At 42.3% G+C, this 72089-nt stretch overlaps 1 protein-coding gene across 6 annotated transcripts; it reads right to left on the bottom strand.

Moving 5' to 3' along the window:
• Nucleotides 1–26253: 26253 nt before the first annotated feature.
• WDR11 (WD repeat domain 11) lies at nt 26254–63796 on the bottom strand. 6 transcript variants are annotated; one of them, XM_069863712.1, is made up of 29 exons: nt 63706–63796; nt 61052–61163; nt 57740–57893; nt 54948–55121; nt 53624–53807; nt 53258–53423; nt 52465–52579; nt 52040–52235; nt 50070–50173; nt 49290–49469; nt 48199–48283; nt 47200–47306; nt 44955–45030; nt 44060–44168; nt 43624–43748; nt 43039–43186; nt 40440–40546; nt 39852–39966; nt 39088–39259; nt 35986–36094; nt 35150–35212; nt 33862–33927; nt 33255–33426; nt 32901–32996; nt 32362–32527; nt 31295–31392; nt 29878–30023; nt 28793–28872; nt 26254–28205 (listed from the first exon to the last, which is right to left on the bottom strand). In XM_069863712.1, exons 1-29 carry the CDS (start codon nt 63789–63791, stop codon nt 28048–28050), a joined length of 3669 nt encoding a protein of 1222 aa, XP_069719813.1. In that variant the 5' UTR covers nt 63792–63796; the 3' UTR covers nt 26254–28047. The 6 variants fall into 6 exon arrangements, with proteins under 6 accessions (XP_069719813.1, XP_069719814.1, XP_069719815.1 ...); XM_069863713.1 differs by having other exon boundaries at nt 49290–49466; XM_069863714.1 differs by having other exon boundaries at nt 50070–50170.
• Nucleotides 63797–72089: the final 8293 nt, after the last annotated feature.

Below are 72089 nucleotides of genomic sequence, written 5' to 3'. Positions count from 1 at the left end.
ATATTCTTTGTATTTTCAATACAATAGATCCCTTGAAGTGTACATCTTTGTAACCACGTGCTCTGTAGAGCACATTCCAGCTATTGTGTGCAATAATTATATTTCTTTTGCTTCCATTTTGGTTAATTCTAAGTAGTAGTATTCTAAGTATTCTAATTCTAAGACCTAAGAGTCATGACTTTTAATGTACTGCTCTGTTATGCATAGGAGTACTAAATTCCCTACATGTTTTATGTTTTTCATTATGTAGTGGTAAAAACAGAAGTATCTGAAGAGTTGACTATGAGGAAGTCTCAGCAGATAAAATTCTTTCACTTATGCTACATTGGTGTAGGAAGGTTGCATAGACCAGAAGGTCTAGTCCATATTATTGAAACAATAAGTGAATTTATTTACTTAATTACATTATGTGCCTGAAACGTCAAATTTCTTATGTTTTTTTAGTACTTTTTGTATCCTCAGATAACACCCTATATATTTTCTTTTAAGAAAACTTTAAATACTTGATGCACAGTGATAGATTAATGAATGACACTCTACTTTCCACTCTCTTTTATTCATCTTTTCTCCCTAGATACCTCGGGCTTTGTACCATATGTACCAAAATAGTGTTCATCTTTCTTCTGTTTTCTTACCTCAGGCATATAAGTGTTTTTATGACAACTCTCCTAGTCTCTTCTTTAGAAGCTTATTCAAATGTACTTTTACTCACAAAGTATAGGTCAACTGCTCTTGAAATAATTGCCCTAAATCAAATCCAGCACATTCTGCTTGCTTATCAAAGTTGTTCTGTTTCATTGTTAATGAAATTTTGGATGGGCAGGGACAAATAATGCACTGTACAAAATTTTGAGCTACTGCATCACCCACTTGACACCTTCATCCATAAACACGTTACCTCATTTCTAACAACTGAAACATAGAATCATAGAATAACAAGGTTGGAAGAGACCTACCAGATCATCGAGTCCAACCATTCCTGTCAAACACTAAACCATGCCCCTTTGCACCTCGTCCACCCGTGCCTTAAACACCTCCAGGGAAGGTGACTCAACCACCTCCCTGGGTAGCCCGTTCCAGTGCCCAATGACCCTTTCTGTGAAAAATTTTTTCCTAATGTCCAGCCTAAATCTCCCCTGGCGGAACTTGAGGCCGTTTCCTCTTGTCCTGTCCCCTGTCACTTGGGGCACAAGGCTGTACCAAATGTTATGCAAGGCTGTGTGATGACACAGCCAAGCAAAGAAAGGTAGCATTTGTAACCAAAGGTTCTTGACCTGATGCTGACTCACTTTCTCAAGAAACTTCCATGAGGAAAAAAAATCCACTAGAATGCTTGTTTGGATGGTTTTCTGAGGATAAGCAGAGAGAATCTCATTAACCTTGAAAGAGGTTTTCCTGAACCTAAGAAGGGCTCTTCTCTATTTTTCACATTCATTATACTGGTCTAGTTAAATTAATCAGAGGAGTTTTCAGGTGTCTGTAGAGTTATTTATGAACAATACTGGTCATTCTGTCCTAAGATGAACTAAAAATATGGAATAGCTCTTTCCATACCATGAAAAAAAAAGTAATGCCAAAGTGGTTTAGGTGAACAGAGAAACACATGGAACATTACAACCCAGAGGTTACCTCAGTCATCGTAAATACTGCAAAATCCTTTCTGGATGTCTGTAATTGGAAAAAGCACAGAAGACAAAGAAACTGAAGAACTCTCAGTGGGAAGGCTGACCTAGGGAAAAAATAATCTAATAGAAGAAAGTGGAACTGACTTAACTGTAAGCCAGATGGTTTAAATCTTCTGCTTTAAACTCCACAGATCTCACTGATGGAACAACAAATAAGAGACATGAAAAAAAAATGAGTGGGAAATGTATCAGTTAATGCCAGAAACCTATAATTGTAGTTATCATTAAGGTTGGAAAAGACCTGTAAGACCATCAAGTCCAACTATCAGCCCAGCACCACCGTGCCTGCTAAACCATATCTTGAAGTGCCACTTCTGCATGCTCTTTGATTCGAACCCCACCAGGGATGGAGACTTCACCATTGCCCTGGGCAGCCTCTGCCAGGGCTTCACCACTCTGATGGTAAAGAAATTTTTCCTGATATCCAAGCTAATCCTCCCCTAGTGCAACTTGAGGTCATTTTCTCTCATCCCAGCTTGACATCTGGGAGAAGAGACCAACAACCACCTCGCTACACCTTTCTGGGAGCTGCAGAGAGCAATGTGGTCTCCTCTCAGCCTCCTCTTCTTCAGACTGAACAGCCCCAGGTCCCTCAGCTACTGCCTCCAGACTCTGGACAGGCGCACACTCTCCTGGGTGGAAAACTGGTTGGCTGGCCGGGCCCAGAGAGTGGTGGTAAATGGTGTGAAATCCAGCTGGAGGCCAGTGACAAATGGGGTTTCCCAGGGCTCAGTGCTGGGTCCAGCCCTGTTCAATGTCTTTATCAATGACATGTATGAAGGCATTGAGTGCACTCTTAGCAAGTTTGCGGACAACACTAAGCTGGGTGGAAGTGTTGATCTGCTGGAGGGCAGGGAGGCTCTGCAAAGGGATCTGAACAGGCTGGACTGCTGGGCGGAGTCCAACAGCAGGAGGTTTAACAAGGCCAAGTGCCAGGTCCTGCACTTGGGGCACAACAACCCTATGCAGTGCTACAGACTAGGAGAAGTCTGTCTAGAAAGCTGCCTGGAGGAGAGGGACTTGGGGGTGTTGGTTGACAGCGACTGAACATGAGCCAGCAGTGTGCCCAGGTGGCCAAGAAGGCCAATGACATCCTGGCTTGTATCAGAAATGGCGTGACCAGCAGGTCCAGGGAGGTTATTCTCCCTCTGTACTCAGCACTGGTGAGACCGCTCCTCGAATCCTGTGTTCATTTCTGGGCCCCTCACCACAAGAAGGATGTTGAGGCTCTGGAGCGAGTCCAGAGAAGAGCAACAAAGCTGGTGAAGGGGCTGGAGAACAGGCCTTATGAGGAACAGCTGAGAGAGCTGGGGTTGTTTAGCCTGGAGAAGAGGAGGCTGAGGGGAGACCTCATTGCTCTCTATAACTACCTGAAAGGACGTTGTAGAGAGGAGGGTGCTGGCCTCTTCTCCCAAGTGACAGGGGACAGGACAAGAGGGAATGGTCTCAAGCTCCGCCAGGGGAGATTTAGGCTGGACATTAGGAAAAAATTTTTCACAGAAAGGGTCATTGGGCACTGGAACAGGCTACCCAGGGAGGTGGTTGAGTCACCTTCCCTGGAGGTGCTAAAGGGGCATGGTTTAGTGTTTGATAGGAATGGTTGGACTCGATGATCTGGTAGGTCTCTTCCAACCTGGTTATTCTATGATTCTGTGATTCTCTGGAGGCACTCCAGCCCCTCGGTGTCCTCCTTGTAGTGAGGAGCTCAGAACTGCACACAGTTGTTTGAATACAAAGTGAAATTAGGTGTCTGAATGCAGTGATGCAATTAAAAAGGGTATTTTTACACGTCAGCTCAGACAACATCCACATTGTTACTGCTGAGCTAGTCACTCAGGTCTTGGATCACATAATGAGCACGTACCTTACAGAAACCCTTCCCAGCGAACTGCAGCAAAACAGAGCCCTGATGGACACCAGCCGTGGTCCATCCTGCTCAAGGTAGCTTCAGCTGTGGGCTGCTGCCAGCTTCACCTGCACCCAGGAGCCACTGCCACTGATTGGTTTTGTCTGGGATTTACAGTTTGATTGATGGTGCTGGGGGCAGGAGTTCTGTATTAAGGAAAGTGGGAGACAAAAGGAATGAAGCAAAAAAATGTAAGAACATTATAGACTTGCAGTAAAGATATAGCGATAACAGGGAGGGGTAAAACACATAAAGAGAAGAAAACTCCTTAATATGTTAAAAATGCATTAAAAGATCGATATATATTAAAAAAAAGATATAGAGCACTTGGATGGTTCCAGTCATCATCTGTGTTCAAACTCTAGTAAGAACTATACCACTTAAGTAATGTAGGTATTATATTGTCTAATGCTATTGAAACCACTCCAGCTGGAATTTCATGCTCAGGGTTGAGAAACCGTGGCTATAGTTATTGACAAATACTGACAGAAAGAAAAACTAAGCTGCAGTCTGGGCTGACTAAAGAGTAACAACACTTAGAGGTCATTGGCATGAAATGGAAATATTCCATGTGATGCCACCTCAGACAACTTTGGGTTTTATTTGGGCTTAAATTTCACTGAAATTGTTGGTCTAGACACCAAATTTGGCTCCCCAGATGCCAAAACATAAGTGAAATACTTTCAAAATTATTTTCGCGACAGAAAAAGATGATCTGTAATCAGGCAGTACAAAATGATATAGAAGTATATTCACAGGTAGCATCACCTTCCTTTTCCCAAAAGAATTTATTCTCTCTATAGCATTCCAGCTCAGTCACCCAACCAATGTCAGCCTTGAAACCCAAAGAGTTAATAAATCAAAGCCCATTGACCTTTTAAAGCCCTTTGACTTAGTGAAGGATACATGCCACATTCAGTCCTTTGCAGAGCGTTACACTTAGCTGCATTGGGACTAGAGCAACACTTTGCCTTTTGCACATTTCTGAGATTTATGAAAGTCAGGGCTGGATTCGCAGCTTCTTCCCCTCCCACAAACACTGGCCTCTTCGACAAATTCTTGTTGCTGCGTTGTCTTCAAGGGAAGCCTTAGATGTAAAGTCTTATCTTAGTGATTTAAACACAGCTACCTAAGGATGTGATGGATTTCCTTTATTTGCAGTCTCCCAGTCAAGGCTAGATGGATATCTAAGAGACGTGCTATAGCTCAAACAGAGAGAGCTGCCCAAAGCTGAAATTCCAGGGGCAGATTCAAAGGCCTGTGTTATGCGGGAGGTCACACAAGGTGAGCTTGTATCTAAAACCAGTGTATTGACATGATGAATTTCAAAGACGCCTGTAAAAGTATGAACTATACAAGGAATTTAATGCAAAGCATTTACCATTTCCTTTTGTCTGAGCAGTAAACCGAGGCTTTGCTTTCCTATGACATCAGTTTGAAAGGAAATTAATTTCCCTGCTCACTATTTTTACTGAAATTATTTGAAGTAATTTCTCAGCTACCACTTACTTGAGCAGAGAAACATCCTTAACCCCAAAGCTCTCTCATTTCAACACTTCCCTCCAAGAGGAGCTCCACCTGAAACAAAAATAATTTCTCTCCCCAACCTTTCAACCCAGAACTCCATTTTCAGCTTTAAACATAACCCTAGGGAAGAGGATATCCCTCTCCTTTCTCTTTGTATTAGATATTTACTCCCTTGCCTATTTTCATCTAGTCTTTCCTCAGACCCTGATCCTGCAAGGAGCTGGTTCAGAAGAGAGGAGAAGGAGAAGGAGAAGGAGAAGGAGAAGGAGAAGGAGAAGGAGAAGGAGAAGGCAATAGGAAGTGGTTCCACTCTATCCAACTGGATGTATTCAAAAGTGCTAACCAAAGGCAGAAATAACTTCGCTGTTCCTGTCCCTGTCTAGAGCCGAAGCCTGCATTTGGTCAGTACTTTCCTCACCTAGTCTTTGCTCTAGAGCCAAGAGCATCAGCTCAGGGGAAACACTGACTGTGTTCTATTAACACAGTTGTTTATGTCCTAACATCTTGTGAAGATCAGGCAAGGACAGCGTGTGCCACGTCTAACTCCTGTACAGCGGTGAAGGACGAGCAGGCACACAGCATGCTGGACCCAGCATTAGGGTCATTCCTGGAAGTTGGGGGATCTCAACAGAGGAGAAAGCATTAAAAAAGCAAGGCTCCTGCTGTGTAATAAAACAGGCTGAGGGAGTGGCAGGATTTCATGAAAGAGAAGCAGTAGTAAAAGAACTGATACTTGCAGTATCTAGAAAAGAGCTCATTCAAAATTGATGTTGAGCAGAAACTGAAGTCATGGAACTCTAAATGTGATCATGTTGGCTACCTGCAAAGAATACAACGTAAATCTCAAAATGAGAGCTGCGAGCTGAGGAAGCCTTGGTGGGGATGGCAGTAGCTGCCCAGGCTTCTTATAGCACTTCATGGCCTTTATGACCTGAGCACTTCACTGGGCATGGTTTCTTTAGTATTTATGTTCACAGAATCAGCCTGATCTCATGTTCCAAGAATGAAATCCTGGTGTGGTGGTGGTATATCTGCTAGTTAATGTCAACATTTGATATGCAATTGGAGAGCAAACAGGATTTCATATTGTGGTAAAAACTGAGCTATTATTTGCTTTAATTCTGTTTTCTTTGCATCAGATACATTAAGAATCTCATAAAATAGCCAAAGAATTTCATTCTTACTTGAAAAAAAAAGAAAAAAGCACTTAATTCTACAAGTTCAAACAAAACTTTGTAATATTCAGCTATTAATGAATAGCTTGAAACATTCTTTGAAAAAAATATCATAATAAAAGATCCCTATGATTTGCAGAGGCCTAAGCTATTAAGGAGGGAAAGGGCACACTTCACCATGAATGAGCTGCCCTGTAGCAAGGAGGATTCCTCCCAAAACACCCTGGGCAAGGCATGTTCACTGTGTACAGCCGGCTGTCCAATACTCACCAGTCATAGAAACCATGCCCTGCATAAATAAATCAGCTCACCCATGTACTTTATTGTCCTCTACTCTTCTGGACAAAAGATCACAGGAGATCATGTTTCGAACCATGATGGCCCAAGTCTGGGAAGAACTGAGCTATTGGGACTCTCACCGCTACGAGGTGGTGGCTCAGAACCACCACAATTCAGTCTTAGGCTCCCTAATTCAGGAATTAACAACAGCTGCCACTGGCAGAGCACTGCTCTGGGTCCTAGAGCAGAAACACTTGTGGCATATCCCACCCTGGCTGGAAAAGAGAGCTGGTGACCTCACAGTCTTTCCCACCTCTAATTTCTGGGATTTTATGAATTGTTAGTCAACCCTCAGTGTGATATTGCTATAAAATCCCAGCTGTGTAAGAAAGCTGGCAAAAGGCTTTGGCTGTGCAACTCTGTGGTTTTATGCTTAGCTATGTCCTGAAGACTGAAAGGAGGTAGAAGACTTCCAAGGTTGAGCATAGGCAATTGTCTTCAAATATATTCAAAGATATGAAATCCAGTTACACACACAACAAACTCACCTGCAAAGTCTCCAGAGCCAGGCAGGGAAGCTAACGCAGACTCTGCACCCATTATAGGCTCTCTGTTGAGATGTGGCCACATAAGTCGTAGAGTCATAGCATGGTTTGGGCTGGAAGGGACCTTGAAGCCCATCCAGTCCCACCTCTGCCATGGGCAGGGACACCTCCCACTGCAGCAGGTCACTCCAAGCCCCATCCAGCCTAGCCTTGAACACCTCCAGGGATGGTGCAGCCACCACTGCTCTGGTCAACCTGGATCAGGGCCTCCCCAACCTCACAGGAAAACATTTTTTCCCAAGATCCCATCTTGATCTCCCCTCTTAAGCTGAAAACCATTCCCCCTCATCCTATCCCTGCACCCCCTGCTGAAGAGCTCCTCTCCAGGCCCCTTTAAATACTGGAAGGTTGCTATAAGGTCTCCTCAGAGCCTTCTCCTCTCTGAGTCAATGGACGTGATTGAACACGAGTTAGCCATGACACCTACTTGGCCACTGCCATGCAAACACTGGTGTAGATCAAACTCTTATGCATTTTTAGGCAATGATGGTGCATAATATGCTGCAGTTGGGAAGTTTCTTTGTCTCAAGCACAGTAACAGTTCAATACAACAATAATACATATGAAATAGAGAGGCAGAACTGTTTTCTCCCCAATCTCCCCAAATTTCCTGTAATGGGCAAAGAGAATGCTAGAACCCAGGTCCTAAAATCACACACTAGGACTTTAAATCAGGGACGGTCCTTCATCTCACTGTTTAATTGCCAAATAGATTTGGTTGTACTTTATATATATATATACGCACATATATATATATATATACACACACACGTGGCATGTGTCTTTTTCCAGAGTTTGGCAGTGGTTGCTCCATGGCATGATTTAAATCATGCTGCAGAAAAGGGTCAGTCAAAATGTAGAGCTGGAAGGCAGAACTGCTAAACCCTCTGATCTATTTTAAACAAGATTCTGGTCCAGGTCCCTCTCCACCATGTCCTCATGCTGGGAATGTATATTCAGAGCTGACACGGCTTTCCCAGGTGTTTTCTACTGGGACAGAGTGCGGAGAGTGCAGTTAATCACGATTGCACTCAAGTGTCCGAAGGTCTTTGGGTGAAAGTCATTACAGACATTGAAAATGTGTTTAATAATCAGAGTCCCATGTCCTGAGCGCAGGCTGGGTTCATCAAAGTTCACACACCTCTTCAGAAGTTCAGGCCAAAACATAAGCAGGCCAGGATCAAGCTGGGATTTCAGAAGGCAGCAGGGACTGCGCGTTGTTGGAACTCCCTCCTGGGAAAACCATGGCACTTAACCCAAGCCGCCCTCTGGGGTGACTCGTGCAATATCTTTGTGATCCAAAGAGCTCTTGGGAGGTGCTCAGCTCCCTCCTCCCACAGAAACACCCACCCAAGCCACCGCAAAGGGATCTCTAGCCAGGGGCACGCATTTTGTTTTGAAAGGAGGTTGTAGGCTGAATTTTCAGGATCATGACTCCGTTTATAAGGTGTACGTTGAGCATGGCTGCTATTGTAAACTGTGAGAAGTTAACAAAAAATACTTTTTATCTCAACCACCTTGCTTTTAAGTAATTTCAGTTGAAAACACATATAATGAGAATCCTCATGAGAAACCAGCATAGAGTCTTTCAACTTTGACAGGCTGAGAGATTTAGGGTTGTTCAGCCTGGATAAGAGAAGGCTCCAAGGAGACCTTAGAGCAGCTTCCAGTACCTGAAGGGGCTACAAGAAAGCTGGGGAGGGACTTCCTACAAAGGCTTGTAGTGATAGGACGAGGGGGAATGGCTATAGAGGGGAAGATTTAGGTTAGACATTAGAGGAAATTCTTCACAATGTGGGTGGGGAGGCCCTGGCCCAGGTTGCCCAGAGCAGTGGTGGTTGCCCCATCCCTGGAGGTGTTCAAGGCCAGGTTGGATGGGGCTTGGAGCCCCTGATCCAGTGGAGGTGTTCCTGCCCATGGCAAGGGGGTTGGCATTAGATGATCTTTAAGGTCCCTTCCAGCTTAAACCATTCTATGCTTCTATGATTCTAACTAATTGGCAACGCATTGGTAAGTGAAAGACATCCTGTTAGCCCCTTCCACCCCAAATCTTTCCATGATACTGTGATGTGATAAGTTGTGGTCTGCATCTACTGCTCTCTCGCAGGGTGGAGATTGCTGCTGCCCTCATCATCCTCTGGCTTTAAATGCTTCTGTGTATTGCTTGCATGTATATTTTTTAAGTGAATCACATGCTATTGTATACCAGCTGCCTACAGGGGTTGTGTCATTTTAGCAAACTCCTTAACACAACAATGAACAATGCCATCACACTGTTGTTTTCCTCCTACCATAAACTGAGCATTAAGAGAAGTTAATCATTAGTCGTCTGGTTGTACATTAAGACAGACTCCCTTCTTTGTCTTTCTGCTTTATTAAAAGCCTTCTTCTTTGAAATGCCACATAAAAGTGATAGATGCCCTTTCTTTACAAGTCAGGCAACTCGTCAAGTTATGTTTTATATTAGTTCAGTGACAAAGAGCCCTCCTTGTTTAAATATAGCAGCACAAAGCAGATAAGGTTAAGTAAGCTGGCTGCTGTGCGAGCGCCAGGGCTGCTCTCTGCTCAGATAAGCGGCTGGCGGGGCAGGGGAGTATTCACTGGGCACGATTGCTCTGTCTGACTTACAGCAAGGAGACAAGGGAACAGGGTGAAAACAGATCCAGCTGAGGCCAAAGATGCAAACAGTCAGCTCTACTGGTGATAACACGCTTGTTGGCATTTCCCAAGGACGTTTTAATGGGTTAAAAGATAGCCTGGTGTGGATTGCTGCTTGATAGAACTTCAGAAACAGGGAAACACTTGCTGTGTACATGCAAAAGGGTGTAAACGTGTGGGTACATGTGTTCTTTCTCTCCTGTGTGGGGAGGTTACCCTTCTAGGTGCTGTTTGTGTCTAGAGAGCTTCTGGAGCGCTTTCAGAAGCAATGCCATCCGCTCAAAATCAATCCTAAGCAATCCTAAACGAGAGATGGATGAACAGGGAGGCAGAAAAGCAGGGCCAAGCGAGAGAGCAAACAATTCCCCCTCCCAAACCACTAGGTAAAAGGTTTCTCCTCAGAGGAACTCAAAACTCTACTTTTGCTTAACAGCTTTTATAAGGCAAACATGTTGCTCGGGAGAATAAATGCCTGCTTTGTGTGTCCCCCGTGGAACCAGTCAAGTCAGGGCTCAGCTAATGTATAATCTATATTTACATGGCAAAAAACCCCACCCTTATTTAGGTTCTTGATTTACAATCCTTAGTTTTTATAAACTCAGTCATTCCCAGTGAAAGAATGCAGAGCAGATTTATAGAAGCTACATTATGCCTTAAATCTTAATACCATTTTTAAAGCACTTTTATGAGTCACCCTAAGCAATGTTTTCCCTCTATTTTCAAGACATTACTGTGTAAAAACAGATCCAAATCTTTACCTTAAAAACAAGACCATTTTAACCAAGTATCAGCTCTACTGCAGCACTAAACATCATTGGCAAGATCCTTATAAGCCTCTGGTTTCAAGTTTTCAAGGCGTGCATGTGAAATGTGCTTTGTACCAAGGTTTGTCTGATAAGATCTCAGCCTGCATGAGCAGTGAATTTGCTTTCACCATCACAGTCAAAATAACATAAATCTCTGGGGGCTTCTGTAAGTCAGATAAAGGGAAAGGGCCTGATTCTGTGCTTTCTCCCCCACACCAGGCTCCCCTTTCCATGAAGAAAGCTGTTTGAAATATATGCCAGCTCAGGTTCAGTCCAGTTAAAACGAAAAATCTCCTAAGTTCACAAGGATACATGCAAAATGCTAGTGAGGCACATGTGTTTGCACCCGTGCATGGGCACAGCAACGCAATGGCAGTTGTTAAGTAGCTCCAAGAACTGATGTCCTTTAGATAGCAATTTAAATATTATTAAAGAAGTAAATAGTAAAGCAGACCTGTAGAGAATGAGCTTCTTAATCACAGAATTATAGAATGTTAGGTTGGAAGGGACTTCAGGGATCATCTGGTCCAACCTTTCAGGTGATCTATAGTTTAAATGAGGTGGCCCAGCACCCTGTCATGCTGAGCCTTAAAAGTGTCCACTGTAGAGGAATCCACCACTTCCCTGGGGAGATTATTGCAATGTTTAACTGTTTCCATGGGGAAAAATTTTCTTCTGGAATAATTTTGGAGGAAACTAAGCAGCAAGTCATTTTAATACACTATTATAAAAAATAAATATATATGCTATACCCACTGCTAAGATCTTCTAATGGGACTGCTGACAGCAAGCACAACATTTAGGAGATATATCTGCAGAAATTAGGTCCTTGGGTAACAATGGGTTGCATAGCATGGAGATCTTTTTTTCCAAAATCAGCCAACTAAGTATAATGGTTGCATCTTTTAGAAGGATCCTAAGAGACTTGACTACACCTGATGGAACAACAGTGGTGGGGACCAAGCGACCATCCCTAAAAGGCTCCTTAGCACAAGCCTAACTGTCCCTTTCCCTATAGCTCTGTGAGGCTTGTGTTACTGGCTGCACAACAATTCATTTTTGAGAGCGGTGGACAATATCTCAGCACAGAATAGTCAAGAGCCTGGAGCAATATTCACCATTTTGGGAGAACTAGGAATTGTAGAGGCAATAAAGACCAGGTCACTTACCTCTCAGCTGACGTGGTGGTTGTGAATCAGCGATGGAAAAGGTGAGCCTTAGTGACACTGTCCACAGCTCTGGAATATGTGTCATCCCAGGAGCCAAGTGCTGGGCACTTAAGTTCCAAAACCTGGGCAAGAAAAAAGGTACAAAACCAAATTATCCAGAACATTCTTGGCAGAGGTGTCTCAATTCCAGCAAAAAGTCATTTGAAATAAGCACATTTTCCCCCAGATTATGCCATGAGGGTCTTCTAAATGACTTTCTGGAAATACAGACATAAACACATCAGAATCCATTTCATGGCTCAGGCTAAACCACAAAGATTTTATCTTGAAATCTCAACCTTTTCTTTATGATGAAAGAAATTGAAAAGGTTTGGTGTTTGGGTTGATTTTCTTTAAAAAAAGAGTATGTTCTAACCTACAGTTACTTAACCTGAAAGTGCTCAAAATGAGTAGAAAATACTTGTTACACACCAGGCTGTTACAAGCTGCAGTAAGAATACATCAAACACTATAGTGAAAGAAAACTGTTAGGAACACAAAACATTTCCAGTAAATTATAAACATGATATAGAGCATCCTTAATAACGTTGCAAAGCACTTAGAATATTATCCCAGTAAATCCAGTATTTACTCTGGATCCAGTCTTGCAGCCTTCAATCACGCAAGTGCTCTCATCTGTAGTAATGGAACAGTAAATATAGAGACCACTCACTCAAGTACAAGCTTCAAAATTCAATGATAGCTTTTGATATGAAAAACACTTTTAAAGCATCAGTTTCTGTTCCAGACTGGTCAAACTCTACAGCTAGAATCACCATAAACCCGGCTATTACATTTAGATTTGTCAATAATCTTTCTTCAAGTGCCAGAAACCAAAGCAATTCATTTACATTTTACATGTAAACGTTCTTAATATAAGAGTCTGTATCCTCTAGGTACAGAACAGAGCATCAAAATATACCATCACATTGTGATGTTTTATATTAAAAATATCTCCTCCTCAAGGAATTTTTTAATCAATAGCCATAAAGCCTAATGACTGGGAGGTGTTTAAAAAAACAAATCCTATTTTGGATACATATATGCTATGTCAGTATCGACAAGCAAATAAAATTCCTGCCTACTACATTCCCACCAACAAACACTGGTATTTGTGTACAATCTATTAAGCTACACTCTAAAATAGAAATAATTAAATAAATAAAGAAAAAAAGAAATCCCCAGGGACTTATCAACAGAGTCAAATTACTTCCAGCCACCCAGGATCGATGAAAGGCACATACTTTAACAGGTACCAACATGAGGAGACATTAGGAGGAATTTCTTCACCATGAGGGTGGGGAGGCCCTGGCTGAGGTCACCCAGAGCAGCGGTGGCTGCCCCATCCCTGGAGGTGTTCAAGACCGGTTTGGATGGACCTTGGAGCTCCTGATCCAGTGGGAGGTGTCCCTGACCATGGCAGGGAGTGGGACTGGATGGGCTTTAAGGTCCCTTCCAACTCAAACCACCCTATGATTCTATGAGAGTTCTTGGTTTTGCTCAGCCAAATGGTTCAACAGATGCTGAAACTGGAGTGGGTGAAGGGTCCTACTGAAACACCAATAACCCCATGCCAAACACTTCAGAGCTGCAGACTGCTAGTCCAGAGTACACTTATGCCACCTTTAGCTATCTTCAGTGTTTACCCTTGAAACTGGGGTGCAGTTTCAGTGTTTTGTTGGATCTTTGCACAATGGGAAGTGAAACAAAGAATAAAACCCTCCTCTGCTGTACCTCACGCAGAGCAGACACCAAGGTCCACAACCTGGGCTGAGAACTCACAGATGATAACTCACGGAAAGCAAACCCTGATCAGATATTCTGTGACGGTGAAGGCATCTGAAGCCCCTAGGAAAGCTCCTGAGTCTAGACAATGACTAGGCTGCCAAAGCTCTACCTGGTGCTATAAATCAGCTCCTCTTTTTTCCTAACATACCCAGTGGACTCCATCTAACAGGCAGCAGCAGAGCAAATGTGCCAGGTAACAGCCCCAAAATGACACAGCAAAAATGCTAGCAAGAATTCCTGTCTGCTGTCTTCCAAGATGGGTCCAACCAAAAGAGTTCCATTCACTTTACCTCCCAGAAATATCGTATTTTATAGAGTCATAGAATTACAGGATGGTTTGGGTTGGAAGGGACCTCAGAGCCTATCCAGTTTCACCCCGTCATGGGCAGGGACACCTCCCTTTGGATCAGGTGCTCCAAGCCCCATCCCTTGAACACCTCCAGGGATGGGGCAGCCACCACTGCTCTGGGCAACCTAGGCCAGGGCCTCCCCAAGCTCACAGTGAAACATTTCTTTCCAAGATCTCATCTCAATCTCCCCTCTGTCAGCTTAAAACCATTCCACCTTGTCCTATCCCTGCACTCCCTGATCAAGAGCCCCTCCACATCTTCTCTGGAGCCTTTTAAGTTTTTGAAGGACATTCTGATGGCTTTGGCTGCCATTGCTATTTGAAATGTGTCTTGTTTTCAATCTGATAGAGTTTCATTCTGTCACATCTATACCATCTTGACCTTGTGCACCAACTGACCTGTTGCTAAGTAGACATGTGGACACTAACCCATGCATATGAGGGAAAACCAACTGACAGCTTCAGAGCTGTCCATGTAAGTGTTGAATCTCTTGACCACTAAGAGCTGAACATTCATTTAGCAGGAGATAATTAGCATTGACAAGTAGGAGCAAGTTATCAGCCACAGACACAAAAATGCACGTAACTTGTTGCAGCATGGGTTACTCTTGCTCGAGGATTGCATTAGCTCACACATTCCTCTCTTGAAATCTTCCTTTTATTAAGTATTCACTGTGTATGCCTTAAAGCTAGAGCTTGCTTTTTGGTTTCATCCAGTTTAGTGTATGAGTTAACCACTTCAGAGAAACCTTTTCTGGAGATGATGAGAATAGGATTGACCAATGCCTTGAGCTACCCACCGTAACTTCACGTCCCAGTCCTGGCCTAAAGTCTGCCTGATTACCTTATTGCATGATCATAAGGAGGCGTCACAAAGGTCTTTTGTGAGATACTGAGTCAGCAAAGCTGTGACAGAGTTTAAGTCTGAGCCCCCATCCCAGCTACAGAGAGGTTGATGAAGGAAACGGGAGTTGGGGAGAGAGAGCTTAGGGAGGGGGCTTGAATTAGGAGGGACAAAACAACAAGAATTCATTCTGCGATAGATTGAAAAAAACATAAGGTTAGCTGTGGATTTTTTCCATAAAGAAACATCATGTGAAAGCAAATCATTCCAAAGATTTAATAGCTTTATGGCCAGCTACTCACTTGGTGTTCACAGGTATGTGTGATCTCTGGGTTCCTGACTTGACTCTGCTGTCCTCAGTGCCACAGCTAGGATAGAAGTCAGGCAAATCTTAGCTGCAAGATGTGCTTTTGGAATCAGATACATTGCTGTGAAAATGTCAGTCCAAATAAACTGCATTTTCTAGTGAAAATGAAACCTTTTATTCTGCTTTCACCTTCTGACCAGCTCCTGGTGAAGTCTGGTTACAGGAACAATGACTTCTTCACCTGGGCCACAGGACCAAATAAACACCTTTCAACAGAAACATGGGCTTATGGACTGATCAGAAGTTACGGCTGCTTTCCAGGTCATCACGCAAAAGGTAATAACTTACTTTCAGAGATGTTAAGAAATATGCAGGACTTGAGCAAACTAGAATGGAAGAGTCCCTTTTAGATCAAATAGACCTCTACAAAACTCTTTGGATGCTGTGGACCAGAAGCAGTCCAGAGGTCCTGAAGCTTCTGTCCTAGCTAAACTTAGAAGATGAAGGATAAAACAAGACTGTAAATCAAATACCTGTTGAAAGCATGCAGCGATCCTCAATATTGCAGGTACCACTGTGAATGGGAAGCTTCTTGGTACATTAGGGACATCCCTGAGAGGAGAGAGCATTTCTGTTTTGTCATGTGATCGTGAAATTCTGAAGTGAAGGCTTAGTAAATGGCAGCTCTTCTGATTTCTTTCCCTACCAACACAGAACAAAGTTTCATTGACTTCAGATGCCAGAAATGAGATTACCAAATACCTCATGGAGGACTAATTCATCATTTTTGTGCCTGTTAATTTGTGATACTGCTGTGTATCTGAATGGATTTATGAGGGGAAAATATAGAAGCATGGCTTCTTTATATTCCCTTTGATTTTTTTTTTAATTAAAATTCTAATTTGTTACCTTTTTAGGAAAAAAAAATCAAAATGCATGACCAGATTCTCTAGCTTAGGCCTGGGTCTGCGGAGGGTTCAAAGGGAATCTAAAGGAATTCATGCTTTAGTTTTGTTTAAAGGATTTCAAATTTGGGTCAAAATTCTGCCAGAGATGAAGTATCAGCAGCAGCAACCCCCTATAAACTCTAATCTATAAAGATCAGCCATGGCAACTGGAATAACTCACACTCAATTTGTACAAATACAATTTCACATATAACTGACTGGAATTTAACAGAGGGAACCAGACCTAGTTTAGGAGAAGGGGGTTTACTGGATAAAGTGTTTCACTAAACACAACATTTGCTTTTCATCAGTATTAAAATAAGGATCGCTAACCTGTTGTGCACTTGTGTCCACAAGCATTAACGATGAAGAATGCAAGTTAACTGTCTGTACTTCAACAAAAGCATTAAGAGCTTGAGAAGGGTAGATGACATCTGACTAGCAAAGCACCAAGACAGCATTCAGAAAGTTTCAAAATCACGCGCACCAAAACCCCTCCAGACCCACTGACCTGTCTATCCGTAGGATTTTACTGCAGAATTCTCTTGCAGCTTTTACTACACAGTCCATTTAGGTCACTTCTGTGTGTGTTTTCATCAAAGTTGAGCCAGGCAACCTGGAAGAGTTAGGGATCTCGGCATGCAAAGAGAGGTTTTGACATACAAGTTCTTCCAACCACTTAATTTGCCTTGCCCTAAGGTACACTCTGTTGCTTATTTTTCAGTGAAATGATCCTGGTTTTCAGGAAGCCAACCTACTCTATGGCTGTTTGGAAGAGCCTGACCAGTCTTCTCAGAAGACCTGTCCTGCTTTGGCAAATCTGTCTGAGCACCTTTGTGTGTTTCAGTAACAACAATACTTCTCTACCACTGATGGATCAGAAACAGCTCGTCTGTTCAGAGGCTACTGATGTTGCTTTCTTCTCTTTCTGGTTTGTTATGGAAACTTAAATTCTTCACCTTGGAAAGTTTTAGGTAACACCTAGGTTTCTGCTTAGCAGCCTGTTTTTGAATCAATGATGGCAAACACATTGTGTTCACAACAGCATATGGTAAATGTTCAGTAAACATGACCAAAGAATCACAGAATGGTTTGGGTTGGAAGGGACCTCAAAGCCCATCCGGTTCCACCTTCTGCCATGGGCAGGGACACCTCCCACTGCATCAGGTTGCCCCATCCAACCTGCTCAAGGCCCCAGCCACAAGTGCTCCGGGCAGCTTGGGCCAGTGCCTCGCCACCTTCATTGTCCATGCAGTACGTTATCATCTCATGATATTGTAGTAGTACATAATTGGTTGTCATAAAAACAGTTTAGGGTTTTCCATCTACTTTGTCTTTCCAGTGTTGAATTCACCACTCAGCCCCTGGAAACTCCCAGTCTCTTATGCAGCATTTTTCAGCCTACAGATCTCGGAGAATTTGCTACAGGGAGACAAAAAAAATCCCATTCACTTTATAGACAGGGTAGCACAGGGGATAAAAGCAAGTGACTTACCCACACCGTAGCTCAGGGGCTGAGCAAGGTGTGGAATGCAAATGTCTGCTTCCTCCTGCTCCTCCTGGAAAGCTGGGGCATTGGTTTTGAGATTGTGCAGTCAACAGCCCCAATTAGAAACCTTGCTACAGTAAATCATTTATCAATATTCACTCAACTTTACCTTACTTGGACTTGCACACTGTTGTGTGTCACCAAGGTGAGTTAGTACGTCCATCCAGGTGTTGTGCTCTAAGATGTGCTGTGTTGTGAGTAGGAACCAAGCGCCGCACCAGGAGGATTCCTCCAGCAATCCCTGTTAGCATTGCATCCGACTGACCTAGAACATTTGTTACAATTTTCCTTGAATATTAAAGTTTAATTTGGCAGACAGTTACGGTAAAAGGATTCTGCTGGGTACATAATTTGAAAATACGATAGCTAATAGAAGGTGCTGCTTTGCCAGCAAGAAGAGATGACACATTCTGCTTTACAAAAACCAGACCACCAAACCAAAAATCAAATCCATCAACACTAATGGTTCCGCAGTGTTTCCATTCAGTTTGAATTCATGCATTTCACTTGATAGTATGGTCTAAAGCCAATCCTTGCAACATGCAATTCATATGGTGCTTTGTAGAAGAGGGCAGTAAGAGCTGCCTGATTCTTAGCATCATGCTAGGAGACTATGCAGAGGTGGAGAGCAAGAGTAGAGATGTGAATTCATCTCTTATTGATCCCCTTTGCAAAATGACAGATCAAGCTGGAGGTTGTAGTGAGGTGGGTGCTGGTCTCTTCTCCCCAGCAGCCAGTGACAGGACAAAGGGAGATGGCCTCAAGCTGCACCAGGGGAGATTTAAGTTGGATATTGGGAGGAATTTCTTCACTGAAAGGGTTGCAATGCACTGGCAGAGGCTGCCCAGGGAGGTGGCTGAGTCTCCATCCTTGGAGGATGATTCTAAGTTACTATCTATGTCTAGAAATGTCAGGAGAATACATGACTAAGGACATATCAGAGCAATCCCTTTTTATCAATTAGCAGCAAGGGAAATATTTGTATTGTCCCCACGTCTGGATTTTTCTGCTCCAGGTAGGTAACTTGCCTGCTATTACAAAAGATCACTTGATGAAAGCCTCTAATGCAGGAATTGCTACTGCTGGAAAGTTCAGGCATTATTTTCAGAAACTGAAATCTGATCACAATAAAAATCTGCGTTCAGCGCTCAGACAGACAGCGGTAAAATGATGCCTTCATGAAAGCACGGCGAAGTGGGAAGGAGATCAGCAAGGCATTTGGCAAAAACACCCTCACATGCAGCATTTCAGCAGTGGTTTTTGAAAGAAATGGAATAACTCTGTTACACAAAGGCACCAGAAATGCTGAATATCACTGTGTGGATTGCCTAGAAAAAGCCCTTTGTAGTTTGAAAGAACAGGAGTGAGCAGTGATTAAACTGTGCAATGGGGGGAGATAACAGCACAAACCTTGGGGCATGAAAACATCCTGCCGTGCCCACACAATATGCCAGCAGAGCACAAGTCCACCCTGTGCTGGGAGCTGAGAGACCCTGCTGGGGCAACCCTACACCTGGAGCAACCACCCTCACCAAGGGGGTCGGAACTGGCCGGCATCCAGCAGTTCTCTGGCTTCAACACCGAGAAACACCCTCAGCTTGACTTCATGATGAATGGCCCAAAGCTGAAGCTGGACTAATTCAATCTGGAAACACAGCACATGGGGGTATTTTTAGCAGAAGCTCTAATTTTATATGAGACTCCAAGTCTGGAGAGGGCAGCGAAGAGATGACCTCGTGCCTAACTAGCAACCAGGATGCAGAACCACGTGCCATCTCGGAAGACAAGCTGGCTTTTCTACCCAAAGAATTTATGTATAACAAATATGAACATTTTTAGCCTTTCCCGCCACCCAGAGATGTCAAAAATCAGTTTAATTGCTCAGACTGTCAAGACTCCACAGATATTATGTGTATTTTCTCTCTCTCATACAGAATCCATTTTTGTTCTGAATAATTACACCCAGAGCTGAAACACAACCTGCCAAAGTAGCAGAAAAGAATCCAACCCTTTTCTACAAGCTTTCAAAGCAAATATGTTGGGTTTTTTTTAATATATGCAGTATGATTTAATTCTTTTTAATAACTGAGTGTGAATGAATTTAGGGAGGGATCTCTGGCCAGATCCTCAGCTGATGTACAATTGACCTCAGAAAAGCTATGCTGAGTCAGATCCTGAAGATGCATCACAGTGAGTTTGAAAAGCTCTCTTGGAGATTACTCACCTCGTAGACGCAAAATGCAACCGTTCCCATCAACTGTCTCTTTCTAAGCACTTTAGCTACTGAGTCAGAGTACAACCAATAGTCATCCACCTAAAGCTGCACATGCTTCAAACAAGACCACGTCCTGTGTGGAGCTGGGCCTCAAGGATCAGCACCACTACGGTCTCTCATCACCAGTTATGAACAGCTGTTTCGGTGTTGGTTTTCCAGCTGAAAATCATCAAATCATAGAATCATTAAGGTGGGAAAAAACATCTAAGGTCATCCAGTTCGACCATTAACCCAACCCCTCTGTACCTACTAAACCACATCCTGAAACAGCACATCTACATGCCTTTTGAACCCCTCCAGAGACGGAGACTCCCCCACTACCTCTCTGATGGTAAAGATGTGTTTCTTAATATCCAATCTTAACCTCCCCTGGCACAACTTGAGGCCATTTCCCCTCAGCCTATCACTTGTCACTTGGAAGAAAAGACCAGCGACCACCTTGTTTCAACCTCCTCTCAGGAGTTGCAGAGACGAAGAGGTCTCACCTCAGCCTCCTCTTCTCCAGGCTGAACAGCCCCGGGGCCCTCAGTCGCTCCCAGAAGCCCTGTTTTTCAGCCCCTTCCCCAGCTCCATTCCCTTCTCTGGATGCGCTCCAGCCCCTCAGTGTCCAGGGATTGCTTCCTGCTGAACTAAAGCTGCTCTGGGCTCAGAATTAATTCATGCAAGGCTTGAAGCACTGTAACAAGTCTGTATGATGAAAGAGAAATAATTAAATTTTGTTTCCCTTGAAAGGGGATGCCGAGAAGCCAATAAGAATGTTCCATACATGATGCAAGACTTATGAAGCTTTAATAGCAATAGTAAAAGATTATTTCCACATATCAAGGGTAGAGAACACACTGGTGCCTCTGGTCAGTTGTGTTCCCAGTATGTTTGAGTTTACTTAAAAATGCTAAAATCATACTAAAATTTATAGACACCAACTTGCTGATCCCCAAAAACACCCATCCCAGCAAGCACTGAGGTATCTACACGTCTGAAAATCATCACAGAGAACCTTTCCTGCCGTTAATTTTCTCTGCTCCTTTCTTCTTCCTACACACACACACTCGCACACAAAAGCAGCATCTGGCTTCTGGTGGCATGCAGGAATACTGCCAGAAAGTTTTTTTGTGGATTATTGGCACAAGCACGCTCTGATCCTCTAAACGCCTGCAGCAAGAGTTTAGTTTTGTCACCTGGAGACAGGACACACTTGCTGTCAGATCTGTGTGCAGGAGACCTGCTCTCAGTATTTTCTGGAAAGAAAATCTCCCCTTTTCAGTAAATAAGTGGGACCTGGGGCTGTTCAGCCTGGGGAAAAGGAGGTTGTGGGGAGACCTCTTCACTGTCTACATTTGCCTGAAAAGAGGTTGCAGCAAAGTGGGTACTGTTCTATTCTCCCAAGTAACAAGTGACAGGATGAGAGGCAATGGCCTCAAGTCGCACCAGGGGAGGTTTGGATTGGATGTTAGGAAAAACTTCCTCACTGAAAGGGCTCTCAGGCCTTGGCAGAGGCTGCCCAGGGAGGTGATGGAGCCCCCATCCCTGGAGGTCTTTAAAAGATGGGCAGACAAGGCGCTAAGGGGCATGGCTTATAGCGGACAGGTACAGTTGGAGGTGATGATCTCAAAGGTCTTTCCCAACCAAACAATTCTATAATTAAGAGGCAATCATTCCAATGAAGAAATAAAACTAACAAGACACAGCCACAGCCAGTCATCAAGTTTTACAGAGAACCCTACCCTGCTGGCATTAGCTGCAAAATAATGCTTTAATTTGTGCTGATTAATGCTTTTCACGCATTTCTTCCTTGCCAAATCAAGCCAGATTTCAAGCGAGATGTGGCCTTATGCTTAACAACAGCCCCAGCCCCTAATTCTATCAGCCTTGCAGGAAAGCTGCATCCCCTCGATGTCTTCCTTCCCTTTCCAAAGAGCCAGCAGCTACTTATAAACGACACTAAAATCCAGAACTGGGATTACTCCTGCTGGGCAGGTGCCTTGGAGCTGCCACTCGGTCAGGACTGGGTGTAAGGAAACAAAAATCCCAACCCTTTGGTTCCCTCTGCCAGGGCTGGTCCCAGCCTCTCCATTCGCTGATCTCTGCTGCCCTCTCCTGCAGGAGCCGGGGACTCTCTTTCCAACGAATTAACATCTCTTTAAGGCAATAACACATTATTAAGGCTGTCAGGGGTGACTCCTTTAAAACCCCAGGGGATGGGGCAGGAGTTCTAGGAATAGGGAAAACTCAAGCTGCGAAGGGAAGGTGTTCAAGAAATCTTACAGAATGCACTAAGGGGCAAAAGGAAGAAAGGAAACCTAAATAATAAATGAAATGTGAAGAAGTGAGAAGCAGAGCAACTGCTTTTCTGCTTTGATTGTCTCTTGTAGACACGACGAGGCTGAAGCCTGGAGCACCAAGGCAGCCCGGTGCTCTGGGAGCAGGATGCTCTGCTGGGCTGGGCTCCCAGCAGGCAGTCACCACCTTGGAGATCCTACACTGACTGCCTGACCTTCATGTTGCCTTCATGCAGGGAAAGACGAGTTCTGACATCCTCAGCCTGCAGAAAAAACTTCCATCTCACTCTGCGTACAGAACCTGCCCACAGCTCTCATCTCCTGCAGAGTCCAATCTTCTCCTTTATGTCACAGAATGGTTTGGGTTGGAAGGGACCTCAAAGCCCATCCAGTCCCACCCCCTGCCATGGGCAGAGACACCTCCCACTGGATCAGGGGCTCCAAGCCCCATCCAACCTGGCCTTGAACACCTCCAGGGATGGGGCAGCTGCCACTGCTCTGGGCCACCTGGGCCAGGGCCTCCCCACCCTCTCAGGAAAACATTTCTTTCCAAGATCTCATCTCAATCTCCCCTCTTTCATCTCAAAACCATTCCCCCTCATCCTCTCTCTGCACTGTTCGATCAAGAGCCCCTCCCCGGCTTTCCCACAGCCTCTTTCAGCACTGGAAGCTGCTCTAAGGTCTCCCCAGAGCCTTCTCTTCTCCAGGCTGAACAACCCCAACTCTCCCAGCCCATCTTCCTAGCTTCAAGGCTTCATCATTCACTGACTTTCACTCTCTACATACTGGGTTTTGTTTTTTTCATTCTCTGCCTTTTCTGTTATTATTTAACTTGATAATGATTTCTTTGATTTAAATCTTAGCTGCTTGGGATTGGAATTTGTAACACTGATTTCACACTGCCTCTTAGGTTTGAACACTGAAGTCACGTAAGATGTTATCGCAATGCACTGGAATTCCACAGAAACACCAACATTCTAGAAGACCATAAAAAATGAAAATGTGGTGGTGAGACAGGAAAAAGAAAAATGTACTTTGTAAAGAACCTAGTAGCTGAGGAATTTGCCTGCCAAACAGTCAGAAAGGACGAACAGATTAATTCAGCTCCGTGCAAAGTATGCGTCTTGGTTTTTGAGGGGATGGTTGTGGCATAAAATAACAATAAAACCCCCTACATGTTGGCTTAGTCCTACTGAGAGCAAAAGCTGCTACCAGTAAACATCCCATCCAGGACCAGGGGCTCACTAACAAATTACCTTCCTGCTCACTTTTCCTATCAGCAAGGCTGCTTTTACTTGCAGTGCATTAATCTGCCTTTCAGCTTGCTTTTAATCAAAAGCAGGTTTAACTTCGGAGAGTGGAAAAAGAAAGCAGACGCTGAGGTAAACCACTAACTGGAACTGGAAGAAATCTTCAGAAAGAAAAGTCTCTGTGGCTTGATAAGTACTGAAGAATTGGTTTTCTAGAGGAAAGGGAGAAAGAAAACACTCCATGTTGTTGCAGTTGGGAAACACAGCTACGCCTGCCCTCTTTTCCCAAATGCAGGAAGAATGAACCAATTTGTACAATATTTTCATAGAATCACAGAGTGGTTTAAGCTGGAAGGGACCTTAAAGATCATCTAATGCCAACCCCCTTGCCATGGGCAGAGACATCTCCCATGGATCAGGGGCTCCAAGCCCCAGCCAGCCTGGCCTTGAACACCTCCAGGGATGGGGCAGCCACCACTGCTCTGGGCAACCTGGGCCAGGGCCTCCCCACCCTCATCATGAGGAATTTCTTCCTAATGTCCAGTCTAAATCTTTCCCCTTCCAATTTAAAGCCGCTCCTCTTGTTCTGTCACTCCATGACCTTGCAAAAAAAAGCCCCTCTCCTGCTTACCTGGAGCCCCTTGCAGTACAAGGTTTCTCCGGATCCTTCTCTTCTCCAGGCTGAACAACCCCAACTCTATCCACCTGGCCTCACAGCAGAGGGGCTCCAGCCCTCGGATCATCTCCTTGGCCTCCTCTGGACCTACTCCAACAGCTCCGTCTCCTCATGATGCTGGGGATTCCAGAACTGAACTGAGGACTCCAGCTGTGGTCTCACAGGAGTGGAGTAGAGGGGGCAACTTGGCTACTCCTATTTGTGTGTGTAACATTCAAAAAACTAAAACCCTTAATCCTGATAATTTGCAAAATTATCTTCTCACATTGAGGAAATAAAATTCTGGGGTGTCAGGAATTAAAACCCGAGCAAACAAGCCCTGCAAACTCCTCAGTTGTTGTGTGCTACGGAAGAGTTGTGTGCAAGCAACCATGAGTCAAGGTACAACACTCCCACGACCCCTTCCGAGCGACTCATCCTTCTGCTGCTGCAGGGACTGAGCAGGAGGAGGAAACTGCCAAGCGAAGGGGGAAGTTCACCCTGTGAAAGGGGACCAACTGTTTCAATGAATACCACGGATATAAATACTCATGCAACTGATTCTATCAGGTTTTCAAACTCCACCTTCCTTTCCTCCAGCAGGCGTAGGGGGGCACCAATTAGCTGCTAGAATTGCATTTTGACTGTGTTCGTTGTTTTCCTTCTCTGGGTAAACATCTTTTTTTCCTTTTCTTCCAGAATTATTGTGTCCAAGCTGGAAGTCATCTCAAATCAAGCAAAGAAAATCAATTAAATTAAACAAAATCCATTAAAACATACAAAAAATAAACACAAATAAACCTAAAATATTCAAATAATTAAAAAAATAATCTAGATGCTCTAGTTCCAATCTACTTACAAGTTCTGTGTTGTTATTTTGCTGGAGTAGATGTGATCAGATGGATGAGGTTCCAGCTGCAATCCCTCACAAGGTGCACCTACAGCCTTGTACCAACAGATCACACTCTACCCTTCCCAGTATTTCACATTTCAGTGGTCTGATCGTTCCATTCCCAACTCATTACAGCTTAATTGGTGACAGAGCAGACAGCACAAGAACAAAGAGCTCCAAAAAGGTAAATGGTCTCTGTTACAGATGGCTGGAAGCCTTCTGGTAGTGGATTCTTTGAAACAGGCTGGATATCTGCATTCCCAGCCTCTCTCCGTTGTTTGTTATTGTTATAATTTGCAGCAAGTAAATTAGTGCCCTCCATTTAGATCGCCAGCGTGTCCTTCATGGGTCTCTTCATTCACTACACACAATAAGTACTGGTCAGAAGCCAGGCGTTTTCAAAAAGGTAGAGCTTGCCTTTTGCTCAAAGGACACCACCAAAATACAGGGGAGTTTAACTGCACACAGTGCCAACATCTGCCCATCCTTCATCGGAGCCAAATTTCAGACTTGCAGAGAACATTTGGACAACTGTTTCACAGAAAATAACCTCAGTTTGTCCAACTCTACCAGTCTGCTTCGAAGAACATTAATTGCAGATATTACGAAGTCCCCTCTTCTCCCCTTGAATCAACAGGGGTGGACAAAATACATTTTGGCTGTGTGATCTATGGGATTGATCCCTTGTCCTGTCCCTGCGCTCCCTGATCAAGAGCCCCTCCCCAAATTTCCTACAGCCCCTTTCAGTATTTGGAATCTGCTCTAAGGTCTCCCCTCAGCCTTCTCTTCTCCAGGCTGAACAATCCCAACTCTCCCAGTCTATACTTGTACGGAAGGTGCTCCAGCATTCCAGTCACCTCCATGGACTCCTCTGGACTCGCTCCAGTAGCTCCGCATCCTTCATGTGCCGAAGACTCCAGAACTGAACACCAGGCTCCAGGAGAGGTCTCACCAGAGCAGAGCAGAGGGACAGAGACCCCTCCCTCAACAATCCCACTGTCCATGTCTACAACTAAGATGTTAAACACCAGTCCCAACACTGGCCCCTGAGGAACACCCCTTGTCACTGGTCTCCACTTGGACATGGAGGCAATGACCACAAGTCCCTCATTGCAACCCCCCAGCCAATTCCTATCCACCAAGTGGACCCTCCATCAAATCCACACCTATCCAGCTGAGAGCCAAGGACGTCAGGCACAACTAGCATTCAATCCCAGTTAACAGGTGACATTTTTGTATTAAATACAGACATGCAGAGATTCTAAAAGTTTGGCTTTATTATCATAGTGTGACTGCATTATTATCTAAATAAACATTTCAACCACTTTTATAACCTATTTTCAGCACAAAGGTTTCAATAGGGAATGCCACACAGCATTCTGAAACCTTCACACTTGAAATTATACAGAAACATTCATTATTAAAAGGCCTTTGCAATGTGTTTCTTTGAAAAACATCAGATTTTTAAATCCAAGTGTATATTAAAGCAGATTCTTTTCCAGAGATTCAATGACAAACATTTCCATGTGATCTGTCAAAGAACAAGTTTGTGTGTGCTTACATCAATTCTGGAGCAACCTTGTCCATGAGCATTTGAACACCAAGAGCAGGAGGTGAGGAGTGTTGCAGTAGGCAATGTGAGCCAGAATTCAGCCCACACTAAACAACAGCTAATTTGCCCAACTCCGATGCTCATCAGGTAAAGCTTAAGGCAATTTTTACTGTATATTTACTTCCCCCCACGCTAAAGAAGCTCCAAGTGTTATTTGTAATACACTGAATAAATCATTCTATGGTGGATGTAAGATGTGGTGAGAAGAAACATGATACATTGCAGTTAAAACATTTACATTTCCATTTAGAGCAATGAAAATCATATTTTCAATTTGTATGAAAACATCATTATAGAAAAGCCAGAACCTTCAAATCGTATCAGAAACGCAATTTTAGAGTTGAATCAAGAGGTTTATAGAGTTAAAGAGAAGTGCCAAGGGTGGTCCTCTAGGAAGGAGTGCAGAATACACATCCACCAATACTCAAACATAAGAATCATCCAATGCCCTTCAAGTAGACAAGCCATGAATTACCTTGAAATGAGAGACCTTTGACCTGATCCAATTCACACAAAGCTGCAGTAGCTCCTACAACCTGGTAAAAGCAATAATTCTATTTTTTAGTCCAGACTAATTTTCACACCCCACAATTTTCAGCTTGGAAAGGCAATTTAACATCAGCACCCGCTCCTCAGCTGTAAAATATCTCAGTCAATCAGTAATAAATAGACAAGATAAGAGCTGAACTAAGAAACAATGTAAACAATCACTTCAATACTGAAACAGTGGCACAAAAATGAGAAAAGACGTGGTGGCATCCTTAAATCTGGGCCACAAGCACTAAAAATATCTAACTGAAAAGCCGACACTTTGGCTTCACACAATGCTTTTTCTACCTATTGTTAACCACACGTTAAAATAACAAACAAAACTGTGGAAACAGTGTTAGGGGTCTACAAGATGTTCTCCAGGAGCCTACCTTGCTGCTTTTGAGGTAGGACCTTCTCCCATCCTTTGGTCCCACGAACCAGTCAACACAAGGCAGAATTCAGTCCCTAAGGTGTGCAAGGAGTGCACACAAGAATAAAAAGGAATAAAACAATACCTTCATCAACAAAAGGGACGTTGCATGGATTCTGGGAATGTTAGGAGACTTTTGTATGTAAACCTACTCAAGATTCCATTCCAGACAGTTACCGAAATGACAATACAGTGATTTTAAACAGAAAAATGGATGGAGAAAACACGCTGTTCCAGGAAAAAACTGTGTGGTTTATGATCTATATTTATTCTTTAAATATATGAATATTTTTATAGTACAGATTGAATCGTTTATACATATAAATACAACAGCAGTGAAGAACTTGAAAGGTTTGTTTAGAAGAAAATGGAACACAGGTACAGAACTCTTCCAGCATGTTTCAAAATTGGATTTCTGCTACAGTTGAAAAAGGTGGAAATAGTCAGAAAAGAGACAGAAATCCCAAAGCTCCTCATAAACACCACGTTTTCACTCCTGCGTCACTTCCTCTTTAGGCTGTTTGAGCTCCACCAGTAACTCTTTACCAGCTTCTCCAGCTTTTGAGGCAAAGAGAAGAGCTCCCTGCCTAAAGCCCAGGAGCTTCAAGCTTCTGGCGTAATCAGCGTACACGGCATGGATCAGTTTATGTGAATGAAGCATTAAGGAAAACTAATTAATAAGGAAAACACTCAGAATCTTTTTTTCTCCTCACCCATTTTCTCTCTCAAGCTTAAAATGTTGAATGTTGCTGCCAATTGTGCTGATCCAATATTATTCAGTGCAAATAATGACAAAAAAATTGCTTTAAATTCTACTATTGAATTCATCTTAGCATTTATCAGAGTGCTGTATCCTAAACCAGACACATTTCAGATACATGCAAGTACCTACCATAATATCATGTCACAACTCGCATAAGGAATTAAGAAACTGTAAGGCTGTAAGGTTGTACTATGAGATTTGTTCATTAATTGGATCTGGAGTTACCTACGTGACTTACAATCATAGAATCGTTTGGGTTGGAAAGGACCTTAAAGCCCATCCAGTTCCACCCCCTGCCATGGGCAGGGACACCTGCTGGATCAGGTTGCTCCAAGCCCCATCCAACCTGGCCTTGAACACCTCCAGGGATGGGGCAACTCCTACCCCTGTGTAGACTCATTCACCTAACGCTGGCTCACACACACTGCGTATGAGCACCTAGATGAAAAGTAGGGTTTCAGAAAAAGGATATTTGTATCATCATTAACTTCAAACACTCCATACTGTAGACAAGCTTCAACAAACAAAGCCGCTCTATCGAAGTACCTCATACTGTGAAACAGGAGAAAAAGAACAGAATTTGTTAGGAAAGAAAAGAATTCAAGGACATCGCATCAAAAGACTTGCACACAGGCTTTCTAAAACCTTGCACCTAGGTCTGGAGCGGCAAATGACTTCGGCACTGAGGGCTGAGCAAGGCTTCTGACCATCACCAGGGTTAAACAGTGACAGCCAGCCCTCTCCCCACACTTCTCACATCTCCCATTCCTCCTCATGCTCAAGGAACTGATGTTAGATGCAAAATTGTTGAAAGGCTCAACTCAATCAGAAATAATCATAGCTACTGTAAATTGTTACTGCTTCGTCAATGGGGGCCAGCAATCTTAAAGCCTGCAGTAGAAGGAAATCATAGAATCACAGAATGGTTTGGGATGGAAGGGACCTTAAAGATAATCCAGATGCACTCTGCCTCTGCCATGGGCAGCAACGCCTCCCACCAGATCAGGTTGCTCCAAGGCCTTAAACTCCTCCAGGGATGGGGCAGCCACCACTGCTCTGGGCAACATGGGCCAGCGCCTCCACATCTTCATTATGAAGAATTTCTTCCTAATGTCCAATCTTCTGCCTCTCAATTTAAAGCCATTCCCATCACTCCAGGCCCTTGCAAAAAATCCCTCCCCAGCTTTCATGGAGGCCCTTTCAGTACTAGAAGCTGCTCTAAGGTCTCCCCGCAGCTTTCTCTTCTCCAGGCTGAACAACCCAACTCTCTCAAGCCTGTCCTCATGGCAGAGGGGCTCCAGCCCTTAAATCATCTCCACGTCCTCCTCTGGACCTGAAATACCAGTGTATTTGTGGAAACTGCAACAAAACCATCAGTTGCAGCATAAAGAAATGCAGGGGTTAAAGTGAATTCAAAAACACATGGTGAAATAGAAACAACTGTCAGAAATCAAACTGCAGGCTCCCTCCCCGCACCCCATGACTTCTGAGTCATAAAAGCATAAAAAACCCAGTCTGGGAGAAGACAAACCATAGACTGCACTGTTTCACTTTTACCTGTGCAACATCTCTGCAACTTTTGTAAAGCACCCAAGCGACAAGAGGACAAGAATGGCTTTGGACTTCTGGTTGACTTGTGGCGAGCACAGGTGATCCACCCAGCGCTTCAACACATCGGCACACTCCTCCGAGTTCAAACGAACCTTTGGGAGATGGGAAAGCTGGTTATGAATTCTCAGCTAAAAAGAGTCTTCTTTTCTTTCATTTTTTTCAGTGAACACTTCCAGGAGAAGTAAAAGCATCCAAAAATTATCATTTTTATTATAAAAAGTACACATCACTTGTATTGATGTATTGAAGTATAAAAATACTCCACTCGGGTCACTATTAACACTATTTTTACTACAAGGCTTTTCTAAAATCCCAAGTATCAAGAATGTCCTGAAGACTCCAGGACAAAAGATCTTTGTTTTCCTTCAGGGCATTTGAACATTTAGAAAATGCATTTTCTAAATTGAGAAAAAAAATTGGAGAAAAAGAGTAAGACTTTTTCCATCCTTTCTGCAGGAACCATAACAGCAACTTTGCTTAGAGACACTGAAATGACATCCTTACTGCCTCCTGTCTGTTATAATTTGGAGAGCCCATGCTGTGCCTAGGTCCTTTTACTGTAATTACATCTGTGTACTGAAGCAGAAGTTGATGCAAATTTACGCGATTTGTGCTAACTTTAAAATCAGCACACATGGAGCTCAGCACAAAGTCCCTGCCTAATTACTCCTCCGCTTCCCTGAGTGGTTTTATGTAGTTTATTATGAACTCTGTGCCGCTGCAGCTATGTGCATCTTCACAAATTGCTGCTAAAGAATTAGAAAATTGAGCATTCTAACAATTTTTAGGCCCCAGAACCTGTCACTTGGACCACCAAGGCAGATCTCTGTAGCCAAAAGGCTGAAAAAGAACCTGTCAACACTGAATGGATTGGATCATTACAGCTTAACACATGGATATAAATGATGATGATATTTCAGAGTCACAGAATCACTGTATGGTTTCACTTGGAACAGACCTTTAAGATCAAGTCCAACCATCGATCCAGCCCTGCTAAGCCCGCTACAAGACCATGTCCCCAAGTACATCTACTCATCTTTTAAACCCCTCTAGGGATAGGGACTCAGTCACCTCTTTGGACAGCCTCTGCCAATGCCTGACAACCCTTTCATTAAAGAAATTCCTCTTAAGATCCAACCTAAATCTCTCCTGGCACAGCTTCAGGCCATTTCCCCTTGTCCTCTCACTGGCCACCGTGGAGAAGAGACAGCACTCACCTTGCTACCACCTCCTTTTAATCTATTTCAAACTTATGTTTGAGATTTTTAACTTTGGCGAACTTCAGCAGCCTCATCAGCTTCCACACCCACATATATTAAACAGGTTATTTACATTAGCAAACTGAAAATTGAGGAATTTGTACCTTCGCAAGCCACGCTGCTCGATTCCACTCGCCGTAAGTTTGCAAATAGCGGCAGGCATCAGCAGCCTTATCAATCAGACACAGCAACTGTACCCCCTCTGGAAAATAAAAAGCACACAACATAAAATGTTAAGGGAAAAAAGATTCGCTATATAACTACAAGTAGATCATTCATAACAGAGAAAGGATCTCTATATCCTTCTCAGCATCACTTTCTACCACCTTGCTCTCCATACAACCTGGGTGTCAGCTATCACGTCAGTTTCCTGGACTACAGAGTTCAGAAAGACCTCACAAAGATCTCCTTTGTCTTCCTCCCAAATATAAACGATGGGGAGTTCACTGAACTTCTCACCATAAACAGATAATGATCTTCATAATTCAAATAAACAGATTTCATGAGTAATCCTTTATTTTAATTTAACGTTGTCCATAGCATAATAATTCACAGTGAAGTGTTAGATGTTCACAGAGTGAAAGGTACTTTTCTCCAGGCAGTTGCAGAAAACTGCACCTTCTCTGCATGCCTTTGAACATTTCCATCAATGATCGCATGGTGAACAACTCTCCCATTAAGCAAAGTTTACCTGTATGTGTAAGGAAACACACTTTTTGAAACAAGTTCTGAACTGGCAAGGAAGCTAAGTCCATATTTCAACCTCAGTAATAAGACACCAATTTTTAGTTAATAAGTTTAATAAGTTAATAAGTTAATAAGTTTAGTTAATAAGTTTAGTTTAATAAGGAAAGTGGAAAATATGTAGCTTTATGTGCTCAGCACATAAAACATTGTTTTTTGCGCAACATTGCATTGTTGCGCAAACAACTGCTAAGCAAATTTTTCCAGAAAACACATTTTTCCAAAGCAAATGAAACAAAACAAGATGAACTTTATAACCACGTCACTGATCATTTGCCTTAACTACTTTAGGTAGTGCCTACTGCAACATAAGCAACATAAGATCTATCACAACAGGACTTTCTCCCCTCCCATCTCCGTTAGCAGCCTTAATAATGGCCAGAATCACCGCTTTATAAGCAAAGGGGAAATCCGCATCAGGGTTTACCTGCGAGCTTTCCGTTGGCTATCATGTTGGTTGCTACCAGCTTGATAGTACTTTGAGATGGGCCTGATGAGGTTACAGTTGTGACCAGACAAGCTTTCAGCGAATCACAGTAATAATGGGCATTCTCTGAACTTGTTTCTAACAACAGTTGCACTGCTCTGTCAGTCTGGCAAGAGGAAAGAAGTAGTTATCCTAAAACAGATGACAAAAATATCTACCAGCAGAGTAATAACTAAGGTTCTACTTCAATAAAACATTGGTAGTAAGGACAAAATTACATTAGACATTTGGAAGAAATTCTTCACAATGTGGGTGGGGAGGCCCTGGCCCAGGTTGCCCAGAGCAGTGGTGGCTGCCCCATCCCTGGAGGTGTGCAAGGCCAGGTTGGATGGGGCTTGGAACAACCAGATCCAGTGAGAAGTGTCCCTGCCCATGGCAGGGGGTGGAAGGCTTTGAGGTCCCTTGCAACCCAAACCATTCCATGGTAGTATGATAAAATGGACAAAGAAGAATAAAAAACTCAAATATTACCCACAAACCTGGCCCAAGAGAAGCAGCTGATCGGCACATTTCCTGGTATGATCATACGTTGATCTCTTTACTTCCTGGAGATTTACCCTTTCAAGCTGGAATTTCTGCACAAAGAAGGAAAAATATTTTAAATGTACAAACACCACAGGAATAAAACTGAAGCTTTTAAAAGATACGGAAGTATTATGAGAGGTTTTGGAACATCCCCTAGTTTTAAATAACAGAGAGTGATTTAAACCAGTGTGGAACATTGTGAATAAAGGATAGTGAAAAGCTGTAAGGTAATAAGAAGGCTACAATGCTGAGAGTTTATTGTGCCAATGACATTCTTATTAAATATATTTTTGAACTCCTTAAAATACCTGGAAGTAATAATTTTCACACAGTATGTCATAACAGATATCCAAGGGATTAACCAGCTGCTCTGGAAGGACAGCCGTATCCATTAGTTTTGCAGGCTTCTCCTGTGATAAGTTGTGCAGATAGTGGGCAGCGATAGTCCAGAAGTGCAGTTCTGACTCATCCCCGTACAGCCTGGGAAGATACAAGCCAGCACGTGAAAGATAACTTTATTTTTTCATATGCCACATAGAAATATTCCATATTTGAAACACCTTTGTACAAAGACTATGCATACTCATGGGCATCACAAGTACTTTGCATTATGAATGGGACAAACAACAAGAAAAGATGAAGGAATGACACTCAACAAGCTACATAAGTAAGAGGTTGGCCAGAAGAGTGTTAAAATAGCAATTAAACTAAGTGGAAGTTAATCTTTTATTGCTATTTTACACTTAATCACTGATATCCTCTTTCAACTGCAAGTTTACTAAGTTTGAAAAAAGCCTCTGAATAAAGACAGCCTAAAATTAGCTACAGGTTAGGCTGAAGAACAATGTCATACACACTCATAAGATCACGATTTTATTAGAAAACATTTGATGTAGTTATCGGAATCTCTACTACCTGGCAACTAGGAGGCATCGTTGCAAGAGCGTAAAGTCTGGATCAAGCAGAAGTTTCTTTATGTCACTGAAAAAAAGAGAAAGCCATTAACAAGGTGTCAAATGCAGTGCAAGTCTGGTTGGTTTTGAACACAAATATGATAAATCACCTACAAGCTGAAAATAATCAAAATAAAACCCACACAATTTCTGTTCTGAACTAAAAGAAAAATGCATCTATTAAACGAATTACCACAGGAAGGACACAGAATTTCAAAAAGAATTGATCTGAAGGCACAAGTCACTCTACCAGTTTCAATACAAACAGCAAGTCTGCCAGGAACTCGTTGCTCTTGTAATAAAGGGAACAACCACAAGGGTGTAGACAAAGCTATAAATTAATCTCCTGCGACTCTACAAATTAGGGGACTAATTCAATTACAAATAATTTTGCAACTACTTAGGGCCATACATAAGGGATCCACATGCAAGGATTCAGGTTTTCAACACATTTCAAACTGGATAAAAATACACTAAGTTATCTTTTCTATTCTACTGAGTGAAAGTACAGAAGGAAAATGGAAATACCAGCTTCAAATACAATTTTCAGAGCCTAAATGGGATGTCAAAACCTATTTTCTGTGTAAGTAGAGCAATGCCCATGAACATTACTCTGGAAGTGTATCTTCAAGCCAAGATTTTCAGAACTGTTTGTCTTGCCTTCCTCAGAGCTCAAATACCCTAAACAAACCTTGGAGTATTTAGTCCAACACAGCCTGGACCAACATCAATGAACTGTACAGCACTGAAGGATTGCCAAAAAAACCCTACAAATGCTCACCGTTCCATTACAAATGATACATTAACCCCAACTGGTATCTTTAGATCTCCAGTTGTCAGTCACTACCACGATCAGTCAACATTAACAAATCAATACAAACCTCTATCACCCTCTCTATACTCAGAACAGTACATTTTGGCTGTTGAGTTGCTTAAACCACTTTTAATAGTCTTCTGATGTGAAAAAAAAGAGATTGTATTAATGTTGATTTTAAATTAGAAAGAACAGAAAATTAATTTATTTAGAAAAAATAGAAATAAAAATCTAAATTAAAATTAATAGAGTGCCACCCCCAGGTACTACATAAAAATAGAAATTAACTTTGTTTAAAATAACAGCTGTCATCACGCAAGCTCATCTCTGGGGAGGCAAAAAACATCTTTCTTCATTATGAATTGCCACAAATCTCAGGAATTCTTCCCTCTCTGAATTTCCCAGCTTACTCAAATACTAAAAGCAAAGCTCTTACTTGGACAATGAATTCAACTGCTCTTGGAGAAGGTTTTTAATATTTTCATTCTCTGGATAATCACTGGAAAAAGAGAAATGAAAAAAGAAGAAAGTCAAAGGTTTTCTGTTTACCAAAATGAGAGAATTATGTGAGATGGAAGAGTACTGGTGGTAGCAGAAAAACACAAGAACACATACAAAACCATCTTTCATGAGCATGCAAGATTTTCTCCCTAGTTCATAGTTCCAAAGCAGCAATGAAAGACTGGGTTTGCTTCGTGTATCAACCTCACAGTCAGTGCCACCAAACTTCCTTTTCCCATTTATTTTCATTCCTTAACCTAAACATTAGTGGAAATGAGCATGTGTGGGCTATTATTATGTGACAACCAAGAGCACAGACACAAAAAATGAGGCAGAAAAGCACTCCTACTATGACGTGAAACATGGCTGACTCAAAGCAAAGGCAGACCTGTTAGACTATCAGTTAAGCTACCACTTTTGACTGCACTTTAGGAACCAGTTCCAACTATTCTGACACTCACTTCTTCAAGAAAGAACACAGCTGTTCCCTCAAGTACTATAACCTGTAAACGACATAAAATATGGCTAGAACCTTGAAGCACAGAGCAGTTTTCAATAGCCAAGGGCTACTGAAAGTCAAGAGAAATAAAATACTTGGCCTTAAAGCCTTCTCTGTTTCTTATTTTTAGTAATAAATCATGAAGCTATTAGATTTTTGACTGTTCCAAAAAGTGAGGAAACATACATCTAACAGTTATTTGCACAGAAACACTAATAAAAGACCTAGGATTTAAAAATACATATATTTTATATATATCTATCTTTTCTTACATGTTCATAATATCTAGAGAATGTTTCTCACTCCATGGCTGATGCAACAGGAATGCTTTCAAAGCTAATGAAGCCCTGGGCACAAGCAGATAGGGACACCACACAGGTTCTGAAACAAAAGGAGAAGATTCATTGTGGAGTGGTCAACGTGCAATAACAGTGTTCAGCAACCACAAGATGTACCACTTTGTTTGCAAGCACCAAAGAAAAATCATAAATCACAACCTTTTCATATACACAGCATGGGTTACGAGACATAAAAGCTTATCTTTACACTCAGGCAAAAAACATTTCACAGGAGGTACAAGGGTTATCAACCATGCTTAAATAAGAATTGCAGGGCATTTCATACTGAATTCAGGCAGAGATGCCTGGAATACATTACAGTGGCGTTGAGCAGGGCTGTGTATGATCATTATTGCTGCTGCAAGGACACGGTGGAAAACAGGTACAGCTGCACCAACCTGAGAGCAGCCTTGAGGAGAAGGACTTAAGGGGCTGGGGAATGAGAAGCTCAACATGAGCTGGCAACGTGCGCTCACAGCCCAGAAACCAACCATGTCCTGGGCTGCATCAACAGAAGTGTGGCCAGCAGGGTGAGGGAGGGGATTCTGCCCCTCTGCTCCGCTCTGGTGAGATCCCACTGGGAGTCCCGAGTCCAGTTCTGGAATCCCCAACATCAGAAGGAGATGGAGCTGTTGGAGCGGGTCCAGAGGCGGCCACGGAGATGATCTGAGGGCTGCAGCCCCTCTGCTGTGAGGCCATGCTGAGAAGTTGGGGTTGTTCAGCCTGAAGAAGAGAAGGCTCAAGGGAGACCTTACAGCAGCCTCCAAGTACTGAAAACGACTCCAGAAAAGCTGGGGAGAGGCTTTTTACAAGAGCCTGGAGTGACAGAATGAGGGGAATGGCTTTAAATTGGAAAGGTGGAGATATAGATTGGACATTAGGAAGAAATTCTTCATAACAAGGGTGGGGAGGCCCTGGCCCAGGTTGCCCAGAGCAGTGGTGGCTGCCCCATCCCTGGAGGTGTTCAAGGCCAGGTTGGATGGGGCTTGGAGCAACTTGATGCAGTGGGAGGTGTCCCTGCCCATGGCAGGGCTGAGACTGGATGGGCCTTGTGGTGCTTTCCAACCCAAACCATTCTATGATTCTATGTTTTATCATTCCTGAGCGACCGTTGTTGCTACAGTATAAACCAAGGATTAACACCCATCATCCAAAATGGATGCTGTGAAGTTTCTCACATTTATACGTTAGCAAAGAAATAAGATGAAAATTACAGTACTAACAGTTATCACAGAAATTCCAAAGTCTGCATTCAGTAAAAGGTCTGGATCACATGCAGTAAGCGCTACCCAGTGACTGTGACTTAGGAATTAAACCAGCTCCAACCTGCAACCTTATTAAACATTCAGCAATTCCCTGCACCTCTTATGCACCAAATGATGTAGGAACCTTGTAAATGTGATTTTGTAATTACAAGCTTATCCCAGCGCAGAGGTGGAAGGACAGCTCAATCACAGGCAGCCTTCACCCCGGGATATCCTCATTGCAGTGTGCCTGGGTTTAGAACACGAATTTTTATAGCTTAATATTACAGAACAGTCCTTTGGTAGTAAAAATAGCTGCAATAAATTATGTGTTCCCGCAAACATCCCACGCCACAGCTCCCCACGCCACAATTTTGTTTAGTACATAGGTCTTGGTAGTCAGAACTGATACGTTTTAAGGAAAATGTATGAGTAAAAGCAGTTTTGACCGAAAAGGCCATAATAAAAGCAGTTATTTGGAACACCAGTAATAAAACCTAGGAAAATGTAGCTTAGTTTACTATTTCAATAGTTAAATATTTAAATTCACTTAAACACATGGCAATAAAACCTTGCCGCACTGGCATTGCTGCTAGGAGTTCAGTGGGAAAATCTGCTTTGAAAAGCAATGAATTGATCGACAAACTGCCTTTGTGTTGTGGTTTGAGTTAGAGCAGATCAATTGCTGACTTCAGCTCAGTCTTGTCTAAATAACTTCATTTTCTGACAGCGAACTGCATGTGTTTCAGGCAGGGTTTACCTCTTGCAGCGATCACACGGGGCACTGGGATGCAGAAAGGCCACTGCTTACACTTCTTCCTACAGAAACCCAGGTCATCCTCGAGCTGGAGGAGCCATAAGGGAAAGAGGCAGAAAAGGTCGCACCTGCAGGGAGGGGCGGACAGGACGGGTGACCCCAACCTGACCATGGAGGATTCCATCCCGTATATGTTACACTTGGGATAAAACTGAGGGATCACCAGGCTCTCCCTCTGTTCTTTGGTGGCCGACGTCCAGCGAAGACCTCATTTGGCTGTTTGCCCCTGACCCTGGATCCATGAGTCCCTGAATCCAGACCCTGAGCCCAGCTCCCTCCTGGCCTCTGATCCTTCCCCTCATGTCTGCTCTGCAGCGTCTGAGGTGACGCAGTCATCGAGATGACAGCATGATCTCATATGTTTGTGTATATTTTATTACTTTCTTAATATTTTATTTATTATTATTACTACTTCATTAAAGCTGTAGTTTTAGTCTCCAACCCACAAGTCTTTTCCTCTCATATCCTTTTCCCTGGGGGGTTGGGAAGGAAGGGAATTAGGGGCCCAACTGCTCGGTTTTAGCTACCAAAATTGGTCAGACTGGGGCTAAATTTTGATATCTGGAAATACCAGAAAAGACTTTTCACATATTAACAAATGTCTCAAAATCATATAATTAGTATCAGCCATGAACATACCAATACCTAATTGATGTGCTGATGCTTTTTAGGTCACCTTGTTCAGCATCTCTACAAAAAATTAATTAGTTTCCAACTTATAATTAATTAATTTAGTTTCCAATTAAGGTATTAAAAAGTATCATTTATTTAGGAGATTAAATTTGTACGAAGAAAACACCCATACTCCCTAGGCCTACAAAGTTTATCTGCATCTATGAGAACCTCTACAGAGACACACAATTCTCTGCACAAGACAAGTCTTTGCTCTAAGGAAGTGCTGAACATTTTCATGGTCCACCTGCAAAATGAAATATCTGGCAGTTCACAGCAAAAAAAAAGCAGAGATCAGCATACCTATTAAGTCCTGCTCATCCATTCTAAAACACGATGGTTTCATGGACAAGTCTAGCACTCTGATGCACCCATCGTCTGATGCCAGGACCACTTTGTCCGAGGTGCACCAGTCCACATCCAGGAGTCGGAAATTAACGTTCCTTCCGCTTCTTATGCTGCTCACCATTTGGACCTTGAAAAAGTGGAGTTATTTTTCATTCTCAGCAGGCTCTCCATCACCCAGTATCTCACTCTGTCACACGCCCATGAGGCATACCAAAAAATTCACAATAAAAGATGAAGTAAGTCATATATCATTGTAATGGTGGTCTTTTCCAGAGAGTAAGGATTTCAGAAACCTTGGTGCAGGGCACACTTTTGCACTGAAACAAGACTTTTTCCCAAGTGAAAAGAGAAGGGAGGTACTTTTTACAAGGGCATGGAGTAACAGGACAAGGGGGAATGGCTTTAAACTGGAAGGGGAACATTAGACATTAGGATGACATTTTTGAGGAGGATGGGAAGGCCCTGGCCCAGGTCGCCCAGAGGAGTTGTGGCTGCCCCCTCCCTGGAGGTGTTCAAGGCCAGGCTGGATGGAGCTCGGAGCCCCTGATCCAGTGGGAGATTTCAGCAAGAAATCATGACTAAGTAAAACCTAATCCCCACCATCCTGATTTTCAGAAGCAGAATCATAGCATCAGGGAATGGTTTGGGTTGGAAGGGACCTTAAGTAATATGTGTATTTTGCAAAGAAGCACATGTCAAACCAGCAGACACTCACTCACCTCTTTTGAATCCCAAATTTCCACTCCGTCATTGTACATCGCAAGAAGCTTTTGATTTCCTTTCCCTGGGGCAAATCGTATCTTTTTCACCCAGCTTCGGTGTGTGGGAATGCCCCTGAGAAAAGCAAAGCACCAGATTAGTATCAATCATTCTAAACCCAATATTGCAAGTAGTTAAATCCTCTCCCTTAGCACTGCAGACCCTGATGTTGTACGGACTGCGAAGGAGAATAGTCTGTGTATATACATGCAGAAACGGCTACCCAAATTATCATGGAAAAGATTAAATGCTTGAAATAAATACAATACTGAATGTTTTATCAGCAGCCATCGTAGATATAACACCAGGAATATATCTGGCTGTTTGAAAACCTCTGATAAAATGCTTCTCCATCTCTAAACACAAAAGATGAAATGCAGAGAACTGTAACCAGTGCATTTCCTGAAATTTCACTTCAAAATACTTGCAATTTTCCCCTCAAACTCCACAGATGATCTCCTACATTGAATAATAAAAACAAAAGTGGGAAAAAAAATCATTCTAATACTCATTATCTCATGTATATCAGACTTGGAGTGCATTCATACCTGGATACTCTTGCTTTCAAATCCCAGAAGTTTAAGTTTCCATCAACATCTCCAAGAACCAGGATATCCCCTTTCCAGGCAATACATGTAATGCTGCCCATACTGCCCTGGGAATATTTAAGAAGCAGAATGAACTGTTGTGACCAACAGAGACAAACATCAGAACAAACATCTCAACATTAGTATTTTTTTTAAATATCACATGATGCAGTAGACCCAATTCTGCTGTGTTAAATCAGAAACAACTCTCTTGAATACAAGGATTTATCAAGAAAGTCATATTTGTTCCATAACGCTTTAAAAGACATTTCCATATAACAACTTTTTGGTTTAAAGGAATGGAAATCACTTCTTTGTCTCTTGTTGCAGAGAAACACCAACATGGCAGAGCTTATTGAACACAATACCAACATATACTAAAGCAGGAAACAAAAGTGAGGGAATTACTGTTTGTAAGTTCAATTTATCTAATCATAGAATGACAGAATCACAGAATCACAGAATAACCAGGTTGGAAGAGACCCACCGGATCACCGAGTCCAACCGTTCCTACCAAACACTAAACCATATCCCTCAGCACCTCGTCCACCCATGCCTTAAACACCTCCAGGGAAGGTGACTCAACCACCTCCCTGGGCAGCCTGTTCCAGTGCCCAATGACCCTTTCTGTAAAGAATTTTTTCCTAACGTCTAGCCTAAACCTCCCCTGGCAGAGCTTGAGGCCATTCCCTCTTGTCCTGTCCCCTGGCACTTGGGAGAAGAGGCCAGCACCCTCCTCTCTACAACGTCCTTTCAGGTAGTTGTAGAGAGCAATGAGGTCAGCCCTCAGCCTCCTCTTCTCCAGGCTAAACAACCCCAGCTCTCTCAGCCATTCCTCATAAGGCCTGTTCTCCAGCCCCCTCACCAGCTTTGTTGCTCTTCTCTGGACTCTCTCCAGAGCCTCAACATCCTTCTTGTGGTGAGGGGCCCAGAACTGAACACAGTATTCGAGGAGCGGTCTCACCAGTGCCGAGTACAGAGGGAGGATAACCTCCCTGGACCTGCTGGTCACGCCGTTTCTGATACAAGCCAAGATGCCATTGGCCTTCTTGGCCACCTGGGCACACTGCTGGCTCATATTCAGTCGGCTGTCAACCAACACCCCCAGGTCCCTCTCCTCCAGGCAGCTTTCTAGACAGACTTCTCCTAGTCTGTAGCACTGCATAGGGTTGTTGTGCCCCAAGTGAAGGACCCGGCATTTGGCCTTGTTAAACCTCATGCCATTGGACTCTGCCCAGCGGTCCAGCCTGTTCAGATCCCTTTGCAGAGCCTCCCGACCCTCCAGCAGATCGACACTTCCACCCAGCTTAGTGTCGTCCGCAAACTTGCTAAGGGTGCATTCGATGCCTTCATCCAGGTCATTGATGAAGACATTGAACAGGGCTGGACCCAGCACTGAGCCCTGGGGAACCCCACTTGTCACTGGCCTCCAGCTGGATTTCACACCATTTACCACCACTCTCTGGGCCCGGCCATCCAACCAGTTTTCCACCCAGGAGAGTGTGCGCCTGTCCAGGCCAGAGGCTGACAGTTTCTCAAGCAGAACGCTGTGAGAAACTGTGTCAAAGGCTTTGCTGAAGTCCAGGAAGACCACATCCACAGCCTTTCCCTCATCCAGTAGCCGGGTCACTTTGTCATAGAAGGCGATCAGGTTAGTCTGGCAAGACCTGCCTTTTGTGAACCCATGTTGACTGGGCCTGATCACCCGGTTCTCTTGCATGTGCTTCATGATAGCACTCAAGATCACCTGTTCCATGACTTTCCCTGGCACTGAGGTCAGACTGACGGTTTGGGTTGGAAGTGACCTCAAACTCCATCCAGTCTCACCCCCTGCCATGGGCGGGGACACCTCCCACTGGATCAGGGGCTCCAAGCCCCATCCAACCTGGCCTTGAACTCCTCCAGGGATGGGGCAGCCGACACTGCTCTGGGCAACCTGGGCCAGGGCCTCCCCACCCTCATTGGGAAGAATTTCTTCCTAATGTCCAATCTAAATTTTCCCCCTTCCAATTTAAAGCCATTCCCCCTCATCCTATCACTCCATGACCTTTGAAGAAGTCCCTCTCCAGCTTTCTTGTAGGCCCCCTCTGGTTTGTAAGGCTGATGTAAGGTCTAAATTCTTCAAGAACAACTTAAAGTAAGTTTTGTTTTTAAAATTCACAGAAAAGTGCTCTGGCCCACTCAAGTCCTTATGGTATAAGGCAAAATCCATTAACAGGGCCTGAACCTGTTCCAGTAACACCCTCTCCGCTTTTCAAACTTCTTGCTTATGCTTTACTGAAATTCTTGAAAATATATAATGAAATTTATTCAGAGAGCAAGTGAGGGCCTGGGAAGATTCTAAAAATCATCCATTTCAAGAGAATTTTCAATAGAAAAACTGTAAAAATCCGAAAAGAGAATTGCTACTATTTTTAAGTTGCAACTTTGATTTTATATTTCTAAGCACTGCATTAATCACCACATGGCACTACAATGAGTATCACTAATTTTTTTTTCTGGCAATTGTAGCTAAAAAAAACCCAAAACAAAGTATCAATGACAGAAAACTGGAACTCACATCAGGAGGAATTCTTGCACTGTCTTTTACTGAGTTTCCCTCCACCGTGAGATGATAAACCTGCCCATCAGCACCTGTAAACACAAAGTGCTCTCTGGCAGAGATGTTCTGGCTCAGCTCGGACTTGCTTTCGGCTTCCTGTAACAGGCTTTAAAGAAAACACAATGAGACACAAGCATTTCTTTCTTGGAATTAGAGCTGCAAGGCAAATTCTCCTTAACTAATGCATAGAGGCAGCACAAAAGTGTGTATTTCCTTCAAAACAATTTACCAAACCCAACAGTTAAATCATTTATACACCTGGGGAAACGTCTAGGGGCCAGTAAGAGCTTTATGTCAGGAACCAGGTAACTAATGGACTGCTCCAGACAACCTTGATTTGAAGTACACATGAGCACCATTTCTCTCACTCAGCGGTAAATCAAAGTTCCACATCTAAAAGCTAAAGGGGGGAACCATGAAGTTCCTTTGCCTGGGATGTACTTCAGAATCGGTTCCAAAATATCCCTTTCTATAGGAAAATGGTACATGGTAGAAAAACAACAGCTGGTGTAAAAGACCATTAAAAATCAGTAGGAGAAATACCTGATAACTGAAGATTCCACGCTGCTAACTTCAGTATCGGATGCAACCGTCTGTCGGGCCATGGCCTCCCGGGCCGCTAACTGCTTCTTCCTCAGGCTTTTTAAGTTATGAGAAGGTGACCACTCCTGTGAAATATTGTCCAGGATAAATAGGAAAGACAAATCTTTATTCCCTGAATTTACTGGTGATGTTTCTGTTAATTATAATGATTCAAATGCAGATTGCTTTCTATAAATGTTCCTCCATTACCCAAGGAGCAGACTAGATTTCTCCATCACCACATCCTTTCTTTCTTACCTCCATTTGACGACAGATGAAAACAGATGAGTGAAAGCACTTACCTGCACACCAGAGACACAGCTATAGTCTGCTGCTAAACTGTGATTTTTATACTATCTCAACATATTACATTAAATAAACAGATTTTATTCCTTACCAAAGCAGTCGCTATAGGGAAGTTTTTTGACATTTCTCTGAGCAGAGTGCACGTTCTGACATCCCAGATCTCCAGTGGCTTGTCTTTAAATACTACAGCTAGATACTGCCTAGAACAAAGAAGAGTTTAGTACATCAAAAGTCATCGTTCCATTTTCATTTGAGCATTTTACTTCTCATGTGTACATATCAGCACTCTGGAAACCCTCAAAAACTAAGACAAAGTAGAACAAATTGATTTAGCTCAAATCCCACTCTGAAGGCTGATTTCCTTGTGTTACTCAGGTACAAAAGAGTCTGAAAGAGAGTCCTGAAAGAATGAAGAATTTCTGTCAGGTGGCACTGCTCAGTTATGGTAAAGGAGACAAGGGAAGGGATTCAGAGAAAGCAGCAGCGCCTCTTATTTATCCATATTCAGCCCAGACTGATGGCTGCATGAGATATCAGAAAGACATACTAAGGTCAGATAGAGTTTTCCTCTATTCCAGGCACACCCTACTTTAATGCCAATCTTCTCATTTTAAGTAGGCCTTATGTTACATAAAAGTAAATTAATTCACAACGTAATTGTAGTTTACAAAAATTCTTCAGCACTTTTCTCCACAATATTATTCAAGTGTCAGTTCAGTGAACACAAAAGAACTTAAATATCAACAACTGATCTTGCAGCGTGACTGGATCCTGAAGTGTGTGATGAACTCGACCACAGAATCATTCGCAGCTTTTCCACTTGGAATTAATATTCCAAAATAGATGTTTGCTCTTGATGTTGTTGCACATTTTTCTGTCCACTCTCAAGTGTTTTCTTCCTGGCATTTCTATTATTTCTATTAAGTCACAAGGTTCTTAAAGCTGCACTACAAATATTATGAACTTCATGAGGTTGACTTGCTTACTTCAAATGAGACACCTTGATCATTTCAATGGCTGGTTCATCATTGCCTCGCTCACCACGAAATGCGACACTCCTGCCTAGAACACAAGAAATGACAGGAGGGGAAACAGAAAGTTATTAAACTAAATATAAACATAGAAATAGTTTATAAACTATGCTGTTTACAGAAATGGTTTACAAAGGACACTGAAACATCTCCAAGTGACTTGTCCTACCTCACATTGTTCTTGTCACCGTCCAATTTTTACTGCATTTCAAAGGACTATATGTATGTAAACTTTATTGTCTAACAAAATACATGACCACTGTCAGAGCACAACTGCTAGAATGGATGCACAGCCAACATTACATAAATATGGAGAGTTCAAAGTTATTATTTTCCACTCAAAGTCAATGAGACAAACTCTCTTGGTTCCCCAAAGAAGAAATTAATGAGTATATTTCAAATTTTGTATAAGAAATCAACTCTGCCACAAACTAATGTTATATTTACAAGTCAGAAAGTATTTCCATGGTGAGGTTCCAACTCACTCCACACTTAGCAGTACCATTCTCTCCTTTCCAGCTAAAAGAATAAATCCTAAGAGTTTAAAATCCTATTCCCAACACAATTTTGATACACCCCTACCAAGTATTGCAAAATTAAAGCTGTTCTACACACCACTAAAAGAAATTATGATCTACAAACCCCAGGCTATCACAGCATTTGCTCTGGAAGTTTAATTCTCCTTAGGTTTCAAGGAAGATTCGAGTTTTCCAACTTTAGCCGTGGCTACCCATGGCTAAATTACTTATCTTATGCCAATTAGGTGAATAAATCTTGTTATCAACAGTGCTAGTTAGAGCTCTCATGTCAGAGGCCAACCCACAGGAAATCTTTCAGCTCTTATTTTCTCCATTAGCAGTCGAACACCTTGGGAATTTTCTTCATTATCATTGCTCAGAAACATAAATGAGAACTTTGTCAAAGTGTTCATGCTGTAGATACAAATCAGTACTCTTTTCCTAGCCCTAAAACCAAAATTTGAGCTAATCAGTGATGAAAGAACCAACAATCAAACAGTTAAGCAGTTATGCCTTTCTTGTAAGCTTTAGAAGAGGAAAGAAAACATCTTTTAAGCAAACGATATGCTAATGTCTCAGGTATTCAGACTTACTCGGAACTTGGCAATACTGTGGCAATACCGAGCTTTTTATCACTTATATTTAGAAATGTTTCCACACTGATTTACAAGCTGAGTGAAATACCAAAAATGCCATTTTATATTAAATGAATTTGACAAAGTTCATGTCTTTTCTGGTTAACAAGTTAACAAAAGAAATTATCTGGAAAAAAATATTACACTATTGTCATGTTAAAAGCACAGACAATTTGTGCAGCACCCCAGAAATACAAAGATGGAATCTTTTCCATAAGCTTAGAAAACTACTTTATGCTACATAAAGCAATTCAGAATTAGCCATGTGTTATGAGACTCAGGCTCTTCAATTAAATTAAATGACTCCAGGTTTTCACATTCAAACATAATTCAACATGATTGAAGCGCTTCCTATTTTGGGCCCGCTGATCTCTTAAATTACATCTCCTAGCATTGTGCAAACACTAAACTCAATCACAAATGCTGACATCCGTTATATGGCCAGAGTAGTTGAAACACACACATAATTTGACTGTTAGTTTTGCTATCAACTATTTTGTTTTAAAAAGGGTTTTATGTTTTAACTCTTCCAACTCTATAAAAGCTCCCTCTTTTATTATTAAAATACCCATTTCACACTCATACGCACACAAAATGTGACCACATGCCTGGCCTACCCTGAAGAACACTGCTGATGATGATGCTTGCCACAACAGATGCTTGAACCCAGTTTCAGGTGCACACAGAACACTGGGAATAGACTCTTACAAAACACATTTGGAAGAACATGCATTTTGTCCACACGGTACACCAATAAACCCCAGGCTGTGTGAATGCTCCTAACCCTCCTGCTGACACATATTCCTTCTTTTAATAAGCACAAGCCACAGAATCTCTGCAAAGGAGTTGTTTCAGGGCTCTCTGTACAGCGCCAGGTGGAACACATTGCGTGGCTTCACGAGGACAGAAGAGCAGAACCCACCAAAACTCCTCTTTGTTATTTTACTTTTGTGACAACAGAAGGGAAAAAAACAGTAGCGAGAAGTTGTTTGCCACTCTCCAGCAGATCTGCCAGCCCCTCACACCAATTTCTCAGAGAACACCCACCTGTTGGTAGGTCCACCAGCTGCAGCTCGTTCCTCACCAGCCCCAGGTTGTTGGGTGTGGACGTGGCAAAGGAAATGAACCCAGTCAAGCTAATCCACTCGATTCCCCTGTCACCAGAAGAGAGCGCATGGAGAATATTAGACAAAATATTCAAAAGGATACAAAATACCCTGGACAGAAGGGCAATCAGGTTTTTTTTGGAGTAGATTCAAAGTAAGTTTCCATTACGTACTCTTAGAGCATTCTGTTCTCAGTCACGTGGGCCTTCCTTGCCTTTTTTGTAGAAGGAACAATAAAATGAAGACCCTAAACTGATGAAGGTTTCATAGCACAACTCTGATAGAAATTTTTACTAATATTACTATGAAAAATAAACACTTACTTTTCCCCACTTATATCTGTCTGGAAACACGTATCCAGCAAGCACCACCTTGCACCTCTTTACCATAAGTTACCCAAAGATCATGTGCATACAAATATACAGTACAGGAGCTTTAAAATTTACTCAACAAACACTGAGCCCTTTATTCAGTCTTTAACATCTTTTAATGATATAGTTATTCTTACATCAGTTACGACTAAAACTGTCGCAACAGCAATTTTGGCCTCAAGGGAGCAAAGTAAATGAACCTTTGTGTACAAAACAGATTGCAAAGGACACGATCTGTAAGTCATGACAGTTAAATAAAGAAGACACTGTAATAAAGTTTCTTGTCCTAAAAAGATTTCTCTGTATTACAATGCACTGAAGAAAATGGAAGTGGTTGATACACATCATTTGACAATTCAAATCTTAAGTTCAATGGAATTTTTACTATAATTTTGACAGTTTCTTACTGCTTACGCATAGCAAGGATACTGTGAGTGCAGATTACAAACGGGTAATTTTCCTGAGCACCATAAACAAAAAAACAAGACCCCCACATTGCTGGTACAGCATTAGTCAGATGCTTTAGTGTTTCTCTCCCAGAAGGATTATAGTAGGAATTAAAATCTTACTTGACTTCACAGGAATGGATGCTTAACTCCTTGTGTAAGATTCCACTTGTAAGATGAAACACCAGAACAGAGCCATTACTTGTTCCTATAAAAAGGGATTTTTAAAAAAATAGAGAGAGAGACCTCTCTAATACTTCTCTTCAATGCTTTAGTGAAAATACAGGATTTACAACTATTTTCTCTTTTTCCTTTTTTTTTTTGACACCTGTAACTTATATTTTACAGTTTCAGAAAAGGTATTTTGATTTTTAGCACTTTAATCCCGAATATTAAACCCCCCAAGGTTCTCTGCAGCCAGAGACATCTGTTTGGATCAAGCCAGTTTTCTGAACCTAATGGTACAGCTGTTGAAAAATCTTCTTGCGTTTTCACAACCCAGGCAGGTGCAGGAGAAAGGAACATTTGGTTTTGGTTTGATTACTCAAGATGAGTAAATGCCTCAAGGAAGAGCAGTAACTCTTATGCACCAGTAATCCCAGTGGGATTACAATTACAAATCAATAATTTAGCAGCTATTGGCTTTAATTAGATCAAAACCCTTCCGAAACACCAAAAGTTACAATTTTCTATTAGACGGACATACTTGCTCTCTTTTTTCTTTATACTTACATGAACTCAAAAGCCCCATCCAACCTGGCCTTGAACACCTCCAGGGATGGGGCAGCCACCACTGCTCTGGGCAACCTGGGCGAGCGTCTCCCCACCATCACGGCGAAACATTTCTTCCTAAGATCTCAACTCAATCTCCCCTCTTTCAGCTGAAAATCATTCAACTCCCTCAGCCTGGCCTCATACGGGAAGTGCTCCAGCCTTCTAATCATCTCTGTGGCCTCCTCTGGATTCACGCTAACTCACCCAAGTCTAACAGGTTGCACAAGTTGTCCAGAGAAATCACAGATGCCGCATCCCTGGAACTTTAAGGCCAGGTTGAATGGGGTTTTGAGTAACTTGATCCAGTGGGAGGTGTCCATGCCTATGGCAGGGGGGCGGAAACAGATGGGCTTTATGTCCTTTCCAAGCCAAACCACACCACTCTGATTCTGTGATTCTATTATTTTCAGAGCAACCAATGAACTACTCAAGATACTCACCAACAGCAAGGATCGGCTCATACTGTTTAATATTTTTGGTCGTGAGAGGCGGGCACATGCGGATAACAAAGGGGGGCAAAGGAAGTCCTGAAAGAAGCCCAGTCAGCAGAAACTTGAGGTGCACTTCTTGCATAAAAGAACCTTTTAATTGGTCTTCTCCAGCAACTGTGCCTTGCCCTGCTTAAAAATTAAAGCTCTTGTCAGCATCCATTTTTAATCTGTGATGTTATAGAAAGCTACCAGACACAGAATAAAAAACCCAAATAAACTAACATATCTATTAGCAATGTTTATTTACAGAGGCATTCCTTCCTGTTGAACTCTGTAGGGTAAAACATGTTAGAAGATCACATTTCAGGTTATTTCTCCAATACAAGCCTTCTTTCCTAACACTAAGAAGTAAAAAAGCATAAAAAGGAAGGAAGAGGGGGAAAAAGTAAGTGCAAGTACTTCAGTCTTCTCCCCAAATTTGAGGTCAGTTTAAATTCTCCTTATCCATTTAAGATTACTTTTACAAAATTGAGGACTTCTGGCCAACAGCCACTTTAAATTACTTTTTTTCCTTCCCTCAGAGACCCCAAGCTTTGAACATTGGTCCTCACATAAAATCCTCAAAAAGATTAATGTTATTTATTTAGCAAATAGAAATTCTTTTCTTTCAGAATTACCATTTAAGTTGAATAGAAAATAACTCTAATAGTTCTTGAGTAAGCTAAGACGTACAACGATTCCAAGATTCTAGATGTGAGTAGCAGCAGTATTAGCAAAAGCAATTCTTACCAATCATGTTGTCCAATGAGAGGTCTGGAAGTTTGTTTGAGAATGATCCCACGGGGATTCCACAGAATGACACTGGGGAATACAAAGGTGACGCACTGGAACTGCTGGAAAAGGAGTGAAAACAAGTTCCTAATGCAGATTGGATTGCCTGCTGGCCTAGGTCCCTGTTTTTGTATCCTTCCCAGGTGTTCTTTCAGTATTCCCAATTCCTGTGACTTGTGGAATACTTTCAGAAGGTTATTCTCAACATCAGCTTCCATGAAAAACTCTACTGGGAGACAATGCACACGGAGACACATGCTTTGAAATAGCTCTAATCTTCCTTACCGAGATGCATACATAACAGTGGAACAGACGGATGTATCTCCTGTTCTGAAGCTCACCTGAGCACTGAATGGAAGCTTTTCAATATATTGTGTATTCTTATGTTATGTTAATGAATAGAGCTAAGGAACAATCATCAATATTCCAACATTTATGAACAGATTACCAAACACGGGGAACGTTTCTTGTTAACCTGCATAAACTTCTTCGACAAGTTCCAGACGGCGAAACCCACAGCTGAAGCAATGCCTTTCATCTAAATGTATGAAATACGATTGCTACTGCAGATAGAAGTTACAACACAACCTTACTGTGTTACCTAAGTGTACGGCCTTGTGAGATACAGCTGCATCAGGTTTCAGTGTTACCTTATCCCCAGTGACTGTGACTGGGTTCCAGCACAATCCCCATCTAAAAGGGACTCAGCCCCTGCAGCCTCGGCATTCGGGGCTGGCTGGGCCAAGGACAGGTCTATCTCATAAGCAAAGACCAAAGACTGCTGACTGTACCCAGCTGTATGCAAGAAATGAGGTTTAAGGCATGTAAAAAGCCTTTACTTTTTCTTTCAACCTCACTTTAACAGATTGAGTTGAAATTTTAATTAAGACCATCAAATCCAAGAAGATCAAGAGCTAATGGAGGTAGACTCCTTCAAATCCATTCCAGACTCTGTGCCAACTAGAAATACACTTTACCTCTCAGTACAATCCAACTATATCCAGAATCCTCTGGCTCAGCGGTTCTTATTATCACTTTTTTCTTGGTTATCTATATAATCATGATAAAAATCAGTCTTTTAGAAATAAATCTAAGAATCCAAGAAGCAAAACCCGGAAAAATATGGATCCTAAACAGCTCTCTTGGACAGGCATCACAAAGAATCCATTTAACAGTACTTTCGACAACACCAAGAATAAAAACATTAAATCATTGACAACAAAAGTATCTATGTAGAAAATCTAGTACTTCCGACATTAAAAGTGCGCTGAGAATCTTGTATCTCTTTTATGGAACTACATTTATACTTTATTTAATAGTATTCTAAATGTTTATTGCTGCAGAATGACCTTAATGCACTTAATGTTTAAAGAACTCTGCTCCTTCCAATCGTATTTTTACAGACTGTTCAAAACCTAAAACTCCAAAGACTTTGTTTATAAAAATACGGCTTATATCATCGTATTCAAGGCCACCTGCTGTGCAGCCTTATACTGCTTTGGGTTAAATTCACACAAACCTAGCAAAAAACCTTCCCCCTAATCCTTTCCAGATGCACTTTGAAGTCCTTTCATACGATATAAAGTCAGGGATTCACTACTGAAGAAAATTCTATAGTGAAAGAAAGTTATATGAGAAGAAAATGTTTCCCTCAAAATAATGTGAACGTTCGCTCCTATCCTTTGTTCCCTTATTTCAACCACTTAGCATGGTACGATTTTTATAAAGAAAGAAGAGTAAATACAGTTCCTTCACTTCCCCAAAGTAAGGGAATGAATCTATTCAGATGATGTTTTTGTTTCTTCTTCCTTTCATTCATACACATCCAGCACATGTCACACAGCCACACGCACAAGGACATCACCGCTGCTTCTAGGGTATAATCACACACCACTTATCAATGTAAAAGGAGGAATGAATCCCATTACCTGTTCCGCACATTTCTGCCCAAAACACTGGATTTTAATTCCCAGATCATGACTCTGCCATCGCTGACTATGAGAGCTGCCGAATTCTCGTTTACAGGGCAACAAACCATGCTGAAGGGTCGAACGGTTTTAGTCACCCTGATTGCATCGCATTGACTTCTTAAATCATAAACCAGCTCCTGAATCGGGTCTGGATCTGCAACAGCAACGTCCCACAACAGAAAAACAGTGAGAAAAGTAAACAGTGAGAAAAGTGATCAATGAGCATAAACTGAAATTTAAATTTGATGCATAAGAAAAAAAAAAATCACTAGAAGGGCTATAGCTTACCACCCTGTAGGAGGCATGATGGTTAATATTGTTGTTAAATTATTAAATAAAATGTCTCCAAGTTCATTTCTGGACCCTGTTGATGTAAATCTTACCTGGCTCTTCATTTGGAGTTCCAGTTATACTGCAGCTGGATCTGCGAACTCTTAATGTTATACAACCATTCTCATGCAGGCAAAACAAGCCATCACGCTGAAAACATGGGATTACCTGGGTAAAGAGATATCACATTACACTGGGGTATTAAAATTTTATTTTTTGAGAAGTGCCCTGGCATATCCTGACGCAAAAGAGAGCCACTGAAAATGCTACCTGTAATGTAACATTGCAGTGAATCTCTTTACCTGCAGTATTTGTGTCTAAGGAAGCCAATTAATCTGAGAAATGCATTGGTAGTTTTTGATCGAATTGTTTGCTGGTTTGGGTCTCTATTTTTCTAAACAGTAACATGCTCACACACATTCTTTCTTTTTAGCTGTCACTTTTAAAGCACAACTTTCTTTTTTGGTAGCAGAATCCACAATAACAAGAGAATAAAGATGCTTCAATGATACCTCGGACTGGACTTAGCTGTCAAATGAAGCAAAGATGCTCAGAATGAGTATTAAATTGTGTGTAAGCATCTTTACCACCAGAGAAGGAAACCTCCTTTTCCCACAATGCTATTTCCACACTGACTTTTCTAACTCTGCAAAATGAAGTGGGTTTGCTGCAACTTCAGAAGACTAAGTCAACCAACCCTTGGTTCAGAGGACATTTCTCTCCCTGGTGAGGTAACTCCTTTTCACCCCCTAGAACGAATCAAAACGCTGCTTTCTGTGCGTCAGGAACCTAGGTATGATCTTAACAGACTCCTGTGATGACAGAAACCAATCTAATTTTCATTACCTGCAGGAATGGCGCGCCTGTTCTTTCAATTGCAATCACCCCCACTGTCTGGTTCACTTCCAAGTCAAGAATCAGAATTTCTCTGGGGTACAGTAACAGCATGTAGTTTTGTTTGGAAGGCAAATAGGACAACTGAAGGCAGTCATTGAGTGTTACAGACTCAGCACTGTAAAATATCAGATACACGCTTTAACCAAGTTCAGTACCAACAAATACCTCAAGTTCAAAATAAAGTTAACAGTACAAATGTGCCTACACCAATCAATTCATTTTTTTAAAACTAATTCTCTTACAGACTTTAATCTAGTTATATCCATAAAATATATGTGTATAAACTTTACCTGAGAAGAAATATTTGCCACCTACCTTGGTTTTTCATTACTGATTAAGATTTTCACTTTATCAAGGGCCTTTTTGGCACCGGTAGCAGCAGCCAGCTTGTGAGAAGGGCTGGAATGTGGACTAGAGATGTAAACTTTCTTCCCTGAGCTGGCAGGAGGTTTGGAAGGAGAGAAGTCAGAGATGAACACTATTCCTTCGCTGGTGAGCACTGTACCAAGAAAAACAGGTTTTACCATAGCAAAATTTAACTGCGATTTGATTGTGGTGTTCCACTTTAACGGAATTTTGGTGGTAAGAAATGCTATTAACTCTAATAACACTGCATTAGAAAGAAAACTCGTAATACTAGACAACGGGCACCTTCTACTGAAAGTGCGGCAGATGGTCCAGTACAACTAACTATAGGCACAAAACTCAATGTTTCAAAATCACGTCCCTACTAAAAAAAACACTGTGGGGATTATGGGCAGAAACCTCTTGCTTCTTCAGTACAGTTATTCTCTCTCATCAACTATTCTTCTTTAAGCTTCACAGTGCAAACAGAAAGCATTGCCCACGCTGGCTCTACCACTGCTTTTTATTCTCATGCATAGCATGGCTCAAAATCTCATTAACTCTCATTATTTATGGTGCAGTACAAAGATTCAGCCAAGCTGTAAAGATTTAGCTAAGTTTTTACTACGTGTTTATAGAAAAAAAGAGTTCTTCTTCTAGGTTGAATTGTATGGCAGATGAAAACACCAAGATAACTACAAAGCCTGGAACTGTACTGTCTCGTTATAGATCAGGAGTGATCACACTAAATTAAAGAATAAAATGGTGAGTCTCTCGTTTCTCATAGTTTCCTTCTGCTAAACTGTCAATAAATCGCTACCACATCCTCCTTTACATTTGAACTGCTTCTCATACTGCTGCTCAGACATTGTTCTTTAAAAAAATATCCTATCTGTTGAAACTAGCATTTATTCTTGGTCTACTTCTCTCTCTGGAATCTCCCTCAGCATCCATCCTTTAACAGTTTTTAATATCAGTTTAACAGGGCTACTGATACTCAGCTTCCTCAGCTCCCTATCTACATGCCTTCCACCTTTGTAAAGCCTCAAATCTTTACTTTCAGATCTCTAACTTTGGTACTCACGCCTACTTTTCCCCTTCCTTCACCATGCATCTTTAATTTTAGACTATTTCACACTGGTCAGAGACCTCCCTGCCTGTGTTTTGAGATTTCTTGGCATTAATGACATTATTCTCTCCAACCCATTACTTTAATCTCCATACAAACATTTCAGTATAACATTTTCCTGGTCACACATATTCACATCATGCTATTTAATACATGCAGACTTACAAGCTAAGCGTGATGGATCAAAGGGGTCAAATGAAAAAGACAGAATGTTTTCAGCATAACTCTTCTTCCAGAGTTTGGTGCCCGTGTCTGCATTCCACAGGACAATATAGTTCGGTGGATGAACTGCCAGCAGTAAATCTCGAGAAGCATCTTGATTCCACAGCCACTGCATGTCTGACAAAAGAAAGGAGAAACAAACAGCAAAATCAATTTTCTACAGAAGTTTGTTCTATTTTAAAATCATTCTTCTCCTGTAATACTTTGTCTTTAAAAAACTGAGTAGTGACTCATTAGTAACAAGATGTTTCTATCTCACAATTCTGAAAAGCTGGTGAAGGGGCTGGAGAACAAGTCTTATGAGGAGCAGCTGAGAGAGCTGGGGTTATTTAGCCTGGAGAAGAGGAGCCTGAGGGGAGACCTTATTGCTCTCTAAAACTACCTGAAAGAAGGTTGTGGAGAGGAGGGTGCTGGCCTCTTCTCCCAAGTGCCAGGGGACAGGACAAGAGGAAACGGCCTCAAGCTCTGCCAGAGGAGGTTCAGGTTTAACATCAGGAAAAAATTTTTCACGGAAAGGGTCATTGGGCACTGGCAGAGGCTGCCCAGGGAGGTGGTTGAGTCACCCTCCCTGGAGGAGTTTAAAGGACGGGTGGGTGAGGTGCTGAGGGACATGGTTTAGTGATTGATAGGAATAGTTGGACTCGATGATCCTGTGGGTCTTTTCCAACCTAGTGATTCTGTGAAAAATATGTTTCTATCATGGCCTGAACTGATGTTTTTAACAAGCAGCAATGCACTGGGTTGCACGTGTCCACACAAACGCACACAACCCACACCCTATCTGAAGACATCAGACCTCTTCAGCTAGTGAATTCCAACCCAGAACAATACACCGTATGGTACAGAACCACAGCAGAGTCAAAACAGAAAGAACCATACACGACCTTAAGCATTATCTTGGATGACATCATGAACCATACACCATAGAATCATGGAATGGTTTGGGTCAGAAGGGACCTCACAGCCCCATCCAGTTCTACCTCCTGCCATGGGCAGGGACACCTCCCACTGGATCAGGGGCTCCAAGCCCCATCCAACCTGGTCTTGAACACCTCCAGGGATGGGGCAGGCAACAATGCTCTGGGCAACCTGGGCCAGGGCCTTCCCGCCCTCAAATGAAAACATTTCTTCCTAAGATCTCACCTAAATCTTCTCTCTTTCAGCTTAAAATTAACCTTTGAGATAATATCAGTACTGGACCTGGAAACATGCACGTTCGTCACTTAAAATACTTTTTAAACAGAGAGTCTTAAGTTCAAGAGTAAAATGAAACTGATTATAACGTACTCAAGAACACAAGCACAGTGCTAAAATGCTCAGGTCAGTTTGGAGGGGTACGGCTGCCAATCTTCACAGCTGGGCATCATTAAACATTCAAGATAAATGGACAGAAACAACTACCAACACATTCATTTCTAATCCTTTACACTGCAAGCACGGAAGCGGTTAACTCCTCCTCAGGCAGATGCAGAGTTTGGATCAAATAACAGAGAACACCTTCCACTGAAACACTGCTTTTGTTCTCACAGACACAGCAAGGCTCCAGCTGTGACCCTACAAAGGCTCTGGCAGGTAACAGACAGAGAACCGGCAGAACACCGTGGTGCTGGATGTCTGCGTGTGCACTGTTAGGCTTGTGAAGAACAGCCAGAGGCTTCAGAAACAGAGGGAAAGGCTTCCTACTGCTGACTCCAACTATACACAAACCCTACCTTATTTACAGCTGCCTTCTATGGTAAAACTTACACAATACCTTGTCCTTTCTGCATTTTATTTCCTACATCTTAATACTGCTATCTGTGCATCTAAAAGCCTCACTGCTCCTATGAATCAGACAAGTGCATAGATGCTCCAAGAAACCTTCCCTCTCTAGTGACACTGCAGATGTCTGTTATCCTGCCAGCATTTTTGATCAGAAGTAGCTATAGAATGAAAAACTGTATTGCACAGTGCATATGTGACCAATCAAAACTCTCCCAGCAATGTAATGCTGTTAAAGTACTGTACCACTGCGCATGACCTTAACGTTCAGATGCAACGCAAATTACGCTGCATCACCAATTCAAAATCAGGAAGATGTTCTGGAAAACAGAAGGCTCCAGGAAGACCTTAGAGCAGCTTCCAGTATTGAAAGGGGCTCCAGGAAAGCTGCGGAGGGGCTCGATCAGTGAGTGCAGGGATAGGACAAGGAAGAATGGTTTTAAGCTGAAAGAGGGGAGATTGAGATGCAATCTTAGGAAGAAATGTTTTCCTGCAAGGGTAGGGAGGTCTAAGGCAGTGGTGGCTGCCCCATCCCTGGAGGTGTTGAAGGCCAGGTTGGATAGGGCTTGGATCCCCCTGCTTGCACAGGAGGCATCCCTGTCCATGGCAGGGGGTGGAACTGCATGGGCTTTGAGGTCCTTTCCAACCCAAACCATTCCATGATTCTATGATTCTACTTGACACTATCAATATTATTATTTCAACCAATAATGTTAATAAATACAGACCATAACTTCTTTTTCAGAAGAACTTTTCTCAGAAGATAATCAATTAAATCTCACAGTATTTCCCTCTGGGAAATAGTAAGTCTGACATTTACACAGAAAATAAGTGGACAAACACAGGGAAGGCCAGGAATCCCAACAGTAAAACTCCATAGCATAAGAGAGCATCGTCTGCAAAAGCTAGGTAATGGATTTGTACAAAAATGCTCCATAAAATAACTCCATACAATCATTACACATTATCGTTACCTTGAATTGGTTTTGCATGTTCTTGTATTTCACAACGAGCTGTTCCCGTTGCCACATCCCAGACAATTATTTTTCCCGTCACATCTGCAGAAGCTAAACGTAACGAATACGGAGAGCCAATGTTGTGATGGTAGTTTTCTTTAGCCCACTTAACCTGAAGATACAGATGAGAACTGGTCAGAGGAGGCAAACATATATAACAAAATCACTGTGATTCATAGCTTTCAGGCAGATGAATAAATAATAAACAACAACAGAAGAGCACAGTAAGAGTCAATGTTAACAGCATCCATGTAAGCATCCCTTCAAGCTACCATCAGCTGTGTGAATTTAAGGTATGTTGCAAATGTGCTGCATGACTGCATGGGTGGTATTTTCAAATGACATAAATCAATGATCCTTGCTCCTAAAGGTAACCACAGTAATTCACAAATGTATGCTATGTAGATAAAAAGCTTACTCAAATATTTAGAAGAAACAAACTAGCAATGTTTAAGATTCTGTGGCATCTACAAACACACACTCATTGATTTCCAAACAAACTGAAGTTGAAACTCTAACATCCAACATTTACATATATCCTAAAATGCATCCTTTTCCTAATCAGTCAAACACAAGTATATTATGGTACCAGGGAGGAAAGAAGGTTTGTCTTTCACCTATACATTGTCTCACCACCCCAAGTCTCCACGCACCACTTTTTGGTGTAGGATTTCAAGCTGCATGGGCTTACAAGTTGGCAATACCGAGGAAAATGTCTTGAACGTTGAAACACTCTGTCTGCAAGTCTCTGAGAGTATAAGGAGGTAACACTGACTCCTCCTTTATCTATTCAATACGGACTTGTTTTGCTATCTGCTACAATGGTGAACTTCTGCCCCCAAGAGAGACTGAAGACACTAACAGAATAAAGAAACCATAATACTGAGATCATAGGAATTTACCTACTACAAAGAGATGCTGCAGCTAGCGAGCTGTGTGCTGTCACAGCACCTGACAGAGAAAGGGTAAGGCCAAACTCAGCCCTTTTTGCAGATATTAAAGCATGACATTAAAAAAACAGAAACAGAATCATCATTACGCACCACTGACTCTGCTAAACAAATTAGGGTTGTAACAGCATTCGGGGCACTGCAGTCACCTTTGCACTACCCCTCTCAGAGGTGTGACCATCTCAAAAGCCTCACTGAATAAATTCAACAAACACTACACGTGCACAGCAAGCAATCTTCAACAAGCTCCAGCTAGAAACCCAAAGTGTGTTTCTACCTGAATAACAAAGAATTCTTGGGAGACTCTCCTCTACCTGCACATTTCAGGGATGCAATTTGTGCTTCCCCGCTGTTCAAAACAAATTAGCCACAAGGATACCTGCGTGTAACCATGCAGCTATTAAAAAGTAAATACAGAAATCTGCAAAGCTGTTTCTTCCTCAGCTAAATATGTATTTTTTTGAAGCAAATTCCAAGTCTGAAAATTTCCCAAGGGAGGAGCTGTCACCAAGTTATGAACAACAAAAAGGAGACCTTTATGTGATCAGTCTCAGCCAGAGCTCAGGAAGCTCTTTAACACTGCAAGCTCTCTTTGCTCACCATCGTCACACCGCCCCAACAAAGCACCCGCACATGACCTGATTCTCACTGTACTGGTCACTCTCTCTACCCTGACTTCAAAACACAGCAGCATTGGTCAGAACCGGGCAAGAGAGGTATCTCACCTGATCTGAAGAACCTTATTATCACTGTTTATTAACATATCAAACAGACACAAACGAAATTTCAACCGTCTCACTTTTTTTGATGGATCAAAAACTTGTTCCTGTAATTACATTTTCTTTCAAGTACTCTTTGTACTTGAGAAACTTTGTTTCAAGAGTTATTTCTTTGTAAAGGTACAAAAAAAAAAAAAGAATCGGATACAAACCACTCCACACAGCCATCAGTCTCCCACAAACACCACGTGAACACATGGAATGCTCATATGCATCAGCTTCCAGTGAAATCATTGCCTATCCCAGAGACAGTCAGGACAGCCTAAGGCCAGGAAGTATTTAAAGAGTTCAACAGACTGAGAAACAATCACTTTTTTCTTTGCTCTTTTATGGCACATTGTGGTGTGTTTTGAAATGTTTCAGATCTGAAGGCTGGGGTTTGCGGGGAAGATCCCCTGCAGACCTTTGAACTCCTGCTGCAAAGGGTTTAAGTCAGACGGACACAGCAGGCTTCTTAGAGATCCCCTCAAGCTCATTGATGCTCTAGCATTTACAAACAAGCCAGTTCAGAATTGAAGATAATTTCTTACAGATGCACACAAAGGTATCTGCCATGGCCATAGCCCCATAATAATTTCTCACTCAATGTCTACTTCTTAAAGCAAAACAGAATTTCTCATCATTCTTTCTCCTCTTCAATTAGTCATTTTCTTACAGTCTATTTCTGTTAATAAAGCTCCACGGTGGGTTTGAACAGTTATAAATCATTTAAAAAACTATTTTCTACAATATAACACTGCATGCAGTTTCCAGAAGGCACGTCAAAACTTCTTTAACTACAAAACCCCACTGTCATCTCCCTATATAAAATCTGGTTTTCTTCATAAATTAGTTACTGCCTTCTAATGTAGCAGTTGGGCTAAGGACTATCAACCATTATATCCACCAGCCCACCATTCCTCTAAACCCTGACTCAATCTGTCCTTCTCCACAGCCAAAGAAATGATGTATCAAAGCAATACATCCTGTTCCACACTTGACCCAAGGCCAAACTCTCTGCAACTTCACCTCAAGGACCTGCAAAGGGAAGTACAGGTTCCCAACACTTAAGCTTAAATTTTAGGCATTTTTTACCACTAAAATAAATGTTCAGTTTTGTCTGCTATTGTTCCTTTTCTATAGGTACGAACAGAAGTAGAAACTTCAAAGTACCTTTCTAGTCGAATGGGGCACTGGTTACCCCCCTCTACAGGAAAGATCAGGAAGGGCATCAACAAAGAGACTCCTGTGATGTTTTGTAATGTGCATTTGAAATTCTGTCCTGTTCCAACCTTTCTTAGAAACATTTCCATGTCCTGTAACACTGCCAAATATTTCTATATATTATACACTTTCCATAAAGCTACATCATCAATCTCAGCTCACTTTTCAGCACGTACGGCTTGACTGAGCTGGAAAAAAGATAATGCGAAATACAGGTATTTTACAGCAGATTTTATGTGAAAATAAAGTGCAATATAACGTAAAGTATTTACAGTGATTTACAAAAATAATATGTACACCAGAATCAAGTAGTATACCTTAAAACATGTACGTCTCACCTTGACAACACTAGCTTTGTGTCTTTCCAAAACCTGTAAGGTCTGAGCGCTATTGGCATCCACTATCAGCACAAGAGAGTGACATCCATAGGCAATCAGACCTTGCCAGCCCCTGAAAAAGCATAAATCATCATCAAACAGGAAAAAAAAGAACAAAAAGCACTGCACATCAAGAATGAGGCTTTTTTTTTTCCTAAGCTGAATGCATGCTACCAGATGCAAACATCAAACAGTAGAAATGATTTAGTAACACAAAGCTCAGAAGCATCACAAAATGCCATTGCTGCACAACCTGCTGAACCATTTGCCACCTCTTTGTGTCCATCTACACCAATCCACTTCTGTAACTGTCAGACATCCCATACGGACATGGTTTGGTAGGCACAGAGGTGTTGGGCTGATGGTTGGGTTTGACAATCTTAGAGGGCTTTTCCAACCTTAATGATTCTATGAATATAGAAAATATATAAGGACACAGACAAGCAATATATTTGTGAATATAGAATTAACTGCATCTTTGTCAGAGCCAATGCAGCCAGTGATGACAGTTATGAAGCAATGGTGAACACAAAGCAAGTGGGAACAGCCAGGGGAAAAAAACCAAGGTTTCAAATCAAGAAGTCAGGCAACTTCAACATTCACCACTTGGCAAACTGACAAACTTAAAGGCCACACTTCTAAAACATGACTAGGTTCAGCTCATTCACCTTCTCTCTCTATGTTTCAGCAGTGGAGAGACTCATTTTTCCGTGCAATGAGTACAAAAAAACAGTCTATGCACTGGCTTTATACATCAAGTCTCAAAAACAACAGAAAGTGAGATCAGACGAAGCTGCTCTATTCTCTGCAGCTCACTGCACCGCTGCCCAGAGATGCAAGTGTCATTGCAAGGAGAGACTGGCCTGCACTTATCTGTGGCAATGGCATTGGTTTTGGTTTGGCTCAGCGGCTTTGAATCACAGAACCATACAACGGTTTGGATTGGAAGAGGCCATAAAGGTCATCCAGACCAACTCCCCTGCAGTGAGCAGGGAAACCTTCACCTTGATCAGGTTGCGCAAAGCCCCATCTAACAGGACTTTGAATGTCTCCAGGCATGAGTCATCTCCCACCTCCCTGGGCAACCTGGGCCAGTGTTTCACTCCCACTCGCAGTGTGAAAAATTTCTTCCTAATAATTAGTGTGGCCAGCGGGGCAAGGCAGGGGATTCTGCCCCTCTGCTCTGCTGTCATGAGACCACACCCTGGAGTCCTGTGTCCAGTTCTGGAATCCCCAACATGAGAAGCAGATGGAACTGTTGGAATGGGTCCAGAGAACGTCGTGAAGATGATGCGAGGGCTGGAGCACCTCTGCTCTGAGGCCAGGCTGAGAGAGTTGGGGTTGTTCAGCCTGGAGAAGAGAAGGCTCTGGGGAGACCTTAGAGCAGCTTCCAGTGCTGAAAGGGGCTGCGGGAAAGCTGGGGAGGGGCTCTTGATGAGAGAGTGCAGGGACAGGATGAGGGGGAATGGTTTTCAGCTTAAAGAGGGGAGATTGAGATGAGATCTTAGAAAGCTCTCATTCTAATTTGGAAAGATATAGTTTTAAAAAAACATCCTCAGCTTCCTTAACATAAACACAAAATAGTGACGGGGAGACAAAGGAAAAAAGGGGAAAAAAGAAGAAATCCTAAGTTACTGAAACCCCAAGGCTTTACAGCTTGGCATACAAGTCACTGAAACCAGACAGTTGTTAATTATGATCATTTCTTGTACAGCTTGAGACACGGGATAACTGAATTATCTTCTCAAAATCAACTCTTAAGTGCACCTACACCAAGCCATCCACTTGGCACCACAGAGGCAGCAACTCAGGTTTCCCTTTCAGACATTCCAAAACAACAAAATCCAAGCCAGACTGTCCAGTTCCCCTGAGTTAGCATCCAAGGCTTATACAAGCTGTTCCAAGCCTATTCTGTACAAAGTCTTTTCAGTCGCGCTTTGGAAAGAACTGTGCGTGGAACCAACAAGAAGTAAAAACCATTCCAATCTATAATCTAATAATACCTCAAAAGCTGCCTTCCAGCCTCAAGCTGTGCCAAGGGAGGTTCAGATTGGATATAAGGAAAAAATTTTTCACCAAAAGGGTCATCAACCACCAGAACCAGGTCATCAACCTGGCGCAGGGAGGTGGTTGAGTCACCAACCCTAGAGGTATTTAAAAGATGGGTACATGAGGTATGTAAGGATGTGGTTTAGTGGCAGATAGGAATGGTTGGATTCGATGATCTAGAGGCCTTTTCCAACGTGGTGTTTCTATGATTCTATCAAAGGCCCTCCAGGGAAGCTGGGGAGGGGTTCCTTAACAGAGAGAGCAGGGATAGGACAAGTGGAACAGTTTTCAGCTAAAGGCAGGGAGATTGAGATGAGATCTCGGGAAGAAATGTTTTCCTGAGAGGGTGGGGAGGCCCTGGCCCAGGCTGCCCAGAGAAGCTGTGGCTGCCCCATCCCTGGAGGTGTTCAAGACCAGGCTGGATGGGGCTTGGAGCCCCTGATCCAGTGGGAGGTGTCCCTGCCCATGGCAGGGGGTGGGGCGGGCTGGGCTGTGGGTCCCTGCCAGCCCGACCCGCGCTGCGTTCCAGTGATGCGCGCGGGCTGGGGTCCCCCCGCCCCTCTCACCACTCCGCCGCGCCGCGGTTGGCCGCGCTCAGGGCGCCGCTCAGGGTGCGCGCCGGCAGCTTGATGTTCACCGTGAAGCGCTGCATGGCCCGGCCCGCCGGAAGCGCCGCCCGCCCCGCGGTGCCCCCTCTCCCCGAGACCGGGTCCCCCTGCAAACGCGCTCTGCGGTTCCGGGTCTGCGCGCGCCCCCAAGAGGGGTGGGACCTCGTGGAGTCCCGCCCCCTGTCATGGGCAGGGACACCTCCCACCGCATCAGGGGCTGTGAGCAGAATCCAGCCTGGCCTTGAACATTTTCAGGGATGGGGCAGCCGCCACTGCTCTGGGACACCTGGGCCAGGGCCTCCCCACCCTCACAGCAAAACATTTATTCTAATATCTCATCTCAATCTCCCCTCTTTCAGCTTAAAACCGTTCCCCCTCGTGCTATCCCCACACTCCCTGATCAAGAGCCCCTCCCCACCTTTTCTGTAGCCCCTTTCAGGACTGGAAGCTGCTCTAAGGTCTCCCTGCAGACTTCTCCAGGCTGAACAACCCCAACTCTCTTATTTTGGGAAATGAGAAATTATGATAAATATATCCATATAGGACTTAGATACTATTGATAGTTGTGCTGGAGCACACCCAGTTGCAGAGTGCAGCAAAATTCACATCCCATCTCAGCAGCAGCCTTGTATTTGCTTTTTTTTCAGAAAAAAAAAACAACCCCACTTGTAGGTGTGTAACAAAATGTTTTGCTATGGCATCAGGGTTCTTCAGTGAACCTCACTGCTTTATTTTTAAAAGTGTCCTGGAAAATGCTTTCATGGTGTTGATATGTTGATAGACATAGGGGGAGGACCAAAGCCTTGTAGGTAAACAGAAGCAAAAATAAGAAATTCCAGGAAAAATCTGGAAATATATTAAAAAGAAAAAAAAAAGCAACCTTGCTTTCCTTCTTCCTTGGCAGTGATGACCTGTGACATCTCTCTAGCTGTGCCAGAGCTCTCCAGCTGTTTTCCTCTGGAGTGATTATAAATTGATCACAGGCAGGAAGAAAAGATGAGGTTTATGGAACACAAGGTGTAAGTGCACCAGTGTTCCCTATCAACTTGATTTGGGATATGTCACCTTTCCAGTTTAAATAAAGCAAAGGATAATCACCTAGGAAGCAGTTGGTAAGAATCGGAAAATAATGCAGCAGCCCAGCAGAACAGAATTAGAAATTATGTGATCTGAATTTTGGCAGCAGAACAAAATATCCAGCTTTGTGACAGAGACAGTAATTCTACACAGCTGCTGGAATCCAAATACTATATAAAACCTTCAAAAAAATCGGTTTCTGAAGTGGGTTCACTGATGATGCTTTACAGGCTGCTTCACAGGTTGGCATGCAGGGGAAAGACGCCAGAGCATCCTGGAGGAAGGAACAGTAAATGGCCTTTGAGTTTTGCTTAAAGATAACTCTGACAATGGCTCTTACAGCAAACCAGTGTGGTGAACAATGCTGCGGGTCACTGGCCATGGGAAGCTGTGCAGTTTGGATGGCCTCCACCTCAGCCTACAGCTTCCTCACAAGAGGAGGAGGAGGAGGAGCAGGCGCTGAGCTCTTCTCTCTGGTGACCAGTGATAGGACCTGAGGGAATGGCAGGAGGATGTGCCAGAGGAGGTTTATGTTGGATATTAGGGAAAGGTTCTTCACCCAGAGGGTGGTGGAGTGCTGGAACAACTCCCCAGGGAAGAAATCCCGGCACCAAGCCATGCAGCACGTGGCCAAATGCCCTCAGACCCACAGTGCAAATGTTGGCACTGTCCTGAACAGGGTCAAGAGTTGGACTTGATCCTTGTAGGTCCCTTCCAACTCGGGACATTCCATGATTCTATGAGATTCCTCAGAAAGGAAGGTGTGTGTCTGTGAGACAGACTGGCCACAGTGTGCAGAAGGCAGTGCTACAGAACCATCACACGTGTGAAAAATGGAAAGAAGTGGAAGTCAATGGCAATTAGTTTAGATTAGAATCTCAGAACTACAGGGAAAAGTGAAAAACATGTGGTCAGTGGCATGAAGGCAGCTCGCGAGGGCTTTTTCTTCACTAAGGCTGACTCCTTCCACAGCTGGGTTTCACACTTTAAACTGCTTTTTTTCATGCAGCATTAAGTTACCAAAAAAAAAAAATCAAATGATTCTTAGTACTTTTTCTGTGGTGATGTGTTACTGTTCAGGTTTCAGATTTTAAGGAGCTTATGTAAATGTTTCCCATAAGTACAGTCATTATTTGATCTGCCTTTTAAATAGTGCTGAAAAAGCAAGTTTTATGATCACTGATAAAGGGAATGTAGAGGTAAAAATCTTCACAAGACCCATCACATTTAACATATAAAGTGTCCTGTTCTTATAAATGTCTGCAGGGTAGGAAATTACTTGGCTGAAATATCGTCTCTATTAACAGAAATGCCGTGTATCCATGTAGATGAAAATCATCCTCTGAAGAGTCCATTTAAAAAAAAAAATACTGAGATCAGAGCCCTGCCTCACCAGCCAGGAATAACATGTACCTCTCACAGTCCTGTTTGAGCTCCTAATGTTGGTTTATATTCTGTGGCATCAGTGTTCATCTGGTTTTCCCCTTCAGTGAAAGCAGGAGACAAAGTTGTGTCTTTGCTTTATTAGTGATTTTCAAAACTGTTCACATTCTTTCCTTTACAGAACATTCCTTAAAATGGAGAACTGTTCTCTCAACATGCAGTGTTTGTCAGAGAAATGCTAGTAGTTGTTGGTTTAGTTCATTCTCATGTGTGCAAGACGCAGTCTGACACCCTTCAGCCATATAATAAGTGATTTTAAAGCTCTCCACACTATGACAACATTCCCATCATTGGTTTTTGGTCACCTTTCCCTTCATAACTTTTCTCTCCTCAGCAAAGAAAAATAACAAAGGCAGATTTGAAAAACAACAACAAAACACCCCCCACCCCCCCAAAAAAAAAATCCAAACAAAAAACCCTCCAGGCCTTCAAGGGCTAGCATGAAAATCTCTTTAGAAGGTTTATCAGTTAAGGACATCTCAGGTCTCAGAACATGATCTCTGTTCAAGAGGGATTATTATGGAAAGCAGGACTAAGAAACCTCTGAAAACTTGGACTTCTACAAGGATGTTCTTCCACACCTCATTAAGCTTGCCTGAAATGACCCAAGCAGTGTGGAAAAAGTTCAGAAAAGATAAACTACTTAAGAATTTACATTTTTTAGCATCCCTTGTTGTAGGTCATGGAGCAGAGCTATAAGAAATGATGTGGGAATTTAAATTTACAGAGCAATTTATACAGGAACACACAAGTGTACAGTGATTTTTTTATACCAGTAATATTTGGAAGCATCTGACAATTGCTTTTTCAAGACAAACTTACATGGAAATAACCTTCAAAAGTAGCACTGCAGAAGTAATTTAAGAAGTCAGATATTTCCAGACTGGGCAATTTAAAATCTGTGGCATTAAGGGGGATTTTGTTGCTTGTGAGAATGTACCTGTATCTCTTTCTTGCAAAGCATTTTCAGGTTGTTACCTTGAAACTCTGGCATAAAGGAGTCACTGTTTTCCTGTACTGTAATACTGGAGAGGATTTCAGTTTTCTGTTTTCTCCTCTCCAAATTACAGCTCCCATAAAATCAGGAAGGAAAATACTCAGTTTGAAGACAGTTCTCTCAGGCCGTATTTATAGCAACATACTTGATGACAGGCATTCTTGATGGGACATAAATTGTGAGGGTAAGAAACCTTTATTTCCAAATATTGTTATATGTAACTTTTCTTTAAATATAAAACAATAAAATCAATTTCACTGTAAGCCAAATCTTCAATTCAAACAGTGCTGAATGATAATGAAAGTACTTCTTCCCATTAGAATTAAAGCTGAAGTTTTGCTTCTGTCTTGGTAATTTCTGTATATACATCATAGAGGATTTCTGTCTATACATCTGTATAAACATCCTCTTTGTGCTGCACACTTGAGCTGGCCCAAAGGAGCATCCCACACTGGAGGTCCCTCCGTGGAGCCTGCTCATCCACTTTCCAATTGTTTTTCCTAAATGATGAAAATGCTGACTGTAAGTTGAAGAGAAAACAAAACAATTTATCTTCCTCTATGTAGGAAGGGAATATTTTTCATAATTCAACAAATACACAGTTCACTTATTTCAGTTTTCATCTTCAAATCTTTTTCATCATCAAAACTGTCAGTTTTGGCAGGTGGACTGGATGAGCTTAGAGCTCTTTTCCAGCCTTAATAATTCTATGATCTCACTTAGTGATTCATTTGTCTGCAAACTTTACCAGGTCTGGCAAGTTTAGATAAAATGTTTCTGTGCCTCATTATGCTAAAATGGATGTTGTTTGGTAAGTATAAGTATTGATCACCACATGTCATCAGTATACTGGAGGGTTTTGGTACAGGTAAAATGACTTTTCTAAGGCTGCTAGTGCTCTTGATGGTTGTTGGAAGAAGAATACTTATTGAGCTCATTTGGGGAACAAGCAGTGAATTTCCAGGCGTGTATGTCTGTACTAACAGCACAGTATCTGATGGCACCAGAGTTCCCATCTTCAAAACTTTCAGATGTAAAGAACTGCTGTCTTGTGGGAGCAATGGAGAATACGATCCTGCACACTGCACAGGAATCAAGGCTTAACACATGAAGCATTTCTCACATCCTTTTAAGAAGCAGAGACTACATCAATCCCTTCTCCTCTTTGACAGTGTGTGCAAAGCATGAAAGAAAGGAAGCTTAGTGGATTTGAGAAGCACCAGTCTGCAGAGCATTCAAATAAAAAAAGATCTGCTCATACTTTGTCCCACATTCTGTTCTCTCTTATCAATGACCAAAGCAATATTTGATAACTTGAAATAAATTACAAGCGTGTTACGCTGCTGGTGCTTCCTACGTACTTTGGGAAGATGACTAGTTCTCTTCAGTCCTCGGGTGATGTCACTTGGGATTCATGGAGGGCCCTAACCGTTCAAAGTCAGCGGCCTGCATCTCTCTCTGAATGTACTCCTAGCCACAAAAATGGCACCAACCCCATTTGGAGCAAAGATAGTTGTATGATCTTTTTTGACAAAGTAAAAAGCAGATTATTGCAGTATCAGCATAAGGATCTGATTCCCTAGTCTGGAGAAACACTCATGTTCTCTCAGTGCCAAGGAAGCTACCTTTCCCATTTCAGGATAGAGCTAGTTCCCTATAGCCTAACATCTCCCTACAACCATCATTCCATTACTAAAATAGTCTGATGTCACGGTCTGTGGTCAGAACTTTGCACCTGGATCTCAACAACCTAAGCTCCAAAACCTGAGCGCCTAAGAAGTGGAGTGCAGGGTTAGGATGAGGGGGAATGGCTTTAAATTGGAAGGGGGAAAATTTAGATTGGACATTAGGAAGAAATTCTTCCCAATGAGGGTGGGGAGGCCCTGGCCCAGGTTGCCCAGAGCAGTGGTGGCTGCCCCATCCCTGGAGGTGTTCAAGGCCAGGTTGCTTGGGTCTTGGAGCAACTTGATCCAGTGGGAGGTGTCCCTGCCTATGGCAGGGCATTGAAACTGGATGGGCTTTAAGGTCTTTTCTGACCCAAACCATTTTATGGTTCTAAGTTACTGAAGTATCAGACAAGCAACAGCAGGGAAATCCAAAAGATGAAGGGCTATAAGGACACAGCGAAGCAACGTGACTAATATTTCAGCTGCTACAAAAACAGGGGAAACAAGAGTCTGTGGTGAGCATAATTCTCACAGGCTAAATCCCAAGATGGTCTTGAGAGGATTTCTTCATTTTATTTCCTATTCCTCTGCAAACTGTCTTCCAGCAATTCTGGAATTTCTGCTATGAGAAGATCTTATATTCTGTTTTAGCACAAATTAAACAACTCCTTTTTCACTTTCAAGATCAACAGATCTCAAACTGTGAGCCCAAAGCACCTTTTCCCTGCTTATCAATTCTGTTCCGTCTTCATCCTCGTGTTTTCATGTTCCTTCTTTTTGCTACATTTTGCACATACTGGGGAATAGAGACATTTTTCATATACGGCATAACTGAGTTTTCTGTGATAAAAGTTCTCTTACTCCCTATTCTCTGCAGTATTTTAAATAAAATATCCCTGGTTTGAAGACAGAATGATCAATCTGGATCACATCCCAGACATGCAAGCTTCGGAGCAGAAAATGCAAGGAGAAATTTAAATATTTAGTATGGGTTATACAATGTTGAAACCAAAGGAGATTTGAAGTCAGACTGACAATATTTATAAAGCATTCTTGATCTTGATACCAAAAAATGTCTGATATGTTACCAAATAATTTCTCAACTAAACCCACAAGTTCCTATATCGAACTTCCTAACTTCCTGTAGAATGCGTCTCTGAACTTTTAATTTGTACTGCTCAAAACCTCTGCCTTCCGTTTGGACAGGTTAAAAGCATATTTTACATATAAGTTTATCTCGCTTCATAGATATGAGCATTCTGGATTTTTAAGGCTTTCTAGTTACAAACATGTCTTATTGTGTCAAACAGTGATAGTCCTTGCAGGGTCATTTCCAGTCTAGTGGTTGCCACAGTTCTCCTGTCCCCAGCAACCAGCTTTTCAAGGATTACTTACCAACAAGTGGGTGCTGAGGTTTCCACTTCAAAGAGCTCAGGCGCAAAGACCATTTGGTCCATCATATCTTTAGTAGAGCAAGAGTTGCTTTCTCTCCACGAAAGGAGAGGCAGCCAAGGCAGGTTGCCTTCCATCTCCAGGGAAGGAGAAACCTTCCAGAAGGAGACTTAGAGCCACAAATTAATCCTCTTATTTGACCTTCCATGCACGCTACCTGCAATATTGTTGAGCACTCAAGCATTTCACAGAATTTAGGCAGACACAGATCCTTAAGGGTTTGTGTCTGGCAAAATTATTTTAAGTATGAAGCCTTAAATTGCAGATTCTAAGTCCGCTGACTTTTCAGGGTGTAGAAATGCCAATTGGCATGAAAAAAACCAACAAATTAGATAGGTGAAGATGATTTGCATGGCCAACAGTCATGATTTCTTGCACAACTTTAAGGAAGAAAGCCAGTTTTGAAATATAACACTGTATGTGGTAGTCCTTTGAAAAGCAAGTCATTTAAACACAAGTCATCTCAAAGGCTTGATTTTTACATGGTATTGACAAGCATGTCTAATCCATTATGCTACAATTTACTAAGGGATAATTGCTCGTTTATAGAGGGGAAAAAACCACAAAGCCATCTTAGTCATTTTTTCCTCTCTAAGCAATACTACATTTCTTCAATTTTTGTTTATTTTTGAGGTTTGAAAACATGGAAGGATTTGTTATGCAACTCAATAAAGTATTTTTGCAACAGATGAGACTAATTATGCTGGTGCTATGAAAATGTACATTGTTCTAGCCCTCTTCATATCCTTATTTATGTATTAAATGTCAGACAATAATTTAACAATTATTATGGCAAGATTAGAAATTGCACAAGGATAAGAGCAGGTAGGAATAATAAAAGAACCAAATGGAAACCTGATTATTTCAGATATTACCATTGGGACCATATAATTAAGCACATTCCTCATTTCATTACAACACTCAATGCAAAGAACACCTGCATTCTTCTTAGCAGTCAGCAACCTTTTATTTTCCAATTTTCATGTAGATCTCCTCAGTCCTCAGAAGGGCTCCTGGGCAAAAGAAGTTCTTGCATCACTGATTAGGTTGAAAACAACCTGATTTGCAGTTTTTCAATATCTGTTCCATTCAGTTGAGTGAGTCACTGAGACACCTCAGCATACAGCGAGGTTTAGTAATAGGCAACACTGCCAGATTGCAGACAGGTCACAAAATACCAGCAAACGTGTGGTGGGAACACGATGAATTTGTTTGTAAGGAGCTCTGATGCAGGACTGGAACAACTGTGCTGCCCAAACGCTGTGCTTTCCAGTAAAGGAAGCCTTTACTGGTCAAAGCTCAGCAGTACCCTAGATATCAAAAAGTCTGCCTTTGGTTAATTGTGGTTCCACTTGTGATATGAAGCAGTAGCTGCAGTGGCAATGAGTCCTGTTAGGTGTTTGCTGTTATCCATTGGTGTTAGTGGTCTGGCAAAGGCATTCCCAGGAAGGGACTAACAATGGGCATCTGCTTTAAAAAGAAAAGGGTTATTTTCTTATAACTGAAATAAGAATAGAACAAAGAATCATTGATATTGGAAAAGACCTGTAAGATCATCAAGGCTAACCAGCAACACAACAACACATTCCCTACTAAGCCATGTCCTGAAGTGCCACATCTACATGCTTTTTGAACCCCTCCAGGGATGGAGGCTCCACCACTGCCCTGGGCAGCCTCTGCCAGGGCTTCACCACACTGTCAGTGAA

This window comes from Phaenicophaeus curvirostris, chromosome 9, assembly GCF_032191515.1.
Source record: "Phaenicophaeus curvirostris isolate KB17595 chromosome 9, BPBGC_Pcur_1.0, whole genome shotgun sequence".
Lineage (NCBI taxonomy): Eukaryota > Metazoa > Chordata > Aves > Cuculiformes > Cuculidae > Phaenicophaeus > Phaenicophaeus curvirostris.
This window is presented reverse-complemented; position numbering and strand designations above follow the sequence as displayed.

Bases quoted from the DNA above. Each gene is read 5' to 3' on its own strand.
- WDR11 (XM_069863712.1), bottom strand. From the start codon at position 63,791: ATGCAGCGCTTCACGGTGAACATCAAGCTGCCGGCGCGCACCCTGAGC. The intron at 45,031-47,199 runs GTGGGTGTTCTC...CTTGTGTTCTAG, and splicing joins GCTGGTGGACCTACCAACAG to GCAGGAGTGTCGCATTTCGT. The intron at 44,169-44,954 runs GTAAGCAAGTCA...TCTTTGTTCTAG, and splicing joins ATCAAGGTGTCTCATTTGAA to GCAGTATCTAGCTGTAGTAT.